This window comes from Amblyomma maculatum, chromosome 4 (assembly GCF_055883805.1).
Source record: "Amblyomma maculatum isolate TAMU_Amacu chromosome 4, ASM5588380v1, whole genome shotgun sequence".
Taxonomy (NCBI): domain Eukaryota; kingdom Metazoa; phylum Arthropoda; class Arachnida; order Ixodida; family Ixodidae; genus Amblyomma; species Amblyomma maculatum.
Genome location: NC_139347.1, coordinates 99,070,941 through 99,143,029, shown reverse-complemented (window position 1 = coordinate 99,143,029; position 72,089 = coordinate 99,070,941). Strand labels below are relative to the sequence as shown.

At 45.6% G+C, this 72,089-nt stretch overlaps 1 protein-coding gene and 1 pseudogene across 1 annotated transcript; both read left to right on the top strand.

The window, feature by feature from the left end:
* The first annotated feature begins 984 nt into the window (after window positions 1-984).
* On the top strand, window positions 985-3,430 carry LOC146191779 (uncharacterized; annotated as a pseudogene).
* Window positions 3,431-36,163: 32,733 nt separating this feature from the next.
* Window positions 36,164-68,231, top strand: LOC146191778 (cytosol aminopeptidase-like). The gene is made up of 15 exons (XM_084600375.1): window positions 36,164-36,169; window positions 37,999-38,111; window positions 40,612-40,666; window positions 41,772-41,877; window positions 43,003-43,071; window positions 46,884-46,995; window positions 50,326-50,469; window positions 51,867-52,025; window positions 55,454-55,578; window positions 57,211-57,299; window positions 58,793-58,895; window positions 59,999-60,078; window positions 64,933-65,082; window positions 66,724-66,817; window positions 68,046-68,231. The coding sequence occupies exons 1-15, from the start codon at window positions 36,164-36,166 to the stop codon at window positions 68,105-68,107; spliced, it is 1,467 nt and encodes a 488-aa protein (XP_084456501.1). The 3' UTR covers window positions 68,108-68,231.
* Window positions 68,232-72,089: the final 3,858 nt, after the last annotated feature.

Genomic DNA, 72,089 nt, shown 5'->3' with positions numbered 1-72,089 from the left:
CCCATTAGGCAGCGTGTAAAACTGGCAACGCGTTTGAATTACTACTCTTGGTATAGGCTTAAGAGCACGTGAGTCATCACCCGACGAGTAAAACTCCGCGAGCATTGAGAATAAAACAGTTTATTACGGGGAAACAAAATAGAGTAAAAGGTGCGTTACATAGTCACGTTGCCTGCCGTCGGCAGCGCGCCCTGGTTGCAGCTGCGCTCCAGCCGACATGCCCCCTTCAGTTGCTTGCTCAGCGCCTATCAAGCTTCGCGGCCGCCATCCATCAAATACCACCTGGGGCCCTATTCTCGACACACATGGCCGCCGTTAGGCTATAGTGATCTAGAATAGGTGTAGTGGGGCGAGGGAAGCGCCGCGCCAGCGGAGCGCGTGAAGCAGGCGGCGCCGAAATCTCGGGCCACCGCACGGCGGCGCTGCTGCGCCTTTAACTTGGCAGCCTCCTCATACTCCGGAGCTCGCTGCGATAGGCGCCGGCTTGTTACACGGGGAGCGCGCTCTGCATTGGCGTGCTTTTTCAGTGTGTCGTCCTCTGTTATGCTGTTTAACATAGGCGTAATTCCCCAAATCCCATTGTCAGAAGACAATTCAGTGTACCCCGTGACTTTCTCCAGGAAACTGGTATACGGGCCATCCACTGACCGTACGAGAAACGGAACACTTTGTGCGGCAATCTTAGCACGTGCACGCATCTGCGTAGGGTACGCGCGCTGGTTTCAACAAGATCATCGTGGGCAAGCCTTTTTCCGTACGTTAATTCATATGCGTCTTCATTTCATCTCTGCTGCGCTGTGCAGCCCATGATATTACGAGATGAGCAAACCTCGGCGGAGAAACTATTGTTTTGCTCCTGGATGTAGGACCGGCTACAGTGGAGTGAAGGATGCTCCGAAGTTATCATTATTCGGGGTTCCTGAAGACGAAGCAAGGCGCCGCACATGACAGCGCAACTTGCACCGTGCGGACAAGCCCCTGGAAATGGCGGATGCCGTGTGTGAGCTGCATTTTGAAGAGAAGTATATATTAAGAGACTATGTGCATATCATCAACGGCAAAGAGGTGCGCATACCACGTGGCAAGCCATCTCTTTCACTAGATGCAGAACCAACAATTCTGCCCAACCTTCCCGCGTATCTCTCCAAAAAGCCCTCGCGCGAGAGGCCAGCAAGAAAAAGAACGTCTTCGCAAGTGCCTAGCGACCTGTCGGCCAAGAGGCAATGCACACAAGGGGATATATCACCGATTACTACGTCCCAGAATGACGAAGCAGCGGAGTCATGTGAGCCTCGCGAGAGTTATGCGTTTCAGCTAAGCGAAGTCCCTAAACCGTCTGAGCTCTGGGCACTGCACAAGTTTTGGAACTACGATGGTGTTGCTTTCGTCCACGGCTCCCTCAACTGTGAAACACACGCTATCATCATAGAGAAATCTGTGTTCATGAACTATGGAGACAGCCCAAGTACAGTGCTTTGCCGCACGTTTGTTCGCAAGGCACTGATTTCCGAAAAGGCTTTAAGCTCACTGAGCGAAGGGGAGCAAGTGCTACAAGAGGCAGATTCTTTGCAAATTTGTAAGGGGGGGGGGGGGGGGGGGGGTAGACCAGAAGAGTTGGTCGGTGTGCCGCTCACAGAAAGACTCAAGCAGCAGATATGGGATGCAGATGGCCTTTTTGTGAGCACCAAATGCAACGGAACTGTACATGACAAAGGTGAGCCCTTGCATCAATGCACATGTTTTACTGGTCTAGCCAAATTCTTAATGAGCAACAGAGTTTTACTGATGCATATGTTAAAAAATTAGTTAATGAGGTTTAAAATCAATATGGTTTATCTGTTTGTTGATATAAACAAACACAGGTGTCACAATGTCAAGCAGTTATCGCTGTATCTAGAAAAGCCTATTTTTGAAAATTTTGGTTAACCTTCGCTGAAGTAGCCTTTACAGTTCATTGATATGATCTTATTGCATGTGCGGCATATCGCACTATTGCAGCTGCATGCCATTAAAATACAATAGAAGGATCAACATAAAAATAGCAATTGATAGCGGCCGGTGTTGCCAAGCAACGCGTAGAAATATATTTTTCTTTTGAATCTATCTACAGGCTCAACATGCATTCCATGCAAGTACCTGCGGAAGGCCCTATTGACACGAAAAAGCCATTTGAAGCGGAGGGTACAAAAGTGCACAGCTGCCACAAAGACCACAAAATTTCGACTTCTGAGCCAGAAAAATCGCCGCATTTCAACCAAGCTTCTTGGTCTAACAGCACACCTGGAGGAAATGAGGGCCAAGAATGCAGTGATTGAAGAAGATGTGCTTGAAAAAAGCATCAGTTGCCTTCCACGAAAACAGCAGGCTAGTGTGCGGCAATGTTTTCAAGCAACAAAAAGGTCAAGCAGGGGGGGTATGCGCTACAACCAGGAATGGATCCTAGAGTGCATTCTGATGAAGCTCAAAAGTCCCCGTTTGTACGAACAAATACGAAAGCATGATATCCTTGTGCTACCAAGCAAGACTACTATAAAAAAAATATATGAGGTCATACCGGTTATCGTTTGGCTTTAGTGCGACGACAATGAATATTCTAAAGAAGAAGACATCGAGCATGTCAAATTTCCAAAGGCATGGGGGTCTACTAGTCGACGAGATCAAGCTGTCTGAGCACTTCAGCGTGACCTCGTCAGGAGAAGTTCAAGGCTTCGTCGACCTTGGTACTTTTACGAAACCACAGGATAAACACCAACCGTGCGATCATGGTATGGTAATTATGTTTGTGCCCCTTGTAGGAAAATGGAGCCAAATTGTCGGTGTCTTCGCGACAAAAGGAAATGTAAAGGGCGATATTTTATTGAAGATGTTGATCGAAGCTGTTATTATTGTCGAGAACGCCGGACTTTTCGTAGATTACATAACGTGCGATGGGGCGGCCTGGAACCGAAAAATGTGGAGGCTTGCAGGGGTTGGTGCATCAGCAAAGAGTGTTACGTGCAAAGTGGATCATCCCGTTGACAGAGAGAGGAAGTTGCATTTCGTTTCGGACTTCCCTCATCTGATTAAGTGCTTACGAAATGGACTCCGGAGGGCTGACTTTATCGCCCCTGAAGGAAAGGCAATTCGGCACACTTGAAACTACGTATCGCTGTTTGTATTTGAGGAAAACTGCAATCTTGTTTTTGCATTTCTCTAGGTTTCAATGTGGCCTGTTCGAGAAGCATTCCGACGCGACTGCAGCGTGCGGACACTGAAAGTCAGGCCTGGACTCACTGAAGCGCATACAGGTTCCAACTGTTTTGAGAAAATGAGGGTTTCGTACGCCTCCCAACTTTTCGGGACAAACGTCCTGAGAGGAATGGCATTTTACAAGAAAGATATTGAAAGGAAATGCGGCTCCATCGAAGCTACGCAAGAATTCTTCACGTGAAATATACTACCCATGAATTACTGATTTGTCAGTCGGCATTAGCCTTGCATACAACCTTTGATTTGTGTTTATTTTTGTCTTCTTTTCAGGAAGATAAACAAACTGATAACGGCCATGACGTCAAGGTTTCCTGCCGAAGCACTCAGGCCAGCATCTCCAACAGCTGCCATTCTTGTGGACTTTCTGGACTATCTTGACAAGTGGGAAGCTGGCACCTCTGGAAAATGAGGCTTTCTAAGCGATTCCACAGCGACTGGACTTAGAGTTACCCTGGCTAGCACGCTATCATTGCTGCAGTACTTGACAGAGGCGCTTCGATTTAAGTACCTAATGACTTCGCGTTTGAGCACGGACCCTGTGGAGCATTGTTTGGAATAATCCGGCAGTCCAGTGGATGCAATTCCCATCCTTCTCCAGAGCAGTTCCTCATCACAGTGAACTGCCTATCGTTTTATAACCTTGCTCGAAGCGTTGACGGGGCCAACGCCACTCCAGAAGCGATAAGTGCCCTCCTGAAAGTAAGTGACAAGGAGCAAACTAAAACCCCAAAGACAGTCGATGAGCTTCTTGCTCAAGGTAAACTAGACCAGGCTGAGACTTCTCTCGTTAAGGTGCCACCTGCAAATGACCAACACTTGTCATTAGTGGTAGAAAAGAGTGACTCAAGACTTATTTATTATATGGCAGGGTACGTGGCCAGAAAATGTGTCTTGAAACTTAACTGTGCGTCTTGCAGAGACATTCTTCTCGTGGAACCAAATGAGACAGCAGTGCACCATCTCCCATCCGAGTATACAAAACATTGTGACTGGGGTGGACTTTTATACCCCTCGAAAGATTTGTACTGCTTCGTCGCTGAATTGGAAAATTTATTTACAGAATGCTTCAGCACTGGAGAATTGCACGCCAACAGCATCTCCGACGTGATATCGCTTGTGAGGCAAACATTCATTCATTCTAATGCTGTTGGGTGCAGTGTACACAAGGAAGAGATTAGCATGAAGGTGGTCTCTTTCTATGTACTTACTCGCTTGCACTTTCTCGTCAAAGGACTGAACAGCGAAAATAGCGCAAAGCGAAAAAGAGCCAAACTTGCTAAGCTGAGCAAGAGTGTGTAAAATTCGCGGCAGTCAGTTCCACCAATGCTGCTTTGCATTTTCTCGGAAATATTTGCTTATTATTGCACATAAAGCCATTTTGTATATATTTCCCACGCAATCAGACTTTTCACATGCCTATGGGAGCTACATGCAGTGAACGCACGCCAGCCATACGTCACACGGAACGTTTATGACTTTACAAGAGAGGACTATCTGCCTTTCTTCCATAAATGTCTGATGTAAGATTAAACCTCTTAGAGCCCGAATAACTTCAGGGGCATACCTACCTGATCACCAGGTACTCGCCGAGCTGCTGCGAGCGAGCGCTTGCTTGCCAGGTGAAGGGAGCGGCAGCGCCATCTGTCGGCGTCGGCGCAAACAGCTTCAGCCCGCCGCCTTCCCTCGACCCACTACTCCTATTCTAGTTCACTATAGTTAGGCGCCGTTTGGTTTCTCTGATTGGTTCTCAGAACAGTCACGTGATTCAAATTTGTGGCGCGAAATTTTGATGTGTCGGAATGGCTTTTTGCGGTGACGTAAAAATGACGTAAACGTGAAAACAGATTTTTAGCAGCGGTATGCATGATGCATGGAGGGTGTATATAAGTAACTGTGGAGGGAAAACAGAGGTATATATGATAGAAAGGGAAGCACTTACGCTTGTATTATGAATGGGCTGAAATAAACCGCCCACTGTCAAGAGCCGACTCCTGAAATCTGATTGACGTTGTGTGGCGGGCAATACGTCATGCATAAACATTTAATGATGACGTCAAAATGACATTTAATTACGCAAAGGATGGTCTGCCATTGCTGTAAATATAGTTGGGCGTCGCATTTTGAACCACTTGAGGCGGCCGCGAAGAAAACATGGCGAATTAGACGTGCAGTGCAGGCGGCTGTTAGCTCACTGCAGTTTGATAGAGAGACTGGTGGGTGGTGAAGTAAGCTGACACATCTTGTTGTAATTGCAGAAAGCACTAAAACGACGTCATAAGGGAACTTTTCAGCTGCGTCATCTTTTAGAGGATTAATATGGAAGACGCAGATCTACAGCCGCACGAGAGTCGTAGCTACCCTCCCGTTGCAAATGCTTTGCTCTCATAGAGAAACCATCGATCCGCGCCGTCGTTGCCAAGCGCAGCAATGCGCGCCCGCTAACTCAAGCGATTGATCTGCACGAGACGAGGCATTTCAGAGAGCAACAGAAAGGGAAGTTGAGCGAGTTGTAGGTTGTTCCTGATGGTTTCGTAGGCTCTCTTTAACACAGAGACAAAGAAGAGAAATAAAGGCGCCAGTCCCGTGTTTTCTTCTCTTTGTCTCTGTGTTAAACAGCGCCCACCAAACCATCAAGAATTTCAGAGAGCACCGCGATGCTTTCTAATTATCTGTTTGATCGCGTTCGTGAGTACAACCTGAGGGGTTGTACTTTATTCGATGGCTGTGCAGCAGAGGTGGGCATTTGACCTCAAAAACCTCGACCTCACCTCAAACTCAAAAAATATTTGGCGACCTCACTCAACCTCAACCTCATCAATTGAGGTTGAGGTCCCCCAGGCGACCTCACCTCACTTTTCAGGTGACCATTGGCGACCTCACTCAACCTCACCTCAAACTCAAAATGTGAGGTTGAGGTCAGGCGCTCGACCTCAAAAAAAAAAAAAAAATCATTAATTTAAACCGTAACTTAAAGCAAATATACATTTCTCGGTAATCCTGGGGTATATATAGGCTAGCCAGAATTTTGTCGTATGAAGGCTGTATTTTACTCCTAATTTTATACTACAATTAATATCCTGGATAAAAGCAGAGAAACTATGGACACTACATGTCCAACTCTGCACTAAAGTGGCAATCCTCTCCCTCTCCTCGCCTACCCTTTTGTGGTCGGTTTCAATCTAAGGCCTACATGGGTACCACGTTACTACGCATAGGCCCATAATGCAATACAAAGAGTTTATCCCGTCTGACCCACGTGAATAAGATTCGTATTAGAAATAGAACAAGCCAGTTCTTACTATAAACTGAAAAGACAAATGTTGTTGACCCTAGTGACGACGACAACAATGACGATATGCTCTTTTTCTTTTCTTGCCACATAGCGCTAAACAGACAAGGACACAGCGAGACACACGGGACGGGCACTTTTTTTTATCGCCCATCCCGTATGTCTGGCTGTGTCCCTGTCTGTTTAGCGCTATGAGGCAAGAAAACCGACACCAACGCGCCCAAGCTTTCATCCTCGCTCTTTTTCTTAATTCGAAAAAAAAATTGATGATTGCCGAGCTTTTTTTTTAATACACTGTACATTGTTTTGCGACAAAATACATTAAATTAAGAAAAAATAGGAATACAGTCGTGCCTCGTTAGTATGAACGCTTTGGTTTCCGACCAAAACTGTCCATAAAGCGAGTCATCCATAATAACGAGTCATGAATAAAAACGAAAAGTATATAATTGAGAAAAAATTTATAATTAATGGCTGCTGTTTTAATTAATTTGGGTATATAAACACCGCCGAGATGTCGATGCTACCCTCTTCTCCAAAAATCCGTCGACGCGAAACGTCATGTCTGTTCTTAAACCTTGTCAGCCATCCTCTTGAGTAGCTGAAGTCAGTAACGCCTAGACAGAGCGTAGAATAATATTTCTCAGTAAACATCTCCCTGTTTTACTGAACAAAAATTCCGTAAGTCATCACAGGTAAAACCTATCAAGACAGAGGAGAAGAAGCACTCATAATGTTGCCGAGGCAGCGAGCCTTCTCTTGAAGCATTTCGTCGCTCAAGACAGCACCATTCGCGAGCACATTTCCGAACCACATTAACAAAGCTGACTCCATTTCTTCGAACTGTGCTGGGCGCTGTCGGACTGTGGCTTACGCTGTGATGCCGACGTTGAGCCATTTATCGGAGTCCGGTAGTATATATAGATGGTATACCGTCGGCCTGACGAGGCTGAGGCCTAGTTGAACTTGGGTCCAGTCTTTCACGGCTTGAATTGACTGAGATTGCTTTTGCCGCTTGTATTCACAGATTTCCCGCTTCGCGCCTAAGTTCAGCTCCATTATTTTGCGTTTAACTCCCACCATGCCAAAAGTCAGACTAAAGGTGAGAGTTACAGGCTCCTGCTTCTTTGCACTCTTTTTCCCTAGTTAACCTCCCTGACTCTCCTTTCTTCTGATTCTCTTTCTTGCCTTGTACTGTTTTTGTAAGGAAGCGAGGGAGTCAAGTTGGCAGGCTACTATACAGAGGGCTATCAAACAGCCCTTTCCTGTGCCGTTTGTATGTGTTCCTATGAAACAAACACTGCAAGCTGAAGTACAGTTTAGAACGACGGCTAGCCGACTACGAAGAGCTCAGACCTTGTCAAGGCCGCATCGGTGACTCAAGGCGAAGCCGACATGCGCATCGCTGTGGTGCAAAATGTGGTAGTTCGGCAGCGCAACAGTGACGAAAACCAGGAGCATGAGAAGGAAGGTCGTCCAGGACGGGACGCCCGGTCCTGGTTGCGTGGTCGTCGCGTTTCTGTTGTCGCTCTACTTCGTGAGTGTGTCTTAACCCTGACCGGAAAGCGTTAACGGCTTCATGGAACACACTTTGTGTTTTGGGATAGAAAAACTTAAGTTCCCACCCCCAATTTTGGCGTTTGTCTTTCTTCTTATTGTTTCTTTCTTACGCTTTTACCGGCCTCTCTTCTGTTCTGCGACCACATGTTGCTGTTTTCCCGACTGCGGCCTCTAGTTGCGGCGCTGCCGCTGCACCCAGAAATCTCCCGGTTCCCTCCTTTTGGGGTCTTTCTTAGTTAGCTGACCCTCGGTTTGCTGTGTACGATCCCTGTCATCCACCCTCCTTTTCTCCTCCTCCCCCCCCCCCCCCCCCCCCCTTCCCTCCTAAAACGACGACACGCCCGCTTTGGTTCTTTCCAACTCCACAGGACTCGTTCAGGCATCCGACCGTATCGGCTGTCACATAGGTTCCCGGCTTGCGCACCCTTCTTTAACTTGCGTTTGGACTCTTCTGCTTTTTTCAAACGATGTCCATATTAACGAGGCACAAATACATGGGCCGAATAGGCTGTGTGCATTCATCCCATCTCCATTGTTCAGAGAGCGAGTTTCTATATTAACGAGACATAAATACATTGAAAAATCTTCGCCCCTAGAAAAACTGTCCATAATTCGGGTCCTCCATATTAACGGATGTCATATTAACGGGGCACAAATTTTCCGTAAAAGCCACCAATGCAACGACTTGTGAAGACTAAATCCCCAACAAAACAAACAAAAGAGGAACAGACAGCAAAACACCAATTAATCATAAAACTCAACCAACGCCGCATAAACCTTCAGAAAATTTCGAAGAGGAATGCTGTTTATCTTATGAGGTCCCAACCGGCCAATCCTGGGCGTTAGTTTATAATTCTGTGATCCCGTGGCGTATTGCAAGAATTGGCGAAATTGCTTCTTCGAACACCACGCTTACATTAAAAAATTACAAGGGTCGGAACTGCTAGGAAAAAGGGTAAACGAGAACCACTTTGCTGTCGCGAACATCGGCTCGCCCGTTAAATTTCGCCGGGGCAAAATGTCCTACTCCCACCCGCCTAAACACACACACACACACACACACACACACACACACACACACACACACACACACACACACACACACACACACACACACACACACACACACACACACACACACACACACACACACACACACACACACACACACACACACACACACACACACACACACGCACACGCACACGCGCACGCGCACGCACACGCACACGCACACGCACGCACACACACACACACACACACACACACACACACACACACACACACACACACACACACACACACACACACACACACACACACACGCACACGCGCACACGCGCACACACACACACACACACACACACACACACACACACACACACACACACACACACACACACACACACACACACACACACACACACACACACACACACACACACACACACACACACACACACACACACACGATATAAATACTTGTACGTCCGAACCGAATACTTGATGCCATTTCGCCAACAATTCTGAGACGAGCTTCTTTGTGGTATTCACTTGTTTTCCTTTGAAGAATGAACTAATAAATTGCACGGTTGTGCCTCCGAAGCTGCTTCGCCGCATGCACCGTAGGTGAATCTAGAGAAACCGTTTCCCCGTTACTGTCGTATAGTTACAGCACATAAACGTAAAATAAAGGCAAGAACAACAGAAAGGAGGCGAGCAAGCAGCCCGGAGGGACCGCGCCCCCCGCTGTGCACGCGCTCCTCCCTTCGCCGTCCGTCTGTAGCAGACATGGCAATAATTGAATTACAGTAATGAAATTACTGTAATTGAATTACTTTTCTCGGTAATTTGTAATGTAATGAATTTCTTTCTCGGGTTGGTAATTTAGTAATGTAATGAATTACTTTTTGGCAGTAATTTCGCAGCAAAAGTAATTAATTCCTTTCGAAATTACTTTTACTAAAGTGCGCCACTACTCCTTCAATAGTCAACGAAGTAGAGTGCCGCGAAAGCAAGAACGACGTGCGGCAAGCGAAGCCAGCGTAACAGATCGGCAAAGGGGGACAGATTAAGCATAACAGTGCGTCTGAGACCTCGTGTGTAGCAGGGGCAACCATTCTCCAAGTAGCAGGATACAAGGCGTCAAGGGAATCCCGAAGGGAAAAATGGTGCAAAAAGGCTGGATCTGAAAACTAGTTGCGAGCCGGCGCAGCGGCACTCCCTGCTGCGTCGGCTAGTGCACAGTGGTGCCTGGTTACACTCAACACCACGGTGCGAGGGAGGATTGGGGCTGGGGGAGATAGGCGGAAGGGTCCATGACGTGAGGCACCGTGGCTTGAGCATTACTGAGCAGTGAGCATATATGTGCCGACGTCGATTCTTGGGACTGCGGAAGCAATAAATAACCTAGCTTCTTCAGGCCCTTCCAATCGCGGAGACAGCTCCGTGCCAGCAAGACGCTGGGTTCGCCGGTCATTTCACCACTGTTCGACCACGTGTTTTTTTTTTTTTTTTTTTGTAATAGCCCGTGCTGTAGGAGAGAGGGAAGGAATAGCTCTCTGGGACAGAATTTGGCGGGAAGACGAAAGAATGTGTGTCCTTCGCGTCCGAAGACCAAGCTTTTGTTTTGTTTATTAGCTTTGATTAGTTTTTGCATGGATGAAAACTAGAAAGTAATTTAAAAGTAATTTAATTTCTCAGTAGAAGTATTAATAATGTAATTTCATTACTTTTTAGAGCAGTAATGAGTAATGTAATTTAATTACTTTTCTTAGATTTCCAGCAAAGTAATTAGTTATGTAATTTAATTCCTTTTCAAAAGTAATTTTGCCATGCATGGTCTTCTGGTTTTGCTCATGCGGTGAATGCCCAACTGTCACCAATACACACCAAACGGCAATGGCGTATGTGTGCCAGCTCCGCTTTCAGAGACTAGATCGCGCTTTCCAATACTTGCAAAAGAAAAAGAAAAAAAAAACTAAATGACCACGCGGGTAAGTGGAAAGGAGGGTTGGGCTATGGGCCTCTGAAAAAGAGCGTAATGTGAGGGAAAAAGCCTGTTCTCTTTTCGGCAGTGTACTAAATTAATTGATATACAAGAAAATATATAGATAGATACCATGTTGACGAAAGTAATAACAAATATCGCATACTAAAAACAGAAGAGAACTGCTCTTCCCAGAGCTTATAGAAGGTTTGAGACATCGACTTAATACGGCATTCCTCAGTGCTAGTATGTAATTGGCTTCACACCCCGTACGTTAAAATTGATTTTTAAAGAAAAAAACAAATATCTGAAAAAATTATTCCGACATCTGGCCACAAAAATTTTCATCCGATTGATTTGTCCGACTCGAGCAGACGGGAGCACAAAACAGGCACGTTCAGTTCGCCCCACCAATTCGTCCGTCTAGACACCAAAATGTCCAGCCGGAAACCATCTTAATACTTTCTAGCTCATAAAAACATGTAGGAGAACGCTGTTCTCTTTTTGCTTTTCTTTTTTCTGCGCCTGAATAAGAGATTTCAAGAAAAACCTGATATTATGAAGTCAAGAATCCCTTACTCTCCTCCTTCCTCCCGCATTGCTTGATTTCAATAGAATTTGAGAGAGAAATAAAGAGCCTTAGCGGAGCGAAATCATTTTTTTTTCATTGCGCTTGACTGCATACAAGCCCCATATATTTTTTTGTCTGTTCTATCGCGGCAAATGGTTAACATGCGCATGCGTTTTCCTGTATACCAGTTGCGTCTTATAAGATGTGCCGTCCATTTCATTCCATTGCAGTTGTTCGGGGCCACCTGTGAATCTGTATAAGAAACAAGCAGCACAAAACTAAGAGAGGTTGTTCTGGAAAATACAGGAATATAAATTTACAGGACCGAAATATAGAACGATGACGTACAATTCGAAAGGGAGGACTTCGATAAAATGCCTAGATGCTATTGTGCCGGTTTTTCAGTTTTTTTCATGTTTTTTTTTTATCTGTCAGTATCACGTCCCCTAAAAATTTCGCTGCACCATTTTCTGTTCAGTTTCCGTGTAATGTACAGCAGGGTCCTTTATCGAATGTAAGGCAGCAGCCGCTATAGCGCCTGGAAACGGGCATGCACAAGACACAGTTCTGTACCGCGCCGTCTCCGCAAAGACAATTTGCTTCGCTTTTTAGTTTGCTGCTTTCTTTGCGGCCTCCGACAAAAGCACCGCAGGTCAACGTGAGTTATGTGCTTTGCGCGCTCCTGGGTGTTTGAGCCTGCCGCAAGCATCGGCACAAACAAGTCAGAGGAAACGGGGGTGGCTGGCGGGGGGCATGAGGAGTTCGTGAAGTAAAAAAAAAAAAATATCTCCTTCCAAGTAGACCAGAGGGAAGCGGTCTCGGGCTGCTGACATTACGGTGGAATGCCGAAAGCTGGGCAGGGGCTGCCGCATCCGGTCGTCCGATTGGGGGGTAACCAAACACCGAGAGTCGGCGGGCACACCGCGGCAGTACGCTCGAGCTCCGCGTCAAAAGGGGCGCTCTTCGAAGAAAGCCGCGGCAACAGCAAAAAGCCTGGACCTCACACTTTCGACCTCACACAATGACGACCTCACTCAACCTCAAACTCACGCGTGAGGTTGAGGTCCAATTTCGTGACCTCACTCAAAAAATTTCGAGCTGTCACCGACCTCACCTCAACCTCACCTCACTCCGTGAGGTTGAGGTCATTTTGAGGTTGAGGTCGACCTCATGAGGTCGAAACCTCATGAGGTTGCCCACCTCTGCTGTGCAGAAACATCGCGCGACAGGCAGCGAGGGATCACCAAACACTTTCTTAAACGTCGGCCCTAAACACTGACTTTTTTGCCTTGCACTATGCACTCACTGCAATTTTAATGAATTGAACAGCCTTTCCACGATGGGCAAAGTAAGCAAAAATACTCACAGCTTCTATTTTAACTAAGTAATGTATGTTCCATGTACATGGCACATGTTTACTTGCCACATATGTGATGTGTTTAATATATAAAGTTTTCATTTAATATGCACGCGGGCTCACCATTTGCTTATTTTTTAGAAAAAAAAATACGTACTCCGGAGCACGTTATTACGGTACGCTCTAATCATATATGATGTAGTTGAGTGACATTTTGTGTTGATTTCTTTTTTAATAGAACCTGAAAATAATCCCCCTTTATTAATTGGCATTTTACTGTTTCGACAGTAAGGAATACGCGCGCGGCGCCGCCCTAGATTCATACCATGATTTCCTCAGTCATCCTTCGCTTTCTTTCCATATTGTCCGTTTATCCCCCTTTGCACGTGTACGGTCTCGAGAATCGCCTATCTTTCCTGCTATTCTGTTTCGTTCTCTTTCTCGGACATCTTTTGCGTTTCGCAAGAGCTTTTCGCACGCCAGCGCATGGAAATTTAACCAACTAGGTGAAGGCCAGCGTATGCCTTCCACTTCGTGTGTGTGTATGTGTGGAAGACTCTCTCTCTCTTCATCCAACTCTCTATCTCTCTCTCTCTGCGCTGCTTTCCGCGCTCTACACAACTCAAGCCGACACAATATGTTAGAAACTTAAGCAGACTTGGTGACCTGACGGTAGCTGGTCATAACGCGGCTTTTTGAAAAAGGTGGACAGCACAGCCATGTACCTAAGTATTGATACTTTGAGGCTGCTAGCGTTGTCCTCAGAGATGGACATTACCGGCTGCGCCGGCACCTCTTCGTCAGTACTAGAGTTACTTTGGAAATATGTCGATTCCTTCTTTTTACGACCAAGTCCTTAAACGTTTTAGTTCCTGCATTTAAAAGCCGCTGATAAGTGAACGTGAGAGGTCATCGGCGCTTATGAACAGCAATGCTACTTTCCGCTCTCATTTTGCACCAACCCACTGCGAATATTCCATTGCCGTTCTTGCTCTTCAGCTGAAACTCGCGCAGCCTTTCCGTGCGTAGCTGATGCCGAATGTTCTACCGCAAGTATGTCATGACACACGGATACCGCAACGCCACAACATACTTCATTCGCCTAACTGTAACCCGAGTCTTCCGAATCGCTGAATGTACCGCAGCAGCTCGGTTCCTGCACGACCATCGTCGTTTTTCATACTTGGCGCCAATATATAGTAGCAGACGACAGCGCGCTTTTTCAATCCCTTTATTTCTCTTTTTCTTCAGAATGCGTAACCCGATTGTGTGCTTACGTAACATGGCACCGTCCTGGGCCGTCACCAGCGAGATTCTAACAAGGCCTTTGCATCACCTTCTCTCCCATCAGCGAACGTCACGACAAGCGGATGAGCGATAAGGTGTCAGCCACAGAATCTGCGCGTTGTTGTGCCTGGCCAAAGCCGCCTAGAAATTCAGCCGGACGCCAAACTTCTTCGGCGAACGCCTCCTTCACAAACTTTGGATACTTCTCTGCAAAGCACCAATGCACTGAAGGCGAGCCGTACCAAAGGGACAGAAGCGACGTGTTTCAACATGCGCTGAACGTCCAGACAGCACGGCGCGCCGTGGCCCTGACGGTGAACCCCTTCTCGCCCCGCGGCATATTTGAAGCGAGAGCGCAGCAAGCTCTCCCATTGGCCCTGCGAAAGTGCTGCCGTCGGATTGGACCATTTTGAGAGTCAACGGTTCTCGGCAACGGAGTCTCAAGTGCTTCCGTTCGAGACTCCGAGTGTGAGTTCGTCACGAGCGTCCATCGGGAGCAGTTCGCCCCCTGACAGTGCGGACGCGGCGGAATCTCCCCGGCCGTCGCTGCGCGAGAACAGTCGCGTACGGCTATGTTAGCTTTCGGCCCCAGAGCCGATCTTGTTGTGTAAATGCATGTAAATAGTGTATAAAGCCTTTTCTTCATCTCACCAACGCCGACTCGGATTCATCGCTACTGCCCAGGGAGCTGACAGCCCTCGTTCACGAAACGGGTGACGAGCGCTGCGTTACCAACTCCTTGGCACAACCCTGTTGACGGTGGGCTACTGTGTGATAACCCCACCGGCACAACATTGGTGGCAGTTGCAGGATCCACTGGCACAACCCTGTTGACGGTAGGCTACTGTGTGATAACCCCACCGGCACAACATTGGATGGCAGCTGCGGGATTGACCGGCGTCAGGCACCTCGGCGCGGTGAGTACCTGAAGTTTCCCTCAAACGCCAGACTTCTCTAACACACAGGGTAGCTTAGAGAAAGGCTGAGCGTAGCATTGTGTTAATCTTGCGTGTTTCAAGCCTACAGGAAGTGTTTTGAAAACCAGGGGATGCTGAGAAGGGAATCAGTGTGAGAAAGGCTTGCGCATCTCTTGCTAGGAGCGAGATAGCGAACGTATAGTACACTATTCTAAAAAGGCAAACAACAAGAGGCCGGTAAAAGATGGAGAGTTACAAGGTCAAAGAACTTCTCCAAATTTGTGATGAGTTGGGCATCGATTTGGGCTCAGCGAAAAGAAAAAAGGATATTCTTGAGATCATGAAGGCAGAGGAAGTGACGGTTGAGGAAGCCGCAGAGGCCTGGGATGATATTCAAGAGAGAGAAGGTAAGGAGGAAGCCAAAAGGCTAGAACTCCAAAAGCGCGAGGAGCGTGAAAAGCTAGAACGCCAAAGGAGCGATGAGCGTGAAAGGCTAGAACGCCAAAAGCGCGAGGAGCGTAAAAAGCACGAACTCGAATGCTATGAGCGTGAGAAGCTTGAACGCCAAGAGCGCTATGAGCGTGAAAGACTAGAACGCCAAAAGCGTGAGGAGCGTAAAAAGCTAGAGCTCCAAGAGCGCGATGAGTGTGAAAGGCTAGAGCACGATGAGCGTAGGTTAGAACGCGAAAAGCGGTTGGCCCGCTTAAAGAAGCTTATCCAGCTCGAGCGTTCGGCAGATGAAAAAAGTGTTGAAAGGGATGACGCTTTATTTGTCATTCAAGATAACAGTTCGAAGCCGCGAGAGTGTCTGCAACCATTCCTCATTGCTGAGGATATGGCAGAGTATTTGGCAGATTTCGAGCGTGTCTGCAAAAGTAAGCGCTTCGAGCGAGATACTTGGGCACAACAATTGGTGGCTCTTCTCTCCGCCGAGGTGTCGGAAGAAATCAAGCGCGTGTTAGGCGTTGACTTGAAAAACTACGATTACTTGAAAGAGTCTTTACTGAAAAGACGTCGGCTGTCACCAATAGAGCTTGGGTACAGGTATCGGCGGGAGAAAAACTGTACCAAAACGTACTTTGATTTGGCGTATCAGTTGAAAGCCGATGTAACCGAATGGTTAGAAAGTCAGGAAGTCTCGGAGCAAATTGTGCTTGCACCAGAGAATGAGACACAACTTGGGGAAGCGGCCGAGCAAAGCGACCGCAGCAGCGAGCTGATCGAGTCTCGAACAGAAGTGTCTAGTGTTACCTTGGTCGAGCCACTGGCAGCTGAGACGGTTGGAGCCGACTCCATCGGCGAAAAATCCGCAGTGACACCGTCCTGCACGCCGCCTCACGTTGCTGTAAGCAATCCGATTCCACCAATCGAGAGTGGGGAATTGGCAGCAAATGAACCACCTGACAACTCAGAAGCAGAAGTTGTAAAGCGTGGCGGAGATGTAGTCAGGCTAGGAGACGACAAATTGGCAATTTCCGAAGTCAGAGTCGACGTAGATCATGACACACAGAAAAACGAAGTTGCGCTCATGGAAATTGCGCAGCTCACAAGTGTTGAACAGCTAAGGCAGGCCCATGACGCAGACGCTGTCGAGAACCACACCTGTGAAGTCGACAGCGAGCGACTAGATAGGAACCATGAATCTTCCTGTCCTGACGCGTTCAGTTGCATGGGCGAAAACAACAAAACCATGAATCTTCCTGTCCTGACGCGTTCAGTTGCATGGGCGAAAACAACAACCCTAGTGCGAACATGGACTTCACGCGATCCGAAACGGCCCAGCTATCAGACGACCTTGATCGTGCGCCGGTTAGCGCTGAGCGATGCTGCACACCGGCGGATCAGTGTAACTTGAGTGGCGAGCCTGCAGAGGATATGCCTAGCCCGGGGGCTGGCGTGAGAGAGCCTTGTCCTTGTTCGGACGCGACTGGCAGTGAGTCATACGCTGCTGGCCGCGAAGCAGGCGCGGCGCCGCACTTCGACGATGTCGGCGCCATACCCGCTCCGGTTACAGGCAGCTTGAAAGAGCTGGCACCAAAATAAAGAAAACAAAAACTCAAGTGCCGCCGCCGAAAAGAGCGGAAAGGCAGGTTCATGAAAGAATGCTGTCATCGGAAGGTGAGAAAACGCAAACGATCGCAAAAGGAAAAGAGGCGGCGATCCCAACGGCACACATGCACCCGCGCTGAGAAAATGCGCGATTGGTGCGCCAAGCGTAAGGAACGAGACAGATCGTTCAGCAAAGCGAGCAACTTGTGGACGTCTGTTCTTTCACGCACAAAGTGGAAAGAAAGGTCTCGTAGAGAAATGGACAGCCGAGGCTGTAGCAGAGGGAGGAGAGCCAAACCGCCCGAATACTGTTACGCATTCTGCCGCTTGCGGAAGAGAGCAGCACAATGCGAACTCGGATGCTTTGAGTCATGCATTCATAACTTAGCTACCTTCGACGAGCGTTTCGTCGCTAACGGTAATGCTCTAGGCAGACTGGGAAAAATTAAAGGACCTCCTTGCTTCCTCAGTTATGGTCTACGGTCCAAGCGATTTCAAGGAGACTCTTTTCCATTACTGATTGATAATTTTCCTTGCTACTTAATGTATTTTTAATATGCAAAATTGTTGTTTGAACCTTGTGTACTGCATCCTATACACTTGTCTCTTGTTGTAGTGGGAGCGAAAAGGGGACAACAATTTAGCTAATTGAATTTGAAATTTTGCCTCTGTCTGGTGTTTGACGGGTGACCGAGGGTACTTGCTTGTGTTGGGTGTTGCCTGTTGTCGGTCGGTTTCGCAAGCCGCAGAAAAGTCTACCGTTACCAGTGGCGAGTGGCAAGGGCATCGGAGCGACCCGAGCGAAGTTGATCGGCGTGTCCCGGCAACAAGGCTGTCGGCAGAGATCCTGACCTGGCGAGTGGAACCCGAGGAACGTGAGGCTACCTGGCGCCCGGACACTGTACATGAGCTTGGAGGAACCTGGCGAACGAGCGCGCCCGACATCCGAGCCACATGCGAGCAGCTCGTCTTCCCGGCGCATTGTCTGATGGCGGGGGTGCTGTTGTGCCTGGCCAAAGCCGCCTAGAAATTCAGCCGGACGCCAAACTTCTTCGGCGAACGCCTCCTTCACAAACTTTGGATACTTCTCTGCAAAGCACCAATGCACTGGAGGCGAGCCGTACCAAAGGGACAGAAGCGACGTGTTTCAACATGCGCTGAACGTCCAGACAGCACGGCGCGCCGTGGCCCTAACGGTGAACCCCTTCTCGCCCCGCGGCATATTTGAAGCGAGAGCGCAGCAAGCTCTCCCATTGGCCCTGCGAAAGTGCTGCCGTCGGATTGGACCATTTTGAGAGTCAACGGTTCTCGGCAACGGAGTCTCAAGTGCTTCCGTTCGAGACTCCGAGTGTGAGTTCGTCACGAGCGTCCATCGGGAGCAGTTCGCCCCCTGACAGTGCGGACGCGGCGGAATCTCCCCGGCCGTCGCTGCGCGAGAACAGTCGCGTACGGCTATGTTAGCTTTCGGCCCCAGAGCCGATCTTGTTGTGTAAATGCATGTAAATAGTGTATAAAGCCTTTTCTTCATCTCACCAACGCCGACTCGGATTCATCGCTACCGCCCAGGGAGCTGACAGCCCTCGTTCACGAAACGGGTGACGAGCGCTGCGTTACCAACTCCTTGGCACAACCCTGTTGACGGTGGGCTACTGTGTGATAACCCCACCGGCACAACATTGGTGGCAGTTGCAGGATCCACTGGCACAACCCTGTTGACGGTGGGCTACTGTGTGATAACCCCACCGGCACAACAGCGTACAGGCTTGGGTAAAGGGGCGAGATGACAGCATGTGACTAGACTCAGATTCGCGCTCGCACCTTCATTTGCTGGTACTTTATCGCCATCCGCCTGTCGTTACGTAGGCTGCTGGGGTGCGCAGGCTGCTGGGGTGCGCAGGCCTTGCCAAGATCTCGGTGGTGTCGCCTGGGCACGTCTTCCGAGTTTGCATCGTTATCGTGAGTGTCACTATTTCCCCGACCTCGAGTCACCTGATTAGTGGAAACGCTGAAAAATGATGTTGCCATCTCGGTTCCGCAGTGACAACACCCAGTTCCGTCGTTTCGACCAATCAGATGACTCGAGGTCACGTGAGATAGCGACACTTCGATAACGACGCGAAATCGGAATACGGGCCCTACTGCACACGTCACGCGTACGTCACAATTTCAACAAAATGGCGAATTGTCGAGAATAGGGCCCCTGGTCACACAAGGGCCGGATATACGCCGTCGTGTCGCATCCTAGCTCACTCGCACTCGGAAAAGGAAAAAAAAAAAAAGATGGCTGTGATTTAGCTTTGGTTAGACCTAGTATGAAGCTATTGCTGAAGAATGGTTATACACATGGCAGAGCTGCGATCACGTGTCTCGACACGCAGCTGCTTTTCTTCCAGCTGCATCTACTTCCACGTCAGTTGTCCGTTGACCTTGACCTTTCGTGAGAAAATAGCTTCCCAAAGTGGTTGTGGCTTAAGTTTCAACTTGACCTCGAAGCTGTCTGGAGGTCATCGGAAGCATACAGTGACCTTGGTTTTACCTCGCATACGAAAGCTATCCTTTCAAAAGGAAGCGCGCTTGAGTGCGCGCAGCGCACAGGCTTGTGTGCCGAGGCGTCATTGGCCGGGGAGGCCCCCAACACCTAGAGTATTCTCTGCTTCAGCGACCACATGTTTCTGCACATCTGCGATCCGTTACATTATTATTAGGTTACCACCTACTGAGAGGTTAAGGTAACATCAATTTTTTCAGCAACCAACATTTCACACGTTTTCTTTAAATTCTGATATTCCTATATTGATCGCGCTTTTCATGAAAACTAGAAACATTAAAATCAACAATGCTACACCTAAACAAATTGGTAAAATCACAATTGCAAAAGTGTTCAACCAACGTTTTAGTCTCGTCCAGAAAAATTGAATATGACTTCATCGATAGGTCATAAATATGCAGAAAAGACAAGAAAAATGGGAGAGATACCTCGCCTGTGCGAAAATATCTATACCGATGAACTAGCCTTCGCTAAAGAAAAATTCTTCTTGGTTGACTTACGAACTGGCCTCTAAACAAGTGCGACCAAATTTTGGCGCACCCTGTCCCGTAAAGAAGTCTAATCAGCGTATTCATTCTTGTATGCACAGTCAGCAAGCGAGTTCACCCTAGCTAACGCGCAGTAATTTTAGATGGCTATTTTACATCTGCCTTTTCATTCGCTAGCAGTTACACATCCACGATTTTGCAGTTACATTGACAAATACGCGCGGTCATGTTCCCATCATCGACAGGGTGTGAGAATATAGACCGTAAACTTATGAACGACATTCTCTCACTACCAAGATGCAGGTATGACATTTAACACTCACACAATCGTTAGACATCAGAGCATTCTGCCGAAAGGGAGATAGGCCAAATTTCCTCCAGTTTCAAAACAGGTGACTCTTCATGCTATGCCAGTTATTGCCCACCTTCTTTCACTAGCATCACTTGAAAGCTTATCGAGCACATTATATCGTCAAGCTTATAATCTTCTATTTTGATTCAATTACCTTCTTTTATCTTCATCAGCATGGTTTACTGAAGTCACTTGCGTGTGACACACAGCTAGCTTAGTTCATCCATGACATTTTCACGGCATAGACGAGAACTTCCAAAATTTTCCCATTTAGAGACTTCACCTTGCCGGCCAAGCTGTACAGGTGCCGCAGATGCCATAACTGCTTAAAGCCGCGCAATGCACGTTTTTCAACATCTCTGAAGGACCAGAAGAAGATTCTAAAAGTCCAATGATTCTTCAGAAAGCGATGCATTGAATGGTTTTCGACCGGACGAGTTATCCTTCATGTGCGACCCTACTCCGTGGAAGCCTGCGGAAGTGTTCGATGGGCCGCGCCATTTTAAGAATAGGGGCGACCTGTTAAACTCGCAGAAGTAAGTAATTTAGAGTGATTTTCCAGCTTAGATATGTTACTACGGCGTAGCAGCTGCACTTCTTTAAGAACTTATTGGACTAGCTGTTTTAGAAACAGAACGTAGAAAAGCAACACCAGCGATATGGGAAGTAACTCTAGCGCCGCCGACAAGAGCGCCGCTTCCGCTTGTGGTGGCGGACCGCTGGAAACTCTGCCGCGTCGTCACTGTTTTCAGTGTTTCCCGCACAAGTTTTCTGAGGCACTCCGGTCGGTTAGGTGCGGATGATTTAGAAAATGAAGTACGTTTGTTAAGGGCGGAAAATCAGAAACGGCTTGGATAGCTTCCTCAAATTGAAAAAAAAAAGGGGCCGACTTTATCCTTGGAACCAACGAGGACGAACATTCCAGTGCGGGCCACGTGGCTGGGGCCAGCACTGGCATGGAAGGCATAAGCAAAGTAGGTCAGACGGATTCGAACCGTCAAAGTTATTTAGAAGCAGCTACTAAGAAGCCGGAAAAAAAGGAATAAGTAAGGAAGAATGGAAATCCCAGAGATAAGGACACAGATAACCGAAAGCAGGAGCCAACAGTTGGGAGAGGGAGAGAGAAGGCCCAGGTGCTTATCGCCGGAGATTCTAACACGAACAGGTGCAAGCGAGATATCTTGGAACGTGTAAAGGGTGATAAGAGAGTGTTAGTTGGAGCCTTCCCAGGGAGCACAATGAGGGCAGTGCTGAAAGAGAGTAAAAATAGGCTGTTGAAGAATTCCGCAGAGCGCAGTATGGTAATAGTAGCCGCGGGGCTAAACGATGTCGTAAATGGTGACGCTGCAGGAGTGGTGGAAAGTTTAGCTAAGGGAGTTGACGAGATCAGGGAGATAGCACAGCAAACGCAGATAGTTGTATGCACAGTACCAGAGGTGCTAGGATTGAACGGAAAGCTGGAAAAGGATGTGGTGACAGTTAATCAGGACATAAGAAAGTTAAGCCTGGAGAAGCGTTTCGAAGTGGTTGAGGTAAACAGGGAGGTGCATAAAGCAGGTTTTGGTAGGGCTATTTTGCGAGATGGCATCCATTTAAACAGAAGGGTGGGAGCAGAGATCGGCTGGCGCCTGGCAGGCAGGGCTGTAGCTTTTTGACTCCGTGCACAGAGGTAGGTAGAAGTGAAGCAGAAGAAAGTGTAATAATGGAGGCTGAGCCCCCAAAAATGGCAAAGAGTAGGTCGAAAAACAAAATTACGAAAAAGAAATTTAACACTAGGATCAGCTACATAAACATGCAAGGAGGTAGAAAAAGAGCGAAATGGCTAGAGATAGAACAGCAGTTGAAGGATGATAAAATAGGTGTGTAAGCTCTTTGCGAGACTCATCTCAGGGATCTAGAAGATCCGCCGTTTATAGAAGGCTACGTCTGGGAAGGGTGCAACAGAACGAGAACGGAAAAAAGGGGTGGATGGGTAGGTATGTTGATACACCAGGGAACAAATTGGCAAATAATTAAATCATCCTGTAAAGAACATATCTGGGTTTCAGGAACTATTGCTGGCATAAGAACATGGCTAGGGGTAGTTTATTTAGGAACAGGCCATCAATGCAGGCAAGAAAACAAGGATCTTGCTGAATGTCTCAGTGACGATATAAGCCAGTTTGGAAACGGGGCCATATTATTCTACTGGGGGACATGAACGGCCACATCGACGATCTGGATGGATACACGGATTGTAACGGGAAGCTAATGCTAGATTTCTGTGAGCGGCACGATCTAGTTATAGTAAATAAAGAAACAAAATGGTGAAGGCCAAATCACGTGGGAATTCCTCAACAGGCAGACGACCATTGACTATTGTCTAATGTCGCAGGAAATTTATAACAAGGTCAGAAAAAATGGAAATAGACGAAGAAGGGGAGTGTAGTCTGGGAAGCGATCATAAACGTATTAGTCTGCAGATGGGGCCCTTGATGAAACGAGAAATGGAACTTAGACAAAACGTAAACGCAAAATTAAACGACGATCAAATAGCGCAGATAGCAGCAGACATAGAGGAAGCAATAGAGAAAAGCCCCATGGAAGACTGGGATTATGAACAGGTAGAACTACTCATAAGGAGGAAAATTAAGGAGGTTAAAGTAGCAAACCGCTGGAATGGAAAGAGGAAGCCACGGAGCTGATGGAATAAGGAAATCAGGGAAGCTATTGAACAACCACGGGCTGCTTCAAGGGAACACCGAATGGCAAAGAAAGCACAGGTATCGCAGGAGGAAATGGACCAAAAATCGGAATCATATCGACAAAAGAAACTTGAGGTGCAGGCCCTCGTCCAAAGCAAAATAAGGCAGTCCACCGATCGCTGGATGGCTGACATACACGATGCCTCTAGAGGCGGAGCAAGAAAATTCTGGAACCATATAAGCTGGCTAGGGAAGAAGAATCAAAGAAAGCAGGATCGGATTCAAGATAACGAGGGAAATTGTTTAAAGGGAGACAACGCAGTGAACTAAATTACATCAGTTATAGCCGAGTCATTTAAGAGCGACGGTAGGGTAATCTCGGCAAATCAGGAAGCAACACAAGGTAGCAGAATACAAAGCAGCTTAGAACTGACCAATCTAAACTGGAAAAAGGATGAAAAAAATATTCCTAAAACACATCTGCAGAAATAGATGGAATTCCGATCAAGCTGATTAATGAACTCGGTCCAAAAAGTAAGGAAACGTTGTTTAAAGCTCTGGAAACAGTCATAACGAATAAGCAAATTCCGGACAGCTGGCGGCAGAGTAAAATGAATTTGATTTATAAAGGGAAACGAGACAGGATGCACATAAAATCCTACAGGCTGATTACCATAACATCTGTTATGTACAGGTTAGCCATGCAGGCGGTGAAAGTAAAGGTACAGGCATGGGTAGAAAGTAACAAGATACTCGGATAACTTCAGAACGGCTTTAGAACTGGTAGGCGCTTAGATGATAGCCTGTTCGTGCTTACCCAATGCATCGAAATATCTAGAGTGGAAAATAGACCTTTGTATTTGGCCTTCCTGGACATAAACGGGCGTACGACAACGTCAGCAGGGAACTCCTGTGGAACATATTAAAAGAAGAAGGTATCGGTTATGAGATAATAGAGTTCCTACAGGAAATATACCGGGATAACAAAGTAGAAATTACGTGGGAAGGGATAAGAAGTACGGAAGATGTCAAAGTATGCAAAGGATTAAGACAAGGCTGTCCTCTATCACCGGTGCTGTTCATGCTTTATATGATAAACCTGGAACGGAGGATACAAGACAGTAACCTAGGTTTTAACCTGTCATATAGATTAGGTGGAAAGGCGGTAGAGCAGCGCCTCCCCGGTTTGATGTATGCAGACGATATTGCGCTGCTAGCTGAGAGCCTGGAAGAATTGCAAACTCTAGTTAAGTATTGCGGAGACGAAGGGGACGCTCTAGGCTTCAGTTTCAGCGCAGTTAAGTCGGGTCTGATGATTTTCAACGGCCCAACTGATCAGGGTCTTAAAATACAAGGCCATGAAATACCTAGAGTAGCAGAATTTAAATATCTGAGGGTATGGGTAAACGAAGGATTGGCATACATTGGAAAGCATGAGCAATCACTTAAGGCCAAAGGGCGAAGGAATGCCGGGATAATGAAGCATAAGGCATTGTGGAAATACAATAGGTATGAGGTTTTGAGGGGTATTTGGAAAGGAATTATGGTGCCCGCACTTATTTTCGGAAATGCGGTTTTGTGCTTAAAATCAGAGATACAGTCGACATTAGAAATAAATCAGAGATCCGTTGGACGATTAGCACTAGGTGCCCACGGAAAAACTACAAGTGAGGCGGTACAGGGAGATATGGGCTGGGCATCTTTCGAAGTACGGGAAGCTCAGAGTAAAATATTATATGAGGAACGCCTGAGGAAATTGGACAGTAACAGATGGGCAGCTAAAGTATTTAAATACCTGTACTTAAAGAGCGTTGACTAAAAAGGGGGAAAAGAACTAGGAAACTAACTAGTAAGTATGCTAGTCACAAGGACGGAGAAATAAAGAGCATTAAGCAACAGGTGAAAAACACAGAAGGTAAAAATTGGATAAATTCGATGGAAAAGAAACAGAGTGTGGAATTATACCGAAAGTGGAAAATGCAGATCAGGAAGGAAGATTTCTTTGATAACTCAAGAGGCAGTGCCCTACTTTTTGAAGCTAGATCAGGGTGCCTTAGAACACGCAGCTACAAAAAGGTATTTAACAATGGAGATGACGCATGTGCTGTATGTGGTAACTCCAGTGAAACAATTGACCATATTATACTCAAATCTAATGGTATCCATCCGGAAGCTGATGCAGGCGCAATCACTGTTCCTGAAGCTCTGGGGTTTAGAGATAATAGTGGCCGGGTGAATAAACCGGCGGTGGAAACTAGCAAAAAACGACTGGAAGATTGGTGGCTTAAAAGCAGAGAAGGGACATAATGTTAGTAATGTAGGAAAAAAAATTTAAGAAATAGAATGATGGTTTAGTTAACCATTCTAAATCAATAATTAAGATATAGGGAGAAAAATGAGCATGATAGCTACTGCTACCACCCCGTTTAAACGGGGACGCTCGCATATTCCATCCATCAATCCATGCGCTTTCAAATAACGAAAACTGGTATGCAGCAGCGTGCAACATCCAGCACAGTAACTCTACAGTAACTCTCCAGGCGCTAAGCGTGTGAATACTCTTTTATTTAGTCTTTTACAAGTATTTGCGTGAGCTTGCTGATATGGAGTGATATCATTGCACCACAGTATACTTTACCTGCATTTGTGATTTAGATAAACTGAACGAATGTGCGAAATCAGTGAACGGTATTTTCTTTTTTGGTTGAAATGTCACCTGTTTGACTGATCTACGATACGCTGAACAAATGAAGGAAAATTATAAATTTCACCTCTGAGGAGAGTTGCACCTAAAGATGCACCTCTGAGGAGAGTTGCATCTTTTGAAAAGTAATTTTCCGTCGTTTTTCTCCACATCATTACTAAATATTCTTGCCTTCTTTTGTAAAAAAAAAAAAAAAAGAAAAAAAAACCACTGGCGCATGCTTTGACAGTCGTCAAGAATACAAAGAGTGAGTTGTTTGCACGTGAGCATTTCAATGAAAGTAGACCGGTCTTTCTCGTAAAACAAACACAAGACTGACATCAACTCTTTTCGCCCGCACTGAAAAGATCTAGATAGCATTTGCTAAAAAAATCGCTAGTGATGCCTTTAGCAATAGGTATTACGCTTGCAGTTTTGTAGTATACAGCGGGATATTCATAGCGTATGTCAAACATGATTCGTTTTCTAGAAAGCGCTCAAAATATGTTGTAAATAGGATAGTCAAATTTTGGCTTGCTATTGGAAACATTTTATTCCCCAACTCAAAGTACACGCTTCGGGCATGTTTCGAAGTTCCTAAGGTAACTGATGAGCGCAAACACAAGACGATCCACGGAGAAGAGAAAGCACAATGACAGTCGCCACTGCAGCAGAACAGGTAGCACCTGCAATTGTGCTTTCTGGTCTCCGTGGTTCGTCTAGTGTTCGCCGTCCTCAGTTATCGTAGGAAAATCATAAATCAACTAGCCCAAACTCAAGTTTGATTCACGTTTTGAATGCGTGAAAAATATATATGTACAGTTTTAAGACGTACCCTATGAACTTAAGAGGTACTTTCGAAATATGCTAGTAACTTGTCTCAAGTATACTTCAATTCTAACAAATGGGTAGTCCTCGAAATCGTATCTGCAGCGCATTTCAAACTGCCGTACAACATCTTATTGCTAAAATTCAGCTTTCTAGGAACAGCCAAGACGCGTCAAATTGGCTGCTAGTCCTTTCATTTATCATAACGTCTAGCAGGCAGACTACCACTGGTCTATAACAGGTTCTTTTCCGCCTCCTTAATACAATAATAGAAGGAAAAGCGTTCAAAATAAGAACTTTGGATACTTCCAAGCATCTAGGAACGTTTTTTTTCAAACCTTCTTATCTATAAAACGAATCAGATTGGTATGCAACGCATTCGGCAAGTACAATCAGATCATGAGTGACAGCTTACCAGCATCAACCAAGAGGGAAGTATATAACAGCTGCATCTTACTTATCTACGGAGAAGAAATGTGGATGCTAAGAAAAAGAGGTCAGCTGAAATTGAGGACAATGCAGAGAGCTATAGAACGGAAAATGGCAGGTACAATCGTAAGAGAAACGAACCGCGTGGGTCAGAGAACAAACGTAGTTTAATGATACTCAAGTAGAAATAAAGAAGGAGAAATGGGCATGGGCAGGGCATCCAGTGCAAAGGCAAGTTCACTGTTGGCTCTTACGGGTGACAGACAGAAATCCATGGGAAGGCGGGCATAGCAGAAAGCAGCAGAAAGTTTAGTAGGTTGGGTGGATAAGATTGGGATGTTTGCGGAGGTCAGGTGGATGCAGCTGGCACAGGAATGGAGCAATACGGGAAAGGCATTTGCCCTTTTAGTGGGGATGCGGTCCGAGTGGTGACGATGATGAGTTGAAAAATCAAGGTGCAGTGGACATCAGTAGGACAAGTAATGAGAAGGCAAATTGATAATAGGGTTTTATAGCGATTCCTAAAGAAGGCAAGCGTAACAGATTGATCAGAAGGCAGACGACTAGCTAGGAGTGCGAAATTGGAAAGACTGCGGAGATAAATTAGCCACAGCTGATAGGGTACAGGAATCAGTACTAGTTAGGCTGATGTTGGCCAGTTATAGGTTCGGATTTTTGGAGGTATAGTTTGTAAGATAGCGCGGTGTAATTAGGGCACTGTGAACAGCTTGCTGAAGAAGTTTTGTGGTTTCTTGGTAACAGGCTGCCGGAAGAGGATGACATTTGGTGCTTCTGTCTAGTCTGCAGTACGCTAAAAGAATTCGGTTTGCAGTAAAAGTTTGCTGTTGCAGTTATGGCTTGAAGGTCGCACTGAAGCGTTGTACCAAAGTCCCGGAGGTTGACGTCGGAGTTAGGTTTCAATGGACAGCACACTTGCGGACCGTTGAACTTCTATGCCCACTGGGCTTTATTCCTATTGCATCGAATCCAACAGCATAACAAATTTCTGCCTAGTGTGCCTATATAACAATAATCTTGGACCACAACATTGCGATAAATTAAGGATTCACAGAGGGACAGGCCAGGAATTCTTACTTTCGGGCGGTTACCAGGTATTCTGTCGTGTTTCACAGTGGTTGGTGCACACAGCTTTTGATAAAAAAACGTGTCGTTTTTCAAATCTATAGGCCGATAGTTTAGGCAAAACGTACCAGATTTGAAACTCCTAGGTCGGCTTAGATTCGAGGATTTGCCAGGATTCGAGGATTCGTTATCACAAGAGAAGACATGCAATCGTAAAATACGCGGGGTAACTATGACAGGGCGCATCAAGCGCGTGTCATGAGAGTTATACTACAGTTGCATCGTTGCAGCTTGGGAGGACATCTCGGGAGGCACATCAGTAGGCGCTCGTTCCAAAAGTGCAGCATTTCCAGTGCACTTGATGACACAGAATATTGTGGACTGTACGAGGAAGACATGACGTCGGCTACGACGACTACGAGAGAGCGGGAGCAGGTTTGTGCAAATGAATGTCGCTTGAATTCTGTTGCTCTGAATGCCGTTCTCGGTCGGCTTAGATTCGAAGAAAGTTTTTGTTTCTTTTTTTTTAGATGAAGAGGCTTTGATCTTTCGGGTATTGGCATAGTATTGTGGTCGGCATAGATGCGAGTAAACAAAGCAGTACTGCTGTAAGCCTGGTTCGTAAGGCATAGAATGCGCGTTCCAAACCGTCCTAAACGGCAGCGCTAAGATGGAGGTGAAATGCCATATTTCGGGGCTAAGAGCTCCAAGTTAATTTCGACCAAATGGTCCAGATTAGCCCGAAGCTTTTCAAGTTCGGTGCAATTATTGTCTATGTGTCCCTTAGAGGCATTATAACCCATATACCCCACCACATACAAGAAGTTCCGACTGGCGCACAGCTTCAATGGTACAATGGTACGCTGCACAGCTTTGTCTTGGGTCTTTACTGTAACATGGCGTCTATGTCGGTATAGAGGCAAACAAAAACACACTGGAAGAAACCTTGGAATGCTTTCGGGAGAGACAGTTGCAAGTAAATTATGAATATTACATTCCGGAAGGTACTCAGACGAGTTGAAAGCGTAGAGAAAAAAAAACTACATTCTACGAGTAGACTTCGTTTGCGATTACATTTTCTCGCGCAGTCTGCGAGGAGTCAGTTAAACAGGCGCTTCGCTGTCCGCCTCTTCTGGACCAGCTGTGGCATCGTTGGTGAGTGTAGCGCCTTGTGGGGAGCTTGCGGAATCCTTGAGCGATTTCCCAGTTGTCGATTGAGCGCCGTCAGCAATGTACGATGTCCCGTTGGTTGCCTGGACGATAGCAAAAGCCTGCGCTCCTGAGCGATTGTAGAACCAGGTGGCCGATATGACCACGGCCATCATCAGGAACAGGCACAGAGAGACCGCCAACGACGCCGCGGTAACACCAGCAGTGTCCCTTGTACCGTCTGCATCGGTGCGCATCCCATCTGACGTCTTTCCGCCCATTTTCTGAGAGAAGAACGAGTAGCCGCCCATGACTGTCTACAGCAATGCAGAGGTATCGTCAGATTCTTCTTTTCCTTCACCTCTTGATCGCGGACGTCTTTTGGGGAATGAAAAGAAGAACGAAGCAGCTAAAAAAATGAGTGCGACGAATGCATAGAGTTAATGCAACCAAGACTACATAACGAAAGTGACGGTGGCACTCCTATGTAAACCCTCTGTACTTCTTTGTTAATCGTTTTTGCAGCCATCATGGTAGTTTGCGCATGGTAGCCAGCGCTTTCCACGCGACTTTTATACCAAATCAAGCGCAAATTACGACGTCCAACCTGGCAACGTTGGCAAAACGGGGAAAGTACGTGCAGTGCGGTGCGGTGAGTGGAACGGCGCTGCGGCGCAATGCAATATTGATAATTGGGTATTTCCTTGTTTGTTTTACAAATTTAGGCGACTGTGGGAGTTAAAAGGTTGGTCAAGGTGGTGGCGACGCCTGTCGAGCGACATGTGAGAATCTTTGTACAAATACAGCTCATAATTATTATTATACGTCACAATACACTTCTCTAAGGGATATTTCTGAAACAACACCGCAATCAATAGACGCGATTTTGTCCACTTCAAACCATCTAGCTGGCGTGGAGGAGTGGTTAGCGTGCTCTACTCGCATCCCGGAGGCCTACGTTCGATTCCTCAGGCCGGCGATTTTTCCTACTCGTTTTTATTTATTAATGCTTCTGGGATTTTTCGCTCGCGGCCAACGCCGGTCGACGTGGGACGGCGGCCGCCGACGACGACACCCACTTTTCTGCGACACGGGGCCCTTAACGCTATCGCGTTAAAATTCAGTTAATGGAATGATGGTATAGTTAATCGATCTAAAACAATAAATAAGATATAAGAAAAAAAAAACGACCATGATAGCAACTGCTACCACGCTGTTTCAAAGAGGATGCTCCTATATTCCGTCCATCCATCCATCCATCCATCCATCCATCCATCCATCCATCCATCCATCCATCCATCCATCCATCCATCCATCCATCCATCCATCCATCCATCCATCGTTTTTTTTGTTGGGATTTATTTTTTTTATTGTCTATCGCCTTTGGTGAACCAGACTCATTAAACATATTGCAATGCTCTATGAAAAGCTTGATGTTGCTGCAGGGTAACAGTGTAAGCATAAACCGGTTTCTTAACCTTTCTACGAGCTTCCCGCTCATGAAGGTTCTGGTTGTTGCAAATAGCGGGTCAAATACGACTGAATCGTTTATGACGTAAAGTGCTTTGACATGCGCAGTCAAGCATTTCTGAAAGTAAACCGAAGAATGGAAAAGACATGCTCACGATGATGCTGAACATTACTATGCACGTGTCTATTCACTGGCTGGAAACACTGCATGGCGTAAGTAGCGCATTTGTCCATGCTGGTCATCTAAGGGAAGTGAAAATAATGTTTGTGTCTGAAAAAGGGCGTCAAATCCCTGTCGTGACGACAATACCAACAGGTTGTAATGTTAAGTTGTCTCTCAAAGAGAATAATTTGTTTAATGTGAGCGCAATTTTAAAAGCAGGTGAGACTAGCTGCTAGATTTAATTTGGTATAGCGCCCAGTTCGTCTAGTTCGTCTAGTTCTCCATTTTGTTTGTTTTACAAGGTTTCTGGTTCCCAAAGCTATGGAAGATTGTGAGGAATCAAATTTATTCGCAAACACCATGGTAAAATATCTATTTTACGTTTTGCTATAGGTCAAATATGTTGGCCCTCTCCGAAAGGCGATGACGTCAGCCTCGGGCGGCCAAAGCTTGTAAGCCCCATGTTATCGCAGCCGGAGCTCGTCGCTTCAAAATTTCCTTGCTTTTTTTTTTTTTTTGCAGAACGCATTTGTCAACCGTCTCCTTTGTGATATAAGATGCCAATCGAGGTGGTTTTAAATATTGTTGTGTGTAATAATAATGATTACCCTCTTTCAAATAACATTTCCTTCCAGCCTAAGAGGAACACGTCGCATACAAGCAGTATTAACTTAAATTACTCTGTAATTCGACACACACGGAGGGCGCCTGAGTAGAATGGGGCGAAAATATGGAATGATGTGCTACTTGAAGTTAAAATGGCTACGAACTTCCGCTTCTCTGTTAAGTGTTTCTACCTTTAAAGATTGCGAGGTACGTTCGACGATAATTAAAATTTGTTCGTTCGAGTGTTGGTTCCATTGCTGTTCGTGTATAACCAACATTGTGCATATTGTCACACCGCTGACCATCTGCCACACCGCTGACCATCTTCTGGCGCCACCAAGTGGCCGAATGTCTTGGCACGTGGCTAAGCGTCATCCTCTATTTGCCAATATCCACTGCGGAGGTCAAGGGACGAAAAGTAAGTGGCATGGCGAAGGCGATCGAGGGAATCGTCTATGCGTGGCAGGGGGTACACATCCTTTTTCGTTACGTTGTTGAGGCGTCTGTAATCCACGCAAAACCTCAAGGTTCCATCCTTCTTTGCGACGAGGACAACAGGCGAAGACCAGGGGCTCGTCGACGGTTGGATAACGTCGTCCTGGAGCATTTCTGTTACTTGGTGGCGGATGGCATCACGTTCTTTTGAAGACACCCGGTAAGGACGCTGACATAGTGGACGTTGGTCATCGGCAACTATAATTCGGTGCTTCGTTAGTGGCGTCTGTCGGACCTTGGAGGTTGATGCAAAACAATCTCGGAACGAATTGACAAGATTCTCTATGCAGCGTTTCTCACTGGGCAAGAGGTTCGGGTTCACATCAGTCTGGATGGCTGTAGGCGTCGCATTGTCGGGGTCTGACATGTTGGATAAAGCGTACTGGCCTGTACATTCTCCAAGTTCTTCAAAATAAGCGACCGTCGTGTTCGCCGTCAAATGTTGGGGTTCACATGTGAAGTTTGTCACTAGCACGTTGGCTTGGCCACGGACAAGTTCGACAAGGCCCCGAGCTACACAAACTTGTCGAGTTAGAAGCAGTGACATGTTAGCTTCAGCAATGCCACACGCGCCAGTGCTGTGATTACATTCGACTGTGACGAACTTGCTCGCACGCGGAGGGATCGTTATGTGGTCGTCACAGACGCGCAACATCGTTTTCCGGAAGTCCGTGTTGCTATCAACGGCTCGCTTGGTTGAAAACGATACCATGAGCTGCTCCCGAAGGTCTATAACAGCACCATACTCTTGAAAAAAATCCATGCCGAGAATCAGATCTTTGCAGCACTCTTGTAATACGGCAAATGTGCCAGTGAAAGTGAAACCGCAGATCTCTATGCGGCAAGTGCACATGCCAATCGGCGTCATTACATGACCACCGGCGGTACGCATCATTGGCCCAGACCAAGGCGTCAGAACCTTACGGAGTGCCGTGGCTAGCTGGCTGCTCATGACGGAGAAATCGGCGCCGGTATCCACAAGTGCGGTCACATCACAACTGTCGGCCGTTACAAAAATTTCTCCGGAAACAATGCGTTCGCAGCACGTCGGTAAGTTCATCGGATCGGGTCGTCGCCGCTCGGGCCGTCGCGTCAAATCGTCGGGTGGAGGCTGTTTAATCTGAAACGTGGCGGCGGCCCCACCCCCGGAGGTCGCCGTGTTTAGTTTTCCCGGTGAGGGGATGCGCCTCTGAATTGCCCAGAGGAAGAGTACCGACTGGGCGAAGCAAAACGCTTCGGAGATGTCGATCGCGACTGCCGTTGTGGTGACGTTGGCTGCATCTCGTTAGCAGCCAGGTACTCCTCAATCTCCTGTGGTATTTCGCCACAGCGCGGTCGAGGCGCATTTGGTGGAATTCCTCTCAAGCCTATTCTCCGGTATGGGCAATTGCGAAGAATGTGACCAGGTTCGCCGCAGTGATAACAGAGCGGCCGTCTGTTGGGCGTGCGCCACAAGTGCGCCTTGCTGATAGCGGGACGCTGGTATTGCTGTGGCTCGACGGGGCGCAGATCTTGTTGCTGCTCGACGGGGCGCATGTAGCGAGGCGGTGGTCCGACAACGGGACGGAATGGATTTGGCTCGGGAGCAGGGCGACGTAAGACATCACTATAAGTCTTGATGCATGGCTCCGGTTGTGGTGCTGGTGGTGGTGGTGGCTGCACCGCTCGCCGAATTTCATCACGGATGACGTCCACGGTAGAATAATTATTTGCAGAGGGAGCATTCAAGTGAAGGTTTTGCAGCTCTTCGCGGACAATGCTCCTCACAAGCTCCCGCAATGCCTCGTCCCTGGCTGCTGGCACGGACGCGCAGCAGGGTGTGGCCGCTACGCTTGCCTGGCGGCCGTATTGGGTACTCCGTTCCTGCAGGGAACGTTCCATGCTGGTAGCTTCTCTTGCGAAATCTGCGACAGTTCTTGGGGGGTCACGAATGAGGCCAGCGAACAACTGCTCCTTCACCCCGCGCATGAGGTGCCGTACCTTCGTTGCCTCAGGCATGATAGGGTCGGCCCGATTGAAAAGCCGCGTCATGTCCTCGAAAAACATGGCCACACTCTCATTTGACTGTTGAGACCTTGAACGAATCGCAATCTCTGCATGTTCTTTGCGCGCACTCGAGCTGAATGTTGTAAGTAACTCACGGCGAAAGGCTGCCCAGTTGACAAAGGACGCCTCGTGGTTCTCGAACCATGTCTTGGCCGAGTCTTGCAGCGCGAAGTACACATTCATTAGCTTTCGCTCGTCGTCCCATTGGTTAAATGCAGCCACACGGTCAAAACTGGCCAACCAGTCTTCCACATCCTCTAACCGGTCACCATGAAATGATGGCGGTGATCGCGGTGCGAGAAGGACGAACGGTGGGGCGTTGCTGGAAGGCTGGCTTGTCTGGCTGCTCGTCGTGGATGTCATGGTTCGTAGCGGGGTGGACAGCGGTTCAAACTCAGGTTGTAGGCCTCGCAGGCGACGGCTGGCTTTATGGACAGGAGTCGCGTCCACGCGTTGATAAGCAGCGTCACTGACGTCTTCGGGGGCAACGTACATGGGATCTTACCCCGCACCTCCACCAAATGTCACCAACACACGTAGCAAGCAGCACAACAACCGAGCTGGCCCTTTTTAATCAAGCGAAAACTCGAGAGAGACGAGGATGACGCTTAGCCACGTGCCAAGACATTCGGCCACTTGGAGGCGCCAGAAGATGGTCAGCGGTGTGGCAATATTCTGTTCATAGTCTCATAGTCATTCAGAGTCTCTAAACTTGTTTCATTGTTGTGTGTGCTTCACTGTGATATGATGAGTTCATCTGGCAGGCGAATGGACACACCTTCACAGCTCAGAAAGAATGAATCACGTGCACTTCTGACGTTCCTTCTTTTTACATGGGAGGCAAGTTAATCCATCAAAGGAATTACCTTTCTGAAGGCATGGCAAACAAAAGTGTAATGAAATACTTGAATTATAATGGCTGCTACTCATCTGTTCATTAGAGTCCTTGAAAAAATGCATATGCTTCTTAGAGCGCATGCTTCATAGCAGCCACTGTCACAAAATAGACAACTAGGAGAAAGGCCACGCTAGTCAAATGAGGTCTCTGTAATGAATACCTTTCTCTTTTTATTTATTTCTTTATATTTGAACCATTTGTGTAAAGCACACACGGTCCTTCAAGAGGTTTTCGTGCACACAAGGTTCTGCAAGAGGAGCTGCAGACGCGAGCCACAAACACTACCATGTCATATCCTCGAAGGCGGAGTTAAATGACCCCCATAACATTGAAGCTGGCATCTCTTTTTTTTTTCTGCACGCCATTCTTTCTTTCGGGGCTCTATGCCGAGGTTGGAAAAATACGAGAGCATGGGTTTATGTGTGGTGTTTTATTTTTCCCTTTTTTCTAGCCAGCTGGTTAAAGCGAGGGCTGTGCATTTTACTTCTGTGCCGCCGTGTTTAGAGCAGGAAAAACGGGGATACACAAAACTATTAAGACAATCGGCAGCCTAGTGCAGCTAGTTTGACATAAATGAGGAGGCACTCTGTGTGCACAATGAAGCATTGAAATAAATTAAGAACAAGATCATGCTTTTTATTCCACATGTGACTAAGAAACGAGCCATAAGAAAAAAAAGCGCAGCATTGAATGCAGCCTCGATATATTTTTTGTCAGCTCGAGGGTTCTTTCTTGCATGGCTTGTGCTTCTCTCCCTTCTCTTGATCAAGGGAGGAAGACGCGGTGGGGTGACGGGAGAGAAAGCGGCTGCAGCCAGTGCGATTGAGGTCGCTAAACGACATTTGTCTCCCCCTGTTCACGTGCGGTACCCCCACCCACGTGGATAGCCGTTTGCTTTTTCTCTCCATGAGGGAGAAACACACAGCTAGAGAGTTTCTCGTGTGACATACCAGCCACTCGTTGGGCTATCGCCATGGAGGTAAGACAGCATTATGCTGGATAGCTGTGGAAAGGCATTGTGCCATTTAGTAGCTTTTTGTTTGCTTTTGTACACATTACTCGAGCGTTACATTTTGGATACGTTCGTGATTGATTTTAGGCTTCAGTTTATAGAAGCATTAAGTGGACTCAAATTTTAAATGCCATGCTCAGCGTTTATAGGCCGTTCAAATGCCACTGAGCTTGTTTGAGTGCAAATTTTTCAAAATCATGCGTGTTCAGAAGTTGCAAACAGCGTGTCCAGGTTTTTAATTACCCGAGAAACTCTAGTTGGGGTTTAATGTGTATGATTTACTTTGTATGATGATTTAATGTATGACGATTTAATTTAAAGCTGGCTGAAGCTTCTGCAAGGGTATTAGTGGCATCACTGGAGTGAGGGCTTTGCACGACTTGATGTAATGCTGCACTCAAGATGATCCCAGCTTTCGGGGACCAGAGTCAACCATTCGTGCCCTTAACGTGCCGATAAGTCTCATAAACCAAAAGATAAGCATACTGAAGGGAAAGAAAGCTATAGCAGACGGTACTCGAGAACGGTCATGGTGAGGGCCAGGAGTATTGAAATAATTTGCTCAAGTCGTATAGTTAGTTTAGTTATCTATCCTTATTTTATTTTGCAAAAAAAAAGGAAAAACTTGGCACCAAATGCTAAAACACTAGTGTGCGGCTTATAACTAGCAAATATAGTAGCTGGTGCTCTATCCTCTCTCTTTGCTCTTATGTTTCTGTTAATCTTTTTCGTCATGTATGTTATAGCTGTCACATTTTTACGGCACTCGGTCGGTTCGTCGGTAGCAGAGCAACTTGAGCTCTGCCGAGCTGTCAAGTTTACGTTGTTAGGACCCCGACTACATGTGCAGCCGAATAGCATAAGGCTTAATAATAATTTGCACATGCTTACATGCTTATTCACACTGAAGAAGCCAAACCAGGCTGTTATTATTATCATTCAAGAGATAATAAAGGGATACTATCACTATTCCAAAATTCAGGACATAACATTCCTGTTATCATGTCAGGCATATGTGAGTAGCAGCTTATTTGTGGCGCACAAAATTTTACTCTAGTCATGATCTTGTATTTGGCGGCAAGTTTAGAAATGCTGTAAGGCAATGCTCAGTAAACAACAGAGTCACAGTAAACACAGTAAACAACAGTAAACAAACAGTAGTCAGTAAACAACCCTGTGGCTCATTGTTTGGATTGGGTTGGTGTAAATTCAAAGTGTGCACATTCACCTCGAATATTGTTTGGATTGGGTTGGCGTAAATGCAAAGGGTGCACATTCACCTCGAATATGCCTACCCTTACACTATCTTTGCGAGCCCTGGTTTTCCAGTATGTGTTGCGTTGCCTGCTTCTTTGGTGACTGTGATTTTGGGTATTGAGAGAACAGTAACCATTACCAGGGCTTTTTTCATGGGTACAGTTGTCACCATAAGGCTGAACTTGCTTTAATGACCAGGCTCCTCTTGTGCCTTACCCAGTTGAGCGAAAACTGTGTTGTCAGCCTATGCGTGCCCACTGTAGCACAAGGGCCTCTCTTGTATACATTTAGCAATCCCTGCACAGTGTGAGCTGGCCGTCTTAGCCTCTCAAACGAAACGAATAAGGAGGACACTTCAACTCGGCGTTTAAGGGCATAAACTTGCAACATTAATGGCTCCCGTTTGCCTAGTCCCCTTGTAGGCTCTCTTTTGCATATAAGCATTTTGCCACTCATTATTGGTTGGCTCCCCAGTGCGAAGTGGCTGTTTTTCTGTCCACCCCATTTTAACGGCGCTTCTCCCGTTGTGCTCCTGGCAGAGACAAGCCGTGCTTCTGGGTGTGTACCAGGACAAGAAGGCGGGGGACTTTGTGCTGACGCCCAGTGCCAAGCAGTTTGCTGCCAGTGCCAAGGCCGTCAAACTCCTCGAGCTGTGAGTGGCAGCGTCGCGCACTTCGGAAAGCATTCAGCTTGGACACATTTTTCTTAGCATAAAAATGCTAATTCAGGCCCACCAGTCTTCTTAAACAAATGGCATACCAACGAAGACATTTTCTTTGACGTAGTCAAGCCATGCTTGGGAGTGATACGGAGCCGAGCCAGGAGATTTCCTCGTTGTGTAATGAACTTCATATAAAATACTAGAAGGCGTCAAGTTTTTACTTACCTGAAGATTCAATGTCTTTCGGATGCTTTGTACCAATCTGTCATTCAATTGTGTCTGCACGAGCTTGTGTACACTAGATGCACGAAACATTCCCAGAAAAGCAGCCCTGCTGGCGCAGATGCTTCTTTTCTATCTCTGCATCATTTCATAGTATATCTGCTTGTCAAGAAGAGGGTAAGAGAATGATGGGGCAGTTAGCTAATTGAACCCAACTGGAGGAAGTTGCACATCACCTATATCGTAACAATACATACCTGGCCAGACACAAGTGAGAATATAAAGCCATGCTCTTTGGATTCAGAAACATTACAGCTGAGGCGAGAGGCCTGAGTTCATGCTACACACACATCCCCGCTGCTAGTTTGCCAATATATGGAGCCAGAACTACGGTGATAGTCGAAACAGACAGGTTCTAGACTCAACTCCATACTAGCTTCTTACTAGCCCATTGATTTTGTGGCGCTCACGGTAGCGAGGGCTGTGAATCATGTAACACACTACTACATATGGATATATGTTACAAAGGTGAATAATGTTTCTCACAGGCTCGCGATAAGTGTGTAGGTGTTTGAAACGATGCAGATTCATTCACATTCACAGCATGCGTGACAAGTTGCGCACTTCTCACTGCTGCACATTGTCTGGATTCCTGAACAGCCGGCTATCTCTGGGTAGAGCACGTGCCCATGCTGTCACGTGAGCAGCGGGACTAGGTTGTCTAGGGGGCAGTTAGAGATTTGATCTGGATTGAGGGCTACTCTTTTATTACACATTTCCTGTATGCAGAGTGTTTACACGGGGGCCATGCGGACTGCTTCATGTTCCCTGCACCTCACCGCATACCCTCGAGAAATGACGCTATTGTATATTGGCAGTTACAGAGGGGGGGGGGGGGCACCTCCGCCTCCCCTAGAAACTTACCTGCCCGTCACCCGAGTGACACCCATCCAACATGCAGCTTTTGAATACCTGACCATCTGGTCGAGCTGGTCATCGATAACTACTCAAGTGGCAGCCCCGACTTTCCCTCCCTAAACTCTGGTAGCAGTGTCTACTGGCCCGTACTGTGCACAGGAAATCCCCACACTTTTGAACTAGTTGGCCCACCCACAACTGCGCAATTTTTCTCTTCTTCAAAGTCCCTCTTCTGTTGGTGTGCACCGATCTTCTGTCATATGGTTGCCTGTAATATTGTCACGGGCTGCTACCCGTGCAAATATAGGAGCAGACAACGGTTTTTGTTGCCTGGTGATACCATCCAGCTCCCTCCCTAGTGGGCTTCCTCGTATGAGTATCACTTGAGGCACTTGTGTCATGTTGAATCTGGCAGGTCAGTGTCACATTACTGGGCATAACTGAAGTAGTACGTAACGGAGTCATGCACAGGATGAAATGAAAGCTCAGTACGCTCATTTGTCTCATATCTTAGGGTAGCTGCTGCTTAGTGGAAATCTATGCGCTGTTTCGGTTAAGGTTTTACTTTAACTTTTGATGTACTGTATGTCATGTTGTGTCACAGTTATGCTAATGCCAACAAATCTCGAAGGCATGTCACATTCATGCAAATCGTGCCTTGTGAGATAAAATGTCGCAAAAACACTTATCATATTATTTCTCTGTGTTCAGGGTGTTTGGTTGTTCTCATGTTGGTGGTTTGATCTTTGAATCACAGGTAATTTTTCAGGCAATAATAAACAATCCAAATATTTCCAATGCGTTTTCTCCTATCCCTCCTAACATTTGATAGAAGGTTGGGTAAGTTGACGGCACATCTTCGGAACAGTGTGTTTTACTCATCTCTGTAGCTGTGCTTTTGTCAAGACAACGGAAGATAATGTTTAAGCCTTTATGCAAAGATGATCAGAGATGACGTTTTAGTTTTCGTTCTTTGGTGTACCTCCTACATCATCATCATCAGCCTGACTATACCCACTGCAGTGCGAAGGCCTCTCCCATATTTCTCCAATTAACCCGGTTCTGTACTAGCTGCATCCACTTGACCCCTGCGAACGTCTTAACCTCATCCGCCCACCTAACTTTCTGCCGCCCCCTGCCACGCTTTCCTTCCCCTGGAATCCAGTTTGTTACCCTAAGCGGCCATCGGTTATCCTCTCTTCGCACTACATGTCCTGCACATGTCCATTTCTTCTTAATTTCCGCTAAAATGTCGGTGTGCGCTACGTGTGCGATAAAAGCCTGAAATCTCTGATGGTTTGGTTTCTGGAAACTGTCTTCGTGGCTTGTATTTTTGCTGTTCACGATGCAGGACCAAGGGTTCCTTCAATAAAGGCGAAACAAGGATTTTCTATGGTCTGGACGAGGTGAGAAAATTTCGTTTTTAATTTCGCCCGGTATCGCAGTGTTGTTAACTGCATTGTTGTTGCCCAGGGAGATGGTAGAGTATGTATTAGGTCTCACATCAGTTTAAATTCTTTAGAGCGAAAGCAGTTTTTTTAATTAATAATTTATCACAACTTCCTTCAAGCACATTTCAAGTCTGGTTGCTAAGCAATAGAATATTTGTTTGGTGCCAGAGTACTTAATGAATTCCCTGAGCGCTCATGTCCGTGCAGGCCTAATTCTTTGCCTCTCAATGGCCTTCTTTACTTTTAGGCAGGTTGTAGCGAATATTTTTTTCTGATGACAGACTATTCAACCCTAGTATTGCCAGCAACTGTTATTGAATTAACCTTCCTTGTTGTCTTGATCGGCTGTGTGTCCACATAGGGCTTCTCTGCACCCTTTGAAAGCCATTTAGGCGTTTTGATTCCAGCAAAATGAATCGAGAATCTCTGCAGTAGACCTTCTTAAAAGTTGCGAAAAAGCAAATAAGACATTTCCAAATTTCTCTGGGTCATGCAAGTTTGATGCTTTATCCAGGTTGAAGACTCTGTTATTAGCGTAAAGTTGACCTCGGAGCAGTTTTATAGCTTTTATACTATCCGGAACATTTTGCAGACAAATGTCCAAAAACATACCAAATTCCCTTCCCCTTCTCTGGAATAATGTAAACCGTTCAGCTGCCTTGATGTTGAACTGAAAGAATGGGTGATCATGAGTATTCACTATCTACATGACTTGAAGTCAGCCAGGACATGTTTTTTTTTATTATTCCATGTAGGAATAGGAACTTGAAATTGACAAAAACATCACTTTGAGTGAAAAAAAGCCCTGCGGATTACAGAAAAAGCACAAATTACTGGTGAAATTCCAGTTAAAATCGAGAAGAAGAAACCGGCATGGCAGGCAGTAGCAGGTTTGTTGGCCGGATAACATTACAAAGTTTGTGGAGTTAGAAAGCCGCAGTTGGAACAGGACTGTGCTAAAGTGTGAGATATGAAAGAGGACTTTGCCCTGAAGATGGTGTTGTAAGGCTGATAATGATGATGGTGAACCTGACGGTGTGCCCTCGAACTGGCCTTGCAGAAGTATCCCCTTGCCTCTGTGGTGCACCTGGGCCCGCGACAGGCTGAGGTCCGTGAGCTGGAGGATTGTGATGAAGCGGCCGAGAACGTTCGCTCCGCAGTTGCTGGTGAGGATCGTCCTCTGATTTTTGACAGTAGTCAGACTGTGGCGGGGTCCTGGCTCGAGTCACTTTGTCTTCGGTTGGGAAAGACAGGATAGCCCCGGTTCTTAGATGTTTTCGGGTGCTCTGCCACATGCCGCAGTCAAGGCGAAGGATCAGATGTTCTGGTCAATGACTTGTGTGTGTCTACTCTGCATATTGCACATGTTTGCCGTGCTGTGACCTGAATATGATTGTGGACTACTTGCCGGTTTGTATCATTGGGAACCACTGAGGCTGCTGAGAATGTTTGTTGGGGTTTGTGGTCACTGGGGAAGTTCATCTTAACTGAACAATATGCGAAACTCGCCTTAATCGGATTCTTTTATTACATAGCATCCTATGTGAAACCGACCAACACTCTCGAATTGTGCATCACCTCTCAGAATTCATCTTAATCAGCCTCATCTTAACAGGAGTCTATTGTAAGGACTGCTTTGTTGTTTCAACTCACTCTAACTCTCATACATACTAACATACTCCAGAAGACAGAATGACAGCGAGGAAGCAGAAGTATTATGTCGCAATATTTGTGTGTCCACATCATGTGGTACTTATCACGTAACGCAACAATGCAACTTGACTACTCAAAACGAAACTGAAACTTTTTGGCGAAAAGAAAATCATTTTTAAGTTACTTACTCGGGGCAGACAGATTGCATGCGGTGCTCTATGTTTACTGATCACTTTCGTATCATATAAAAGCAAAACTAAACTAAGAAAAATTTGTTTTCTTTGCATTGTGTAGATCTATAGTAGAACCTCAGTTAAACGATCAGGCTCATATCATCTAAAATTATATCAATTTAGACTGGACCCACAAATCCTTAGGATTATGTGATGATAGTAAGATCTGTATGAAGTTGGTCTCCTGTCGTTTAGATATGCGGACATGGCAGAGACTGTCTTTCTTGGCAAGGTTCCAGATCTATCTGTTTTATGTTGGATTCTGGCTCGAGTCCAAAGGCACATGGACTCGCTGACACTTGTGACTGTTGATACAAACTAAGGTCCTACTGATTCGTGCTTGTACACATGTCATCCCCAGAACAGGCACCAACCATTCGTGATTTCCACCTTTCCTCCTCACAGCCGGTGTCAGGAGCCTGCGTGGTGTGGGTGCCACAGCTATTGACGTGGACCCCTGTTCCAATGCTGAAGGTGAGGGACTGCTACCGCAGGAGAGGGACTTTCAGTTATTGAGAAGTCCGGATTTCGTTCACCCTGTTGTGCCTGTGTGTTGCGCTTGTTTTCTTCTATTTGCCATTTTTGTAGTTGTGCTGTTGTTTTTTTCATTGCTTGTAGTGCATCACTTAATAATTTAGGAATAATGAGATGGTGTTTAAGGGTACTCAACTGAGAGAAGCCAACAGTCTGTGAGGCCGATAAACACATAGGGGACTGTGTTTTAGAGCGCAGCTCTTTGGTTCCCATTTCCATGTTTCGCGTCGTCGTCACCGTTGTCCCTTGTAATTAAAGCTACACTGCACTAGGTTTTCAAGCCGTCGGCGTGGCACCATGATACCGTGCCACGTGACCGTTGCCTAGCAACTATCCCGTAATATAGACCGAGAGCTGGGCCAAGAGAAGAAGAAGGAAAAGTAGAAGAAAAAAAGAAAATGAAAAAAAAGCTGAGAAGAAGCAAAAGAAGAGGAAGAAGAAGAAGAAAAAGAAGTATTAGTAGAACAAGAAGACAGATAACTCGGTAGTTGGTAGAGACGAACGACAACAGCGAGTTGCTAGGACAGAAGGTTTGTTCAGCGTTGTGACGGCGGCACATTAAATCCAGGTGTCCGCAGAAAAATTCGCTGCAACACTAAAGCTTTCGCTCTGTCACTAGGTTCAAGCCATGGTTAACCCCCCCCCCCCCCCCATCCACAATTTTTTTCCGTTATTCGGTTAACTAGAAGGCTTGATTTATTCGAACATTTTTCAGTATTCGAATTAGCGAGCGTTTACTGTACAGTACTAATTCGCGTCAACCAGAGAAACGTGAAAAAAAAAAGTATCCTGTAGTAAAATATATTAGGAAGAAGGGCTCCGTTCTGTTCACTTGATCCCGCTCTTTCTGCCCAACACAACACTTCTGCCTTCAATCTTAAAAGTTTTATAACAGATGTCGTTTCTGTCTTCCTGACAGAACTTTAACTTCTTACATGAAGGGTAATTATCATGATTTATTTCATGATAATGGCTGGTAAAGCACCAGATCATATGTTGCACACCAAGAGGTTTGCGCGAGGCAGAACAAAAGAATGCATTTAAGAGCAACATTGATGCCTGGACGGCCCATTTTGTTCTTTGTCCACATTTGGGAAAGGCGGGGGAGAGGTGTAATTGCAGAACAAAGTTTGCCAAAATTTGTTTGGAGAGGTCGATCTCTTACTGCAATCAGCTGAATTGGATGGATCAGTCAAACCTTTTACGCTTCAGTCAAATAATGTTTTTGTCTCCATATTGGTGAAACTCCTTAAAATTCTAAATTCCATCTTCCAAATTCTGATTCTGTTGATACAGAGAGCACCTTGAATAATAACGGATTTCTTCTGCAACGGCAGCTTGTCAGTAGGATTGCCGACATTCAATTTTAGGAATTGGTAAAGTAAAATGTCGGGCTAGTTTCTACTGATCCTAGGAAAACTAGAAATCAATTACACTAATTAGTAAAGGTCGTAAAGTAGATAGGATTAAATGTGTGTGTGATACCACGACTACATAAGAACATGCATCCCGTCCACCATAGGAATCGCAGAGAGAAATGGGCTCAAGCCCTCGGCAGACATTTCAAAGACTGTTCCATAGAAGACATGGCCTACATTGATAGTACTAATTGTGGGAACAGGAATATGATGATTTTGGTAGCCAGTGCTGAAATGCTCACAATGGCGGACACGAAACCGGAAATTATAGCATGCACCCTTTTACTCCTCCGATACTCGACTCCAGTTTGGAGGTTCAACTGGAAGCCCTCCAATTGGCTGAATATGGCACCAAGAGTCAAGACCTCTTGACCGTTGCCTAGGCAAGGATCCCGAAAAACTACCCTTTGTGTTGGACAATAAAAGCCTTACAATAAAATAAAGATAAAAACATTGGCACTTTTAAGAGAGCCAACTATTTGTCAGCTTTCCGAGGCCGGGCTAAACCTGCATTCATTTTCATGCAGGGATTGCGGAGTATTTTCTTCTTTTTTTTGGCACTGACATTACAAGTTAAATTCAGTGGGGTGAATGAAGGTAATTTATCTTTCAATCTGATTTTCTTGCATTAAACTCGTCTTTCTTTACTGTAGTAGCATTGTCTGCTAATGGAATATTAGAGATCCAGAGAATCGAATTTCACCATGAACAAGAGAAAAAGAGTGTGATGGAGTGTTGTATTCATTGTCCACTTGACCGATTTTCATTGGTGCCTCGAAGAGTTACGTGATAACCTTGGTGATAAGAATCTCACGGCGTTGCAAAATGTATTTATCTCGGAAATTGCATATGGTCAGAGCCAAGGAAATTCGCATGTGGAAGCATGGGCAATGCATCCACACTAATCTGTTTACGGTGACTGTCTCGAGGTACAGCTCTATACTCGCAGTGAGTAGAGCACGATCAGCGATCGCAGTGTCGTCGATCGCAAGCTGCTTGTAATGCATACAGCACAACTGTCGATTACGAAGTCAACGATGTGTGAGCAGTGCATGGGTGTATAAGGCTGTGGCCGTGGTTTGTATCATCCATAGTACCACAGTGAGAGAGTGTTCACAACATCTAAATTCTACAAATTGTATGCAGTGCACTCTGTCCGGGGAGTAATATGCATTTGTTTGGTTTGGTTTGTGGGTTTTAATGTCCCAAAGCGACTTAGGCTATGAGAGAGGCCGTAGTGGAGGGCACTGGAAATTTCGACCACCTGAGGTTCTTTAACGTGCACTGACATAGCACAGCACACGGTGTATATGTATCATCCTGAAGTTTGTATCAGCTGTTTTCATTTCACTTCAATATATAGTAGGCTGACGCAGCTGACCTGCTGACCTTACAGCTATAAGTCTTGAATTACTAGTATTGGAGACTAACGTGGAGACTAAAGGGTTCTAGTTGAGCTGAGGACAACGCAGAGGTGCTATGGAAGGGAAAATGGTTGGTCTAACATTAAGAGATAGGAAGTGCGCAGAGTGGGTGAGAGAAATAACTGAAATTATTGACATTCTAGCGGAAATCAAGAAGAAGAAATGTGCAGGACACATAGTGCGAAAACAGGATAACCGATGGTCGCTAGGGTAACAGATTAAATTGCGATGGGAGGAAAGCGTAGCAGGGGGAGGGGGGGGGCAGAAAGCTAGGTGGGCGGATGAGGTTGAAAAATTCACAGGGGTCAAGTGGGTGCGGCTAGCATAAGACCGGGTTAGTTGGAGTAATATGGGAGAGGCCTTCGCCCTGCAGTGGATATAGCTTTTTTCGAGGATGATGATGATGTGCTTGTTTGACAATACGTGGTTTTTATTATAGTGCATTGTATTATAATTTGTCTCCTGCTTGTATCTTTTTCCGCTGTAGTAGCCATTCTCTTAGTCATGTGTACCCAGATGTTCATTTATCTCTTGATATCTTTAAATGTGCATGATGTTATCGGTTTTTGTAGGACAGTGTTTGTATTAATGAATATGTATCTGCTAGTTTCCTTTTGATAGGTATCAATACTGTACCTTAATACTTAGCTTTTGTATTGTATAATACCTCTCCAAAGTATTGCTGTTTAGTTTGTGGCAGTTTCAATCTCAATAACGTTTTAATGTACGTTTCTGTCAGAAAACGGGTTAAAAACCATCGTCGAGCTTCTCGTGAATCAGGTTCTTGTTCTTATCCTTGCATTTGTTTTTGTACAAATATAAATGCTGAATGATTTGAATTGCAGCATTTTGATGCAAGGTTTTTTTCTTTGTTTCCTCGATGTGGCTTTTTCTCTCGCCCTGTGATCAGCTGCGGCGGAAGGATGCACACTGGCCCTGCATGCGTTTGAGGAGCTCAAAACGAAGGAGTCACGCAAGCCGCCCGTGACCGTTTCACTTCTGGGAGGCAGTGACCAGGACAAGTGGGTCTCTTGGCTATGCGACTGTTGATCGTACTTGATCGTGTCTCTCCCACGTTTTGTCCTGTCCCTCCTGTTCTGAAGCTTTAAGCGCCTCGTTATCACTTGCATTGATTCCATTAGTTGGTGGAAGCCCTTGTAAAAAAGGTTCTTCTCTCGTAAGTATTTTAAAACAATAGTGTCAAAGGCCCCGTTGTGCTGAAAATTTGTCACTCAGTGATGTGAGGGAAAACTCATGAGCCTGGCCCTGGCAGGTTGTAGCTGGTAGCTCGCGTAGCCGTGCAGTTGTGTGACGTCATGAGGACATTTGATTTGTAAGCATGAATAAAATTTATTACGTAGCCCATTCACACATGTCCGTACAGCTTGGTGAAAGTGTTCTTTATATGGATATTTATGTTGAAGTGTCCATCCCACAACTTGGTAGCTTATGAGTGCACGCTAACAGATATGTGCAAGATAATGGTTTGGTTTGGTTTGTAGGGCTTAACATGACAAAGCGACTCAGTCTATGAGAGACGCTGTAGGGGAGGACTCTTGAAATTTGGAGCACCTGGTGTTCTTTAATGTGCACTGAGATCGCGCAGCACACAGGCGCATTGCTTTTCGCCGCCACCGCAGGGATTCAGTCCTGTCTCCTCGGACGCTGTAGTCGAGAGCCCTAACGACTGATTCAACATGACGGGCTCTGCGAAACAGAGCACAAATAAGAGATTGGTGATTAGGCAAGTTGCAAATTCATGTACCCCAATGAGGATCTGCAACGAGGTCCACGGACGGAACCCAATAAGACTCTCGTGTTAAGTTCTGCCTTCAAGGCAGAGATTAACTGTCCCCTCAGCTTTTTTCTTCATGGTGTTTAAAAAAACGAGAGCACTTAATGGGGCATGGAGGATTGATTTCCTGGCTCTGTTTGGCTATATTGGCATTTTCTCGCAGCTAGAGACACTCTATCGGCAGGCGAGTGAGATTTAAAATAAAATTTTGTAGAGCCAAGTTTAGTGCATTAGCCTGTCAACTAGCATGAGCCGATAAAGAGCTGCGCGCTTTGCTCTGCCGCGTTACCAGGTCTGGCTGCTACCCATGTCTGGTCTACGGGTCTTTCAACTCTGAAGTGTAGGAGAGAGGCACGCATCCCCTTACGCCTGGTTCTGGTGCCCTCCCCTTCTCACATAGTTGCACTCCCTTCCTCTCGCTCTCATTCCTAAAGCTCATTCCCGCTCGTATGTTACTCGCAAGCAAGCGCCCTCACTTTTAGCTCCGGAGTGAAAAAGCAGCAGATGTGCGGTTGAACAGCCATCTCTGTTCAGGCAGCATGAACTAGTGGCCCAATATTGGGACTGTGTTGGTTATGTTCGGCTCTACGTAGAACCAGTGCATTGCCGGAAAAGTCCCAATATTGAACAGCTGGTTGACCCAATATTGGAACTGCTTGCAATTTTCGACTCTGCTTGGGTCCAGTACATTGCCAGTAGAGTACCAATACTGGGCAGATGGTTTGTGCTACGTGGGTGGTTACGTGTTGGTAGACGCACGTTTTCAAAACCGCAGCTGCAACTTACTGCCGCCCTTTTAGGACCCACAAACCAGGCGGGCCGCGTAGCCCCAGTTATGAAGTCACCAGGGGAAGCACAGAAGAAGGGGAATGCTGCATGATCATTTAAGGAAGTGTGCCATTGTCTGAGTGAAAGCAATAGGCTTATCCTGAAAGGCGGCAGGCCTCAAATGCCGTTCCTTTTCATAGCCACCCTGCAATGAAAAGGGATGCAACTGCATGTGCCTTGCATGCTGGCATACTCTTACTGTAGTTGAATGGTTGCACCGTATTGAAATCGGCCGACTTCACTCTTTGATTGCTGAATATCTTTCTTTGAGAGCAGTATTTTGTGATGACGCAGCTTTGCACGTATCATTATCGCGGTGCACAGAAGACAAGACATCCAGGGTGCCTAGCAACCAGGAAAACAGGGAATTATTATGGCAATTTTATGCACTGGGAAATATCAGTGAAATGCCGGGGAAACTATAAAAAATTTCGCCAAGTCAGGGAAAATGACATGGTACATTCTGCAATGCATTTGCATTTTACGCTAGTGCCCTAGTATATTATTTATGCTGAGTTTTTTTTATTTTGTTTTGTGCTGTCTCGTCGGCGCACGACCACCGCGCGCCACGGCGGCCGCAAGGCGAGGCGCGGTATATTTGATGCCAGCACATGACTGAGCAGCCACAATAGAAGACTCAGTACGCACGTGAGGTTGGTTCTTAATAAAATACGCGAAAGCGCAGCGTGACAGTAGTACGCAACAAGAAGCAGGAATAACCGCGCTGGCGGCATCCGCGCGAAAGCAGTCGGCGAGGTGTGCTGCTAAATGTGGGCACGCGGCCGTATTGAGTTAGATTGGCTCGGCTGTTTGCAGGGTGGGCGGCTCGCGTACTGTGAGGCTGTCGTCAGTGTGCTTTTAATTTTCATTAAACTTTTACGCTCTTTATGGCCATAAGCACTAATTGCAGCCTTTTCAATATTGTAAATGGCAGAATATGATTAATAAATAGCTTTTCGTTGTGAATTATTCGTCTATGCTCATTATCATCACTAGCTAAGTTTTGAGCCTCTTCCTCATCAGGGAATTTGAACTGAAATTATCAGGAAAAACCTGGAAAAGTCAAGGATTTTGAAAATAGTGCTTTGCTAGACACATGTGGTTAACCTCCAGACTGGAAAAATGCGACGCTTTCATGCCCTCAGTGTACACTATGCTTCTTGCATAGTTCATATATCTAATTTGCAATTTACTTCTAAGTGCAAGGGCGGTTTGTTAACTGTGTTCACGTAACCTGCATTTGGACATGCATAGCGATTCGCTACATGGATGTTCGTTACATCGAGGCTTAACTAGTATAAATGTTATCCACATGACAGTAGTTTTACCCTCTAGTGCAGAGTAGCGTCCATTTCAGTTTCCACTCTCATGCCTTTTATGGTACAAAAACTTACACTACGAAAATTGTACGGACCATGGCGACTGCTTTATCCTAGAAATTCAAAACACTGTGGGGCCATCTACACTCGTGAACATCTTTTCATGGCTTTTCCTTGTGATAAAGACGCGACTTTGTCATCTTTGAAACCAACTTTCGTCAGGAAAAGCTTTCTGGTCCCTTCAAGTTCATTGTGAAGTGTGTCTACCTTATTACACTATTAAACTCCACTGCTTTCAAAAACAGTAGAAAGAAATAACCGACCAAACGTTATTATAATGTTTTATCGACATATTCTTGACTGCTCATTTGCACGTGTGCATCTGCCGCTCTGTCTGTCCTCTGTGCCAGGTGGGCTCGTGGCGTGGAGAAGTCGGTGGCCCAGAACCTGGCCAGACGCCTGGCTGAAACACCGGCCAACCTGATGACCCCAACGCGCTTCGCCCGGGAGGCTACCGACGTTCTTGAGAAGAGGGGCGTCAAGGTCATAGCTAGGTGAGTCATTGCCCCTTCACTGCAACACGTGCCCCACGTACACTGTATAACACTGCACAACACAATGCAGTCCACTTATAATGGTATTGAGAAAACCAGAAAATCGAATTGTTATAGCCGGTTACCCTTACTGTCTGGACCGGCGATAAAAAAGGAAAAAAAAAAATGCAGAACACACCCATGTATTTTGCCATGCACGTAGGCTTGCCTTTGTAAAGAGTGAATCGGGTTGAACAGCGGGAATTATAGTAAAAGCACTGAATACTTGGTACAGGTTACATGACTAGTAAAATAACCACCATGCTTAAAACTGTCGGAAATTTGCGCTAGCTTGAGTGGCAGCTGAAGCTTGGCAATCATTGTGAACATTGCTACCGGCAGTACATATGCCGGTGGAAATCCTTTTTGTGTGCACGATGGTGATCAGCAACTGGATAAATAGCAGGACATACACGTGCTTGATGAGCTTTAAGATTGTAGAGTGCAAATACCCGTATTTTTTCGTCAGGCTGCTAGCCTTGAAACCCTGCCGGAAATCCCGATGAATCTGCTATTTAATCTCGCACTCTATCACGTCATCGTCGTGATTAGCTTGATTCCACAGACACACATCGTTCAGGTGATGGCGATAGGGCCGCGCCCTTTCCTAGGTGACAGGCAGCGATTGAGATGATGATAATGCTCATTTCCTAGCCACACGTAAAGCCTCTCGTGGATTTCTCCCGCACCGCTCTGTTTTGAACATTTACTTTGAGAATTCACGTCATTCTTTCTTTATTTTCTTCTCTTTAGTTCTCTCTTTAGTTGCTTTATATTTTTATCAGATATTCAGACAAATTTTCGTAGGAAATATCTTGTGGGTGGCCTGGAATCTATCATTGTATCCGATGTGCCGCCGATTATTGGTCGTTATATATAATTTATTTTTACATATCGTCAATAAGAAGGCTGAGACATCCCAAGAGTTTGATCGTTATAAGCAATACATTATTACATCTGATATCGTTATAAGTGCATTGCACTGTAATGCGACGAGATTTTTGCACTGAAGCCATTTGGGTGCAGAGGTTGGCTCAGTGGAAGTTGTGGTCTGCTGTTGGGAAAGTGGTATTCATGGCAAATGGTAGTCCTCCTCCTGGAGAGTTTGTAACGCGAAATGGAATGAAAACAAGTGGGCTGAAAGTTTGTTTTAATGCATCTGCAATCAACATGGTCCCAAAGAGCTGAGCAGTCCAGCTACGAACAAAAATGGAGAGGCACTGTCGTCGGCATCCCCCGAAAAGCACTCCATGAAATCGTTAATAAAATATTTACGATAGGTGCAGATGCATTTTATTTTATCTCTAAGTATTTGCATGACCGTTCCTTTTGACCTGTGCTCCATTTGTGTGGTACAGGGACCGCAAGTGGATTGAGGAACAGAAGATGGGCTCCTTCCTGAGTGTCACGAGGGGGTCGGAAGAGCCGCCTGTGCTGCTGGAGATGCACTACGAGGGCCCAGGTCACCTCCCGGGTGACCCACTGGTCTTTGTCGGCAAGGGAATCACCTTCGACAGGTGAGAAGAACTACCTTGCTGTCACCTTGCACCGTAGGGGGGTACCACCTTTCCTTCTTCGTTTACACGCTGGGAAATTTAACAGCTTGGCTGGAGCCATCGCATAGCCATTATTTTTGCATGTTGCTGTACATACCTCGATCCGTTATGTCTGTTTTGAAAGCCATTCTAAAGGATTCTGGTCAGTATAGTTAGACCCATGGTGGCATAAGGGGCTTTTCGCACGGTTTTCAGGTTTTTCTTCCCCACACTTTTTTGGGGGATTTTTCACCTTTGTTATAGCAAGCAGTGATTTAATAAACTCCAGTTAGGTATCGTTGTTGCAGTTATGGTAGATAGAACAGTTGTGTACAAAATTGTATAATTCAGGGTGTTCCAATAACTCTCGTTATAGCACTGCAGATGCCATTGAAATGGCCAGCACTAACCTGCAGCAGTCACTGGATTTTGTAGGCAGCAACTTTGAAATTGTTAACCCATGATCTGCTGAAAAGCAAGCAGTCGGGAGGGTGGCATGGCTTTAGGACGTTAGTTTGGCATATGCACAACTGCACCTTGCCTACTCATTGCTGATGCTATAATCGACAGTGCACGCCTACACGCATTCTGTTGCGGTATTCGTGTTGTACCAGCCCGGATGAGAGAACGTAATTCTGATACGCTTGCAGCTGCTGAATGTTCGGGATTTTATATCCGAGCGCTCTAGTTCTTGCACGAGATTTAAAACCGCTTAGGTTGACGTTTTCGCTGCCATTTCCAAGACAACTCATGAGATCCCCACACGCAGACACACCCTGTCACTCTTGTTACTTCTCGTGTGAAAGAAATATTGCAGATATGTTGCGCCATCTATGGGGAGGCCAGATAAATACAGAGAATGCTTAGTTTTACGTATCTAGATCTGCAACATCATTCTCATCATCACCCCGTCATTTTGTTGTCGTCTCAGCAGTGTAGCCATGGCAAATCAGCGTGCTGAATGCATCCGCGCTTTGTCAGTGGAAAGAATTCAGGAACTGTTTATGAATTCAGACTGAGATGAAAGTTACAACGGTTAAGAAGCTCAGCTAAGTGGCTTGTTCAGCGAAGACAGCCAGGAAGAGCCCCAGCTGCCTAAGAATGCGAGGAATAAGATGAAGCTCAATGAGTGGAATAAAACATGTCTACGTGTCGTGCGGCGCACGGTAGTGTATTGCTAGCACAAAATTTCCTCGTAACTAACATGCAAAAAGCGAGTTTCACCGACATGCAAAAACTAGAAGACCCGGTAGGGAGCGACGAGCAGTCATAAAGAATTCGGGAGTTAAAGGTTAATAGCCTCAAACTTTGCTTCTGTACGCATATATCTTGAAGCATAGCAAATATAAAGCAAATGTGCAATTTTATTTAAACATGCCTCTTGTACTCTGAATGTGTGAATGGCAAAGCAGTCTTCCTTTATGCGCTAATTTTCTCAGCCAAACTGGAGGGGAGAAATCCCCATATTACAGCTTTCAAGAGGGTTCAGAACTTCAGCTGTTAATTTAAGTCCCATTGTTGTGTTATTCGTCCTCATGTTGGGGGCAATATAAAGCAATTTAAATTTTACTGCTGATACTCGGCTCCAGAAAAAAACGCTCAAATCCAAAACTCTTGATGTTATCTGAAGGAACTGCGTACCTTGCTCATGCCAATCTGATATTCTGGCTTCGAGGATCCCTGTCAGGGCATAATTGAATTAGGTGAATGCAGTTTTGAAACTTCAGTCCATGTCGAATTTTTCCCGTGCATCCTTTTACGCTGAAAATTATGTGCTTGTTAAATTTTTTGTGACCCTGTCAAACTCATATTGCAGTGAAAGCTTGTTGATTCAGACTTCATTTATTTGAATTTCTGGATATTTCGAACTGTGCAAATTGTTCCGTTCATGCTCCAGTGAAGTCTATACATAGAGCAGCCCATTAATGCAAACGTGAATCTGTTGCGTCGCGAATAATGCACGCTACCTGTCACCCTAGCGGATCTTCCTGAACATGCGGCCAATCAATCAATCAATCAATCAATCAATCAATCAATCAATCAGTTTGGTGGAAATGGGGAGGGGGTAAAAGATCTCCTCAGTGGCACTAGGCAACATGGTGACAGCAACGCAAACTAGCGGTTTGAACTCTTGAGATGTCTACTCGACTGTTGCTTCTTGCTGATCTTAAACGGTTCAGTATCTTGCTGTGTTTCATTTTTGTTGTTAATTATTGAGCAATGGATGACGCAACCACTGTCAAGGTATATAGTGAATGAGGAACCGTCACAGTGTCGCCAGAATTGCGAAACCGCACTCGGGGACGGAACTGCGACGGTCGAAAAACAAAGGAATTGGATGTTTTACCGACTGCGGCTTTGTCTCGTCTTTCCAGTGCCCTCTACAACACATTGCATGTCGTCGTCTGCAGCGGTCATCTTGCGTTTAGCCCATGCAGTGTTTCTCTACTCTGTGTAGTGGTTTAGAATTGTCGTCTCTCAGGGGTAATTACTGTTTCGAGATAGTTTAAGGGAATATTGGAGCTGTGTGTGAATCTCATGCCAGTTCGTTGTTACATTACGATATTGCTAAAAAGTGTGCACGTTGCTTCAGTTGACCGGTTTCAATCTCGGGTTGGGAAGGCTGTAAAATCGGGGAACACGAGACGATCCTGGCGAGGTTTTTATTTCAACAGTCACGCAACGCCTATGACTTGCTAGTGTAAATATGAGTGTTGTGGAGGGTTGCGTGATCATTTCGTCAAAATGCAGTGGTAGCGGAACAGTCTTCTTCCCCCTTATATGCTGGGATGCGCTGAACACGACACACCTTACAGTTTTAAATGGGAAGTGGTGTTTATTCACTATGCCGAGGCCCTGCAGCAGAATGGGTTGACCGATGCCGTTTTGGAAAGAAGCAGAAGGGGATCATGTAGATCCGTAAAATGGGGTATTCTTACTGTGCAAATCATTCTCAATCACAGCTTACTATATTTCCTGGTTAATTTCAATAGCTCAAACATTGATTCATAAATTCAAATTAATGTTTTAGTGTGAATAAATTTTAAGGGTGCGCGATTATTTGAAAATTCAAATCTGAATCGAATATGTTTATCATTCGTTTCATATTTGGAAAACTGATATTCGGAATTTTCAAATATTCGATAATTTCCGAATGCACTGAAAATTTTATATTCAGTTCGTTTTTGAAGATTTCAATATTCGCACACCTCTAAGTTCGATTTGTGCTGGCATCCCCACGCAGTTCGAATTGGAGTTTTGCCGTAACGAGGTGCTCCGTATCAGGCTTTTACTTTGTTCATTAATATGATTGTCGCTGTAATTAAATTGCAATTGTGAAGTTCAGCTCCATGCAAGACATGACGGGCCTTGAAGTGATGTCTCTTGCTCTGTCCCCACCCTGGCAACAGTGGCGGCATCTCTCTGAAGCCGCGCAAAAACATGGACAAGATGCGGGCGGACATGTCGGGTGCCGCCTGCGTGGTTGCCACCTTCGCCGCGGTAGCTGCCCTCAAGCTGCCCATCAAAATGATTGGTAAGTCCCGACTATTACCCTCCGTGGTAAAAATTCCGAGAGCACTGTGGAATCTACACTGCAGAAATGCGAAAGCCTGAGCATTGCTGATGTACACGCGGCATCACGTTACCTCTAAATATCGTTATCAACCAAATGCACCCTCATTATCATTGCTCATGTCGTCATTGTCATCGCTACTATCATGCTTACGGTAGACAAGGAGAAATATGATGTGTGTTTCTTGATCTCAGGCGTGGCGCAGTTGGTTAGAGCACGCGGTTGGGGATCCCAGGGATGGAGGTTTGATTTTCTTTGCAGATGGAATTTTTAAATAATTATACTAAGTAATGAACAGTTAATGTTATTATATAATCCCTACTGAACTACTGAGTTACGTCGATGATGTCATAGTTTGATTGACCAGACTGACTAAATCTTCGAAATTGCCGCCTAATTCTATGTGACATCATATCAGCTGTAGTGTAACGCAAGAATGTGGCAGATTCGTGGCCGACAGTATGAGCAATTAACCCTTTCGCTGTCGGGTGTTTCTGGCTATGACGCACTCTCAGTGTCGGCTTGGTTTCAGGGAACGATCATATCAGGGAATATGCTAACGATTTATTTTTGATTATGATTGCTATACAAATACCATAGCCAACGGAATATGCACATTTCAGTGTTCTGCAGTTGTTAATTAATATCATCATCATCATCATCAGCTTGAATTATAAATGAGATAAATGAGGATAATACAAGAAAAAAAAAACATTGCTCTACACTTCATGAGAGTCCGAACCTGAGCTCGGCTCGTATTCATAATCAGAAGAGTCATCGCTCCAGCCCACAGTCGAAGATCCCGCGTAGTCAGCCATCCAAAAGTAACCGCGCACCCGGAGGGTGCACTTTTGGTGGCCCGCACAACCGAGAAATGACACGTTGTGAAATCAAGATGACAGATGGAAATGGAAAGAAGCTTCGCGCTCAGGCGCGAAGTTTTGAGCGCACGATAGAGAACGTATGATACGTCAGTGACACTGTGGGGCGGGGGCAGCGAAAAACGTACTGGTACATTCGTGACAGCGAAGGAGTTAGAGGGTTCCGCCTGAAGCAATAATGTGTAAGTGGAAGTTCACCCATGTTCCTTGCTTTATAGCTTTCAGTAGGTCTCTTTGTCTGTGATATATTTGTTGTGGTAGTTTGCTGCTGCTTACTCAGTCACTACAGATGACGATTGTGGGCCTGTGGGAATATTCGATAGACATTGAGCCAGATACTGAACATTCAATTCAGTCTAAATGTGTTTTTGTATTTTAAATCTTGAAGTGTTCAGCTCAGGTGAATAAAGTTTATAAAACACTATTTTCGCATGCTTTCTGTTTAATGTATCGCTCCTAGGATGTCACTGGAGTGCACGTAGAAAACTGATCAAGAGTGTGCATTTCCATTGCATTTAGTCTAAAATAAAGAAAAATGTTCCAAGAGCCCTGTTCCTCCCCCACCCCCTCTGAATGCGTTGGTCTGTTAGTGGCAGTAGGAGATTCTAAAGCTTGATAGCTTCGTATAGTTAGGCCTTTGTGGCCACTTCTGTTGTTTTTGTAAAAGAACCGAGCTACTGCAGAGCAGTAACTGAGAAGCTTTCTCACGCAGGCCTGACCCCACTGTGCGAGAATCTGCCCAGCGGCAGGGCCACCAAGCCGGGTGACGTAGTCATCGCCATGAACGGCACCACCATCCAGGTGGAGTGCACATCTCTCTCTTCCTGCCTTCGGGGAATCTTATTTCAATGTTATGTGGGGTATTTTGTAGTCAGAATGCTTGTTCGTTGCCGACTGTATACTGCTGATGCAGAGCAGAAAATCTCGGCTCGTTGAGTTGTCAGCATGATTCAGTTTCATCGCTCTTCAGCGTACCGGCTCTGAACACTATGTAGATGTATGCCGGCAGTAACCACTGACTTTTCTTCATAAAAGCCGAACTAAAGGGAAAAATGATGCCAAGACAGATGCGGTAATCATGTGCAGGCTGTTATGCTTAATTGGTTTTCGCGAAAACTATTGTCCACTGGTGTGGGCCGCAAGTCCGGGCCAGGCACGGCCTTACTGCATTAGATGTGTGATAGTCCATGTCGCTGCAGCACATCCGTGGTCCACGTGATGACGATCTTCTCCCGATGCAGGGTCCGTTGCACGCAGTAAGGCCTCCCATTCCACCCTGGTGGAGAGCTCCGAGCTCGGAGGGGGAGGATCAGCAGGGCACTTCATCAGGATATGTGTTAGGATAGCGGTGGGATGGAAGCACAAGGAACAAGATGGGTGAGGGCACCTGGGTACATGCGGGGTAGTAGGTAGGGCGTGGGGAGGGTTCGGGTCTGTACGCGGTGCCACAGGATTTGGTGGCGAATGGTAAGGGATGGGAGGGGTGGGGTTAGAGCTGACGCTTGGCTCGATAGGTCTGCATCAGCTTGCCGAAGGTATGCATGCGCTTTCTCTAGTCATTAGGGCCTGAGTTCACCGCCACCCGGTTTATTAGTCCTCGGGCTGGACATTGGCGGCCTCGTTGCCAGGATTTCCCGAATGCGATTAATGCAGTCTGAATCAGCCAGGCACCCACTCCTAACGTAGTGAATACAAAACAGACTGCCAAAGGCCACCTCTGTATAAAATTTGAGTCCAAATAAGTGAGCGGTCAAGGCAATGTATGTGTTGGCCATTTTCACTGCAATGCGCATAGCTCAGTATGCAGTCCGGGAGTGCCGCTGCTCAGTGCTTGCTCGTACTGTGTGTTTGGCCAAGGTCACATTGATAGGTAGCACGCTCGAAGTCGTGTACAGCGCATATGGTATCCTCTGTACAGCTTTGACGTAAGATAGTATGATTTATTGGAATTAATTTGGTTTGTCTTAATGACTTTGTAGTGTAGCGCACAAAAGTGCCCCGAAGACCGGAAATCCTGCACATTGTACCAAATGCACTTTGGTCATGGTATATGTCACGAATTTGTATCTTACTCAAATTTGGACCAGCCATGTTCACATCCCTGAGATTTCACTCCGCATTGTTACTTCGGGGGAAGAGAAAAAAATTGCACGGGGCCTTCAGGCAAACTGGGGTTCTGAAATCAACCGAATACGCCAGAAACGCTTGGCTCGTCGACGACTTGTTATCCATACAGCTGGTTTCCCCTGTCTATCCGTTTTGGCCTCACTAATGGCCTCAATGTGACTGTGCAGGTGGACAACACGGATGCTGAGGGCCGCCTCATCCTGGCTGACGCGCTCTGCTACGCAGACACCTTCAACCCCAAGGCGGTCGTCGACATCGCCACCCTCACTGGTGGGCACTCCTCTTACGTTGACAAAGTTGGTCGTCCTTAAGAATTTGGAATGCGTTGTACCCAGTCATAATATTATTTCTTTTAAAATTAGTTTTCAGGCTTCACCCTTGTATTGTATTTGGGCAATTAAGGGAAAACTCGTTTTTTCACCATACCGTGATTTCTACTGTTGTCTGTAACAACCGTATGATCGAAAAAAAGACTGCCTATACTGTAGTTGGCTGCTACTTGAAAAAATTGCGGCAGATGTCCATCAAAGGAGGCCTTTCAGCTACGGGCATTAACCAATTTTCGTGACACCCTGGTTAGTGGTGATCGCCTTTTTCATCTTCCACACCATGTGTCGTCACGCCAGCGAGTGGGACCCCTGTACAGCCAATGGCTACATGGCAGTCGTTTGTGCAGAACAAGTCTCTTTTTTTCTTGCGATGTGCTCGAGTATCGCGCAAGATTCTGCAAGAAATTCCGAAATCTGCTTTTTTTTTTTCGCGGAATCACAGAAAAGTAGAGGTTTCTGTCAGGCTGTTATCTCGCTGGCGTGACATGTCGTCACCGGTGATAGTACTGTGTGTAAGTTGCTTTCTACTCAGATGTGTGCGTAACATTTATTTTGAAGGAACAATCCACTTAAGCACCTAGCAGCAACCGTATCCCTTTGGTTACCACGAGAAGAAAGTTATGGGTTGCTTTGTTCGCTGTAATGAGAGGGGCTCATCGGTTTGGCATAGTCACGTGTCTCATAGTTGCAGCCGATTATCCTTGCTCCAAGCATGGCACAGTTTTCGGCGGTGCTTTTTTCGGCTTTAGCATTGCCATTTCCAAAAATTCAGGAAATGCATTCCCTCTTGTGAACACCCGAGGGTGCGAGAAGTATGATGTGGCTTGCCAAGTTTATCATCGCTTAACTTTTTTTTTTTGGTTCGAAGCAACAAGTTGTTTAGTTGTGCACTCACAAAACTGGTGTTCGTCACCACGATCCCGTAAGCTGACCGAGTGCTTCGCAGTTTGGGTTGGCCTTGCACTGTTGGCAGCCTGCTGAGGTGGGCTGCCGTCATTTGTTTCGCCTCGGTGTTTGACACCACCTCCTGTGCTGTCTTTGCAGGCTCCATGGTCATTTCCCTTGGCGCGGGAGCCACAGGTGCCTTCTGCACTTCCAACACTCTCTGGAACCTGTTACATGAGGTGGGTGAGGGGAGTGGCCCTTCCATTGCAAACAACATGACCGGCATGTGCAACAGGCAGTGTGGTACCTTATCACTATATCTGGAACCATCGAAGGAAACTATCTGTTAATTCGAACTTGGGCAGACCAGAAGCCCAAAGTTCGAATTACCCAATGATCCCCCTAAAAAAAAACTAACAAGAACCTCATGCATCTTGGCAAATATATTTGATGAAACACTGAGGCGATGATCACCACCTGCTGTTTAGTTTGTCGTTTCATCAGTGCTTTATTACGTACACTGCGCGCTTAATCGGAACCTGCCTTATTAAGCGGTGCGGGGCCCATAGCGTTGGGCTGATGCCATAGCCTTACATGGGCACAGACCTGGACTACACCAACAGTTCGATTTGGTGATATTTCACAACTAACGAGCTTTTAATTGCACGTCTTCGTGGTTACATGTAACAGAGCCACTACTGCTACACGTGATGGTTTGTTTTGAAATTGATGCCACCCAAGTGTGCTTGTTGAATATTCCGGGTGCTGCCTTCGCGGTCTTCACGGCATGACATTTGGGCCATCCCACTGACAACGGGGGATGGACGTACACGGACTGGAACAGCCCATTCTTCACCGCGGGGTACGGCTGTGTGCGCGTGTGTTGTGTGTTGTGGTCGGTGAGTGGCGCGAGAGAGGGACGCTCGTGCGCGTGCTCCCTTCAAGTGTAAGAGACACTCAGCGTTTACGGAGCAGTGCGGTGCATAGTTCACGGAGACGCTCTCCGAACAGTGTCCATAGTGAGTGCAGTTTGGAGAATTAAAATTCATGTTGTTGTTGTTGTTTCAAAAGTTCTCCCTAACGTCATGGAATAATGAACAGTGCTTACTCACCAATGGGGCTAACGAAGAGGGTTCCATTTAAGTTGAGGATAACGCAGAGGGCTATGTAATGAAAAAAATGGCTGGTGTATTGTTAAGAGATAGGAAGAGTGCAGAGTGGGTCAGACAATTAACTCAAGTTACTGACATTCTAGTGGAAATCAGGAAGACGAAATGGGCTCGGGAAGGACATGTAGTGCGAAGAGAGGATAACCTATGGTAGTTTAGGGTAACCACTTGGATTCCAAAGGCAGAATAGCTTAGAAGGAGGTGGTTGAAAGTTAGGTGGGCCAATCAGGTTATTGGAGTTCACAAAGGTCAAGTGGATGCAGGTAGCATAGGACCGGGTTAATAGGAGGTTATAGAAGAGGCCTTTGCCCTGCAGTGGGTATAGTCCGGTTGATGATGATCATTGTGAAGTGTGCCTTCAAGCCACAAATCCCCTCAGTGCTGCATTGCCGATTTTTCGGTAATATGTGGAGATGCCTACGCCACCAGCGCACGATGAGAAATGGCACAAGGAACCAAGGTCCACAGCAGCAATGTAATTGGCGGCTAAGGAGCCTGCAGCCTAGGGACTCTCTTCCGATGGTAGGAGGAGGGCGCCGCCCATATATGAAATCACAAGTAACGAAAGTTTGAGCAGCAGGCATGTAGAGCAAAACCACAATGTGGAGACAGGGTCCCCTGCCTAACCTGACTGTTAAGCTGCTGGGAGACCTGTTGAGCTACAAGAGCAGGAATTGCCCACCACTCTTGAAGGTCACTTTTTATGAGGCGGTTTGCACTGGATTAGAGATTAAAGAAAAGTTTTAATGGTTTCCTCTCAATCCTTCCACACTGTGGCGGCGGGCAACATCGAAAAAATGTAAAAAATGTATGAAAAATGTAAAAATGAAATCTAACCTTTCCTTACCGTCTCTCGCACAACGTAAAAAATTTTTACGCCTATGCTTTTTTCATAAAATTTATCATCACCCTATCGCTCTTCTCGTGTCGACCACCAACATAAGACTGGGTCTATTTTTTGCCGTACTGACACTTTTTTGCATTCTTTCATTCCTCGCACATCGAAAGAGTGGAACCACCTTCCCGCTGCCGTGGCTTGTATACACGATTATACTGCTTATCGTCAGTCTCTGATGACGATGCTTTTATCTGATGCGAATAGTTAGTTTCTTTGTTGCTTTGTTATTTTATTCGTCTTTTATTACTTTTTTTTTCTGCTATGTTTGTTCAGTTTCTTGCGTTGCGTTTGTTACAGTTGTTGTTTCTGTACTTTTTCGAATATTGTGTGTTGCTACATTGTAACTACGTTGTTGTGCCGCCTTTAACAAAAAATATTTTTTTTCTTGCGTTGTTTGCTTGCCCACTCCCCTCTGTAATGCCTCGGCGCTTGAGGGTATCGAAAATAAATAAATAAATAAATGAGGTAAGGAGAAAAAAAGAAAAGTTTTTAATGGTTTCCTCTCAATCCTTCCACACTGTGGCGGCGGGCAACATCGAAAAAATGTAACTGCACAGTAAATGAGGTAAGGAGAAAAATGTTTTTCTGCCGTCACCACCACTATCGGCCTACATTTCTCGGATAGTTCGATCAGTTCTTTCCTGGTGCTTGAGAGGAGGAAAATAGGCCGTGTCAGAGTGAGTCCCGGAGTAGTCCTTTAATTGCTATCTTCTTGCTGAGTGTTAGTGAATGCTGGAAAACTAATGCATTATTTACAGTTATCATATCTCATGCTTTTCCAGTTTCGTATTGCTAAAATGTGGTTTAGTTTGGAAGTCTAGAAGGATTGCACGGGGGGGGGGGGGGGGGGAGTAACTGTAACAAGCAGCCCAGTTAACAGGACACACGAGGAACCTGCTAATGACGTTGCTCGTTACAGATGTGCAACGCCAACTAGCCCGTCACATCACTCTTGGAGGAGGAGTATTACATATAATTTATCCACGGTTGAGGATTTTGATACTTTACGTTGGCTTCTACAGCATTCTTTTGCAAAATACTTTCATGGAAGCAGTGTAAGTAGTTGGCATATTATGCCATTTGAGTGCGGTTGGCTTGCTGGGTAAAACGGGGATAAAAAGGTGCAAACATGCACAAAAAAGGGCTGATGCAGTTGAGGTAGTAATCCAAGCATAGGCCGACCATCAATCACCACAGCTCACTATGGAAATCAATATTTTTTCTGTGAACTGCATTTGAGCACCTAGAAGATGGAAAGAAGCCAGTGCTTGCGAGGAGTACTAAAATAATGCCTTGAGATAAGATCAGCCACCTAGAGGAGCCTAAAGATAAAAACAAAGAAAATCAATCGTGCCGAGTCCTATACGTAGAACCACTTCGTCATCTTTAGCTAGGGGAGTTATACAGTAATAACGATTAGCGGGCTATCATTCTAAGGTCGGGGAGCAGCTGACAGTGAGACCGTGTAATGTCATATAAGACAGGCTGACGCTCTTCACCTCTTTCCGGTGCATCGTTCAGGGTTGACAGTCGTGCACTGTAAAACCTCTTTCCTTACTCTAACTCATCATTAGGTACGTAAGTAATGCCAATGTGATGAGCCTCATGGGAGAAGACATTTCCACGTAGTACGGAAAAGAAAGAAGCCAATTCCAGCATGAGCTGTATCTTTTTGTTCATGTTTTATTGCACATGCAGTAGTCATGACATTCATAAGCATGGACAACACACTCACATGATTTCATCATGTGCGAACTATTTATATAGCATGCGCAGAAGCTTATTTTTTTCCCAAAAGAATGCTAAGCGAACGGCAGGCATCTAAATAAACAACTGAATATCCAAAGTAGACATGCGTTGTGGTATGGGTAAGTGGGTATTATGCATGCATTTCAAAAGCAGATGAGAATGTTCCGACTCGAACGGCGTCTGAATCGGATGCCGCTGAAAAGCTTCCCGCCACGCATTTTGTACCGCTTTGTCACTGTTCGAGTGAGGCTTCGATTTCGGGCCGGACAGATGCTCCGAGGGGCCACCGAGTAGCCTAGCACAGAGCACGATAGCAAAGCTTCATGACCAGCAAACGTATATTGGAGGAGTCTGTTACAGATGGCACAAGCCAGCCACTGCGATGGCTTCCTCACAAAGCAAGGTTGCTTGGAGGCAAAGCATCTGGAACTGACAGCAAGGAAAAGGTTAAGGAGAAGGCGGGGGGGGGGGGGGGGGGGGGCTTTTTGCCATTGTCAGCGATGGACTGAATAAGTAGCAAAGTTTTATCTACGCTAGAGACGGTGAAAGTACAAGTAGAATTTCACTTGCTCCTAAAAAAGGAGCCGCTCAAACTTTGTGCTAATGGACCCCTTGCAAAAATTGTTAAGTAGGCTTTCCCACGCTGCTTCTTGCCCCAAACATGGTGTCACTGGCCGCCAGAAAAATGGCGATATAGACCTGAAATCGCATGTTGCCTCTGCACAGATGCATGTAGTGGTGATAGGGCAATTATGCAAATATGTTCTGATGCATAAATCATATGAATTATGGCCATAATGTAATGTTTCAATACATTGCTGTTCTGCCATTAGTGGGGAATGCAGCATAGAGGTGAAGCCGACTTGACATTTATAAAAGGGGTCTATTGGCTCTTTTATAAAGGGAGAAGTTTAAAACTCCTTTGTACTTGCTCTTCAGCCGCACCTTTCAAGGCCATAGAGTTAATGGATGATTAGTTTTTTCTGGATAATTTTCTTTCGTTTTTTTTTAAGTATACTTGCGAGCGTATGCTGGGCAAGGCTGACTGAAAATAAGTTTGTTTGAAGTTTGGTCTCCTCATCACGTTCTTTTCCTCCACTGGCCTTGCAACCGTTAACGGCACTTCACCGAAGTTCTGCTGCACCATAGTTCCAGTTCCCCTGCCAGCAAAGTCTTTAGAAAGCGTGCCGTAGAGCCGAGGTTGTGTGGGCACTTTTGCTTGGGTGAGTGAGTTTGTTCCTGGAAAAAACAGTTGACGCCTTTTGCGGCATGTGCAGGCTGGCAGCGTGACTGGTGACCGGATGTGGCGCATGCCCCTTTTTGAGCTGTACCACATGCAGATGACCAAGCCCACCATTGCGGACATCAATAACATCTCCAAGGAGGGCCGCGCGGGAGGCGCCTGCAACGCGGCTGCTTTCCTCAAGGTGGGGAGATTTATCCCCCTTTATTCACGGGGAATGCCTGAAACACTCAAGAGAAGATAGCCTGACGATTATTTAAAGCCATCAGCGCATTGCAGTTTATTTAGACATATTGTATTGTAATGTCTCATAGCATTATTTGATGTGGCAGGGTGTTGCGTATGTTTTCTTGTTATGCTTTGTCTGGTTTGTGTCTGCCATTTGCTATTGCATTGTTTTATCTGTCACAACACCTGTTATCCTTTCTCATTTTTATAATGATAGCTGCGGTGTTTAAGTTTTGCATTTTATTCCCTGTGTTACGCCTAATGCTTCTTTCAGTTTATGTTCTCGCATTGATGATATTTTGCTTTGAAGTCTTCCTTTATATCTTCTATATCTACTTTCTTTTGACCCGCATTTAGCGATGCGTTCTCGTATACAGTCTCTTTCTAGTGCGGTCTTAACTTTGCAGACATTTTAGCACCCAAAAAAGGGTCCCATCGATTGAAAACTCTCAAAAATTTGTAATCGCGAAAAAATGTTTGTCAGGCTTTTAAGGAAGCTGCGTTCACCTTCTGTTATGTTAGCCTTCTGCTCACAAGCAATAGAATTAGCTCTCATTTGAGGCACAGTTTCGCTTTTGTCACGTCCGTACTACACTTGAAGCCATGCAAGGCGAGACAAGTCTATTAGATTGCAATTTGTTTCCATGGCGCCACTTTTCCTAATGGTTAAGATAGTGAAGATTTGACTGCAGTCGGGTGGTCGGGGCTTCAATGTTCCAGCCTTCGTTCATGTCCACGCTGCTGCAAAATCAAAACTTTCGTTCCCCTCGAAGTCAGAAATATTCGTTGTTGCATTCCTGGAGTGTAAAGGGAGTTCGTAAATAAAAACCTGAAATATTGTACAGGTCATAGTTATGGGATCCCACGATTTGTCTGTGGTCATTTTATATCACTTTCGTGCATTTTATTGAATATAAGCCTCTCGGGCTTTGTGTGAAATTGCAATAAATTATATAAATTAGTCAGTGTAATCAGGTTCATCTATAATGCAAGGATCGTAAAGCCTTAACACCCAGATGAAGCCGAAAGCCTTCTCGCAATAATGATTTGAGGTCGTCAGTAAAGTAAAGCGTGAATGCGAAAAAAAGTTGCCTAATTATTAATAAGTTGTGTAAAACCGTGTCCATCATGCTTATTCACTAAAAAAAAAAAACATATCAGTGAGCGTAATAAAACTTCATTTGCCAAAACTTAAGGCATTAATTAAATGAGCAGTTCACAAATATTAGTTTGCCATAGTTGGGCGGCAGGCAATTTGTTTTTGTTCTTTTCATTATTTATATTTATTTGTTTATAAGAATAGCCCTAGAGGTCCTGTCGGCTGAATTACATGGAGGGCGGGGGGCGTTACGGGCAAATCATCAAAAATAGACAAAACCATGACAAAAAAAATTCCTTGTCTTCTTTACAATTAGTTATTTTAACATTGAAAGAACAAAATAAATAAACTAAATTTTGTTAACTCTTCTGGAATCTGCATAGCACGCGGGCCAAGTTCTTTGTATTTGAATTAGTGTGTGGAGCGTGGGCAAACGCGGTTTGGTTTCTTTGCCGAGAAGAGTGGGTGGTGAGATCTGTCATTGCTGCTGTCCTGCAGGAGTTTGTGAAGTGTCCCCATTGGGCCCACCTGGACATTGCAGGCGTCAAGGAGAACAGTGAAGAAGTGGCCTACCTTGGCTCAGGCATGGCTGGTACGTGAACCCTCCTCTCTCTTTTGGGGGGGGGGGGGGAGAGACCAACGTTGCTGGTGTAATGTAGGCCTAGAGGTTTTCAAGCTATGCTTTTTGGGCTCTCTTGAGGGTGTATATAAATGCACGCTTACTTCCACCCTTTCCTCTGTCCACTGTATCTTTGGAGACTAACCGGGCTGTTATCGCTCATAGCAAACTTTTAGTCTGCATCAAGTAACTACTTCAGCTGAATTCGGATATACCAAATTCAGATAGGATTGCGAAAGAGTTCAATATGTTGATAATTTGATATATAAAACAGACTAAAAGATGAGCTTATCCAACATGCATGGAGTTGCTGTGTTTGCAACTTGCTTTCCATTTCAGTTGTGCAATATTGTAATCTCGGCACACCAACACTCGTGGAGATCGGCCTGCCGAGAGGGGGCAAATGCTCGGACTGCCGGTTTCAAATGTTCGATCTGTATGAGCCGAGTGCGCAAAACATCTACTTTCAAAAACCCCTAGCACGACTTTATATCGCCCATTGGTGAATTTCAGGATGTTTGATAAAAATTTTTTTTGCTGCTTACCAGCATATGTTTCTGCACAATAAAAATATTTCTAAGATGCTCATGATTTTGAGGGATGTGGAAATATTAAAATTTTAGAATACAAATACGGGAAAAACATTCCTTCGAATGTCGAATAGAATAACTAATATCTGATAAGTAAAAAAAAAAAAAGAAGATGGAAACTTAAAAGATAGCAGACATTGTCTTGGTCGTCTCAGAATTAACATAATATTTGGTAATGACATTAAACTATAATTGCACAGTAAGGTACGCTCTACTGAAAAAGTTTAGTATCAATTTTATATGGAACTCTGTACACTGGTTTTCTGTACAGAAAAGGCCTGCATTGCAGTAAAGCGCACAGTGCTGTGAAACTGCGGTAAATTCGAACATTTTCAATGCGTTAGGCAATTTTCGAATATTCGAAATTCCGTGTTTCGAATATGAATCGAGTAAGAAAAATATTCAATTTGTATTTACATAATTGCGCGCCAGTAAAATGCTTATATTTGCACATTCCTAGTTTTTACTGTACGAGAACGCATGCCCAAAATTAGTGACAAGATAGTGGTGTGCACTTCAAGTAGAACGTTTTGCAGTTCACCCTTCTTCGTTGCGTGCAATTTGCGGATGCAGCAAACACTTGAATAAATCTCATATTCTATTTCTTGCAGGTCGACCAGTGCGCGCGTTGGTGGAGTTTGTGGAGCGCATGGCCAAACTGGAGAAGCTTTGACAGGGTTCAATTGACTAGGGCGCAGTGTCAGGCCATTTTAGATTGCTGGCTACTTGTTGACGGTATTTTCTTTGAAGGAAATCTACACTCTACGATTAAAACGCCGTCCGTTTTTTTTGTTTTTTTTTTGACGCACATGACTCATACGTTTTGATACGCGTAGCAGCATTTCTTCCTGGGTCCTCCAACAGTACTTGCTGACGTTCACCTTTTGTCAAATGTTTAGAGCCCTGGAGTTGGCTTTTGGGTCATGCGCCATGTCTTCGTTTTCATCACGTTTAATTATTCGAATGGAGATAAAATAGTCCTCAGCCTTTGCTCTGAGACTTAAGGCTTGTGTAGATGCTACAGTTATCGAGCTATCACGTAACCGTATGGTACTTGAGCTCATTAGTATCGATGAAGCATAGTACACGTAGCCCTTTCTTTTGAATTGTTTGGTTATAAAATGCCGCCGGTTAGTATTTTTTCATCGAGGTATGGGTGAAGTGTTGTGAATAGATGAAAAATTAGGTTCAGAAAGGAGCAGTGGGGATGAGTGTGAAATACAGCTTCAATTGCAATGTAATGGTAAATTGAAAACCTGAATCGCAGTTGAATTAAAACACCTGCGTCTACACATAGGCACACAGTGACAAAACGCTCTAACCTAACTACTTTAACTATGGAGTGCATCTACTATTTCTGTTTCGAGTCATTTCTGAAAAAAAAAAAAGAAATACGTAGAGATGTTGGATAGTTTACATGTACAAGAGGATGCTCGCAGCTAAAAAAAATATAGCTGAGACCTCTTCCTGTCTCTTCCATTTACTGGCAAGAAATTGTATTAGGTGCTGCTGAATTTGCATAGTGGGGCCTGGAGAGTATGGAACTCGGCTTTGATAGCTATATTTTGATGTAGGCAAAACATAAAAATTATCTTGTACTCTGGCAGCGATGTTTGTTAAACAACTCAGCTTGATTGACACTGGCGCGCAGCTTTCCACTGTAGTCCACAGTGTTGAATTGTGTTGACTTGTGTTGAATTTTCATTTATTTATTTTTTTTGGCACCACCAGCAGCTTCCATAAAAAGATCCATATTTCCCGAATAAAATCAGCTCTGCGAGGCATCGTTCCCGTCTGTGCTTGCTGAAACCATGGGATGCCATTTTTTACTGTGGCCACTTTTATTTTTCCAATTGGCTTTTTTTCAAGCAAATCGAAAGACTTTGGTCGACTGGGCCCTAGTCCTTTATTTTAGATTGGTTTAGACCTGTCAATGCTTAGCATGTGCAGGGAGTTTCTCGTTCCACTTTATTTCTTACTTTAATTTCCTGTTTTAGCTCCGAATGAGACTTCGATTGGAGAGTATTGTTTCAGCCAACCTATCATGCATATAATGAAATTACATAATGATAGCCTAGTAAGTTTCAGCCTAACATTGCGGTCAGAATATGTGAGTATTTTTTTTGTTTAGCCTACATACTCAACTTTGTACCTGGAGATAAATTTCTATGTGAAGGTTGCATTTAGGGTGTCGCATATTTGAGTGTGGATATTCCATTTCGCCCATATTAATTGAGAGTATGACATTCATGATGGATAAGAGGGCGCAGACGGAACGTGGACACGGAGAAGAATACAACAAGACAAGCGCCATTTTCACAACTAGTTTATTAGGAAAAAAACACGAACTCTTAATTATGAACAAGTATCTAATCGACAAAAGATACAGTCAGTGAAGAGTTCGTATTTTTTTTCCCAATATACCGGTTGCGAAAACGGCGCTTGTCTTGTGTTCTTCTCTGTGTCCACGTTCCGTCTGCGCCCTCTTATCTATCATGAACAACTAGCCCAACTTTCCATTCTGCTGAGTATGACATTGTTGTTAATCAGCAAATGCAGATGTATTGATACTAGGTGCTTCATTCGTGAGAAGGAAAAAAACAAGTTTTATTACTTTAGTCATCCCGCAACGCTTGTCTCTATGCTAGTGCAGTTGAACCCGGATAATTATGAATTTTGGTTATAAGTAACCTGCACTGAAGTTTGTAGCTTACCAGTAGCGCCACCCAGTGACTGTTGCACAACTGCGTTTAGTAGGACCACTGCGGCCACCATGACCGGACGCGAGCTAGGTTTATGCGGCTGAGTGAAAGATGTGGACTGATGTTCGTGATATAATACAAGAAGTTGCTACTAAGGTAGTTCCAAAGCAAAATAAATGCAAGAAAACAAACTGGTAATCTGAAGATGCTTTGCAAATATCTGAGGAAAGAATGATGCAAAAGTTATGGGGGAAGAGAAATATACAAGGTTCTCAATGCGAATTTTCAGAAAATAGGAAGCAGAGATAAGAATGCCTTCCTGAACATACAGTGCCAAGCAGTTGGGGACAACAACCAATTGAGGAACACAAGAGCTCTGTATAAGACAATCAAAGATATCAAAGGAAGCTTCTGTGCTAAGCTGGGCGTGATAAAAGACAACCGAGGCAGGGACCTCACTGAAGCCTCAGAGATAAAGAAGAGGTGGCAGGAATACACAGAAGAACTCTGCAAGAAGGATCCAGATGTGCAAACCCAACATAAGACGATTGTGATTAGTGACCTCGAGCCGGGCATCCTGAAGAGTGAAGTTGAATGGGCCTTAGCCAGCCTTGCTAAGAACAAAGCCAGCGGAATTGATGGCATTGCAGCTGAGTGGCTTCAAAACCTCAACCATGACGTCGTTAACGTCCTGTATACATTATGTCAGTAAATTTGGACAACCCTGCAGTTTCCACAGGATTGAAGGAGGTCAGTTTACATCCCCATTCCAAAGAAAGGCAGTGCCAAAGATTGTTCCACTACCGTACGATCGCGCTTATTTCGCATGCTAGCAAGGTGAGGTTGAAAATGCTCCATGTAGGCTGCAGTAGTATGTGGATCGGGAGCTTCCGGACGTCCAAGCTTGGCTTCGCAAGGGCAGAGGAACTAGAGACCAGATTGCCAACCTTCGTTGGATCATGGAAAAAGCAAGAGAGTTCCAGAAACCCATCTACTTCTGCTTTATTGATTATGCGAAAGCGTTTGACTGCGTAGATCACAGCAGATTGTGGCAAGCTCTTCAAGAGATGGGAGTTCCAATTCATCTCATCTGTCTCCTCAGGAACCTGTATGAAGGGTAAGAGGCCACAATCAGAACTGGACATGGTCTTACTGATTAGTTTCCGATTGAGAAAGGAGTGAGACAAGGCTGCATACTGTCGCCCTGCCCATTTAGCCTATATGTTGAGTGCATTATGAGGAAGGCCGGTCTGGACGAGTCTTCAGCTGGAGTGAAGATTGCTGGCAAACGTATCAACAACCTTAGATTTGCGGATGATACCACTTTAATGGCAGAAAGTGAAGTGGAACTGAAGAGACTTCTGATGCGCGTACAAGAAGGAAGTTTGGGCTTAAACTGAACCTTAAAAAGACAAAGATCATGGCGTCTTGCCCTATCAAGTCCTGGAGCATCAAGGGACAAGAAGTGGAAGCTGTGACAGATTTTCTCTTCTTGGGCTCCAAGATTACCCCGGAAGGAGACTGCAACCATGAAATAAGGAGACGCCTGCTTCTGGGAAAGAGAGCCATGGCTAGCCTTGACCGCCTAGTAAAGAGCAGTGACATTAGACTGCCAACTAAGATCCGTATAACTCGTGCTATGGCCTTTCCAGTGGTGATGTATGGATGCGAGAATTGGACTGTGAACAAGGCTGACCGCCGAAGAATTGACGCGTTTGAATTGTGGTGCTGGCGGAGACTCTTGAGAGTTCCTTCACGGCCGCTCAATGGAGGCGCACTTGGGTGTAGCCCGTCGCGTCACCCAGAAGAGCCGTATTGCGCCTAGTTCTCATCGCCACCGCTGCGGCGCCACCGCTCCGGGACGAGTCCGGGCGGAGAGCTGCGCGCAGCGGCCGTGGCTGTGCTTTAGTTTCGGCGTCCGCGCGTGGTCGGCGCTTGCTCAATTTAGGATTA

Bases quoted from the DNA above. Each gene is read 5' to 3' on its own strand.
- LOC146191778 (XM_084600375.1), top strand. The intron at 38,112-40,611 runs GTGAGTGGCAGC...TTCACGATGCAG, and splicing joins GCCGTCAAACTCCTCGAGCT to GACCAAGGGTTCCTTCAATA. The intron at 65,083-66,723 runs GTGGGGAGATTT...GCTGTCCTGCAG, and splicing joins ACGCGGCTGCTTTCCTCAAG to GAGTTTGTGAAGTGTCCCCA.